The sequence below is a fragment of the Salvelinus alpinus genome, chromosome 34, assembly GCF_045679555.1.
Source record: "Salvelinus alpinus chromosome 34, SLU_Salpinus.1, whole genome shotgun sequence".
NCBI classification, from domain to species: domain Eukaryota; kingdom Metazoa; phylum Chordata; class Actinopteri; order Salmoniformes; family Salmonidae; genus Salvelinus; species Salvelinus alpinus.
In genome coordinates this window covers 15,815,343-15,885,940 of record NC_092119.1, presented here as the reverse complement: position 1 = coordinate 15,885,940, position 70,598 = coordinate 15,815,343, and the positions used below count along the sequence as shown (strand labels likewise).

Below are 70,598 nucleotides of genomic sequence, written 5' to 3'. Positions count from 1 at the left end.
ACATGTTCATATAGTACAACCCTCTACATGTTCATATAGTACAACCCTCTACATGTTCATATAGTACAACCCTCTACATGTTCATATAGTACAACCATCTACATGTTCATATAGTACAACCCTCTACATGTTCATATAGTACAACCCTCTACATGTTCATATAGTACAACCCTCTACATGTTCATACAGTACAACCCTCTACATGTTCATACAGTACAACCCTCTACATGTTCATACAGTACAACCCTCTACATGTTCATACAGTACAACCCTCTACATGTTCATACAGTACAACCCTCTACATGTTCATATAGTACAACCCTCTACATGTTCATATAGTACAACCCTCTACATGTTCATATAGTACAACCCTCTACATGTTCATATAGTACAACCCTCTACATGTTCATACAGTACAACCCTCTACATGTTCATACAGTACAACCCTCTACTTGTTCATACAGTACAACCCTCTACATGTTCATATAGTACAACCATCTACATGTTCATATAGTACAACCCTCTACATGTTCATATAGTACAACCCTCTACATGTTCATATAGTACAACCCTCTACATGTTCATATAGTACAACCCTCTACATGTTCATACAGTACAACCCTCTACATGTTCATACAGTACAACCCTCTACATGTTCATACAGTACAAACCCTCTACATGTTCATATAGTACAACCCTCTACATGTTCATATAGTACAACCCTCTACATGTTCATACAGTACAACCATCTACATGTTCATATAGTACAACCATCTACATGTTCATACAGTACAACCCTCTACATGTTCATATAGTACAACCCTCTACATGTTCATATAGTACAACCCTCTACATGTTCATACAGTACAACCCTCTACATGTTCATACAGTACAACCCTCTACATGTTCATATAGTACAACCCTCTACATGTTCATATAGTACAACCCTCTACATGTTCATACAGTACAACCCTCTACATGTTCATACAGTACAACCCTCTACTTGTTCATACAGTACAACCCTCTACATGTTCATATAGTACAACCCTCTACATGTTCATACAGTACAAACCCTCTACATGTTCATATAGTACAACCCTCTACATGTTCATATAGTACAACCCTCTACATGTTCATACAGTACAACCATCTACATGTTCATATAGTACAACCATCTACATGTTCATACAGTACAACCCTCTACATGTTCATATAGTACAACCCTCTACATGTTCATATAGTACAACCCTCTACATGTTCATAAAGTACAACCATCTACATGTTCATATAGTACAACCCTCTACATGTTCATATAGTACAACCCTCTACATGTTCATATAGTACAACCCTCTACATGTTCATATAGTACAACCCTCTACATGTTCATACAGTACAACCCTCTACATGTTCATACAGTACAACCCTCTACATGTTCATACAGTACAAACCCTCTACATGTTCATATAGTACAACCCTCTACATGTTCATATAGTACAACCCTCTACATGTTCATATAGTACAACCCTCTACATGTTCATACAGTACAACCATCTACATGTTCATATAGTACAACCATCTACATGTTCATACAGTACAACCCTCTACATGTTCATACAGTACAACCCTCTACATGTTCATATAGTACAACCCTCTACATGTTCATATAGTACAACCCTCTACATGTTCATATAGTACAACCCTCTACATGTTCATACAGTACAACCCTCTACATGTTCATACAGTACAACCCTCTACATGTTCATACAGTACAACCCTCTACATGTTCATACAGTACAACCCTCTACATGTTCATATAGTACAACCCTCTACATGTTCATATAGTACAACCCTCTACATGTTCATATAGTACAACCCTCTACATGTTCATATAGTACAACCCTCTACATGTTCATACAGTACAACCCTCTACATGTTCATACAGTACAACCCTCTACTTGTTCATACAGTACAACCCTCTACATGTTCATATAGTACAACCATCTACATGTTCATATAGTACAACCCTCTACATGTTCATATAGTACAACCCTCTACATGTTCATATAGTACAACCCTCTACATGTTCATATAGTACAACCCTCTACATGTTCATATAGTACAACCCTCTACATGTTCATATAGTACAACCCTCTACATGTTCATATAGTACAACCCTCTACATGTTCATATAGTACAACCCTCTACATGTTCATACAGTACAACCCTCTACATGTTCATACAGTACAACCCTCTACATGTTCATACAGTACAACCCTCTACATGTTCATACAGTACAACCCTCTACATGTTCATATAGTACAACCCTCTACATGTTCATATAGTACAACCCTCTACATGTTCATATAGTACAACCCTCTACATGTTCATATAGTACAACCCTCTACATGTTCATACAGTACAACCCTCTACATGTTCATACAGTACAACCCTCTACTTGTTCATACAGTACAACCCTCTACATGTTCATATAGTACAACCATCTACATGTTCATATAGTACAACCCTCTACATGTTCATATAGTACAACCCTCTACATGTTCATATAGTACAACCCTCTACATGTTCATATAGTACAACCCTCTACATGTTCATACAGTACAACCCTCTACATGTTCATACAGTACAACCCTCTACATGTTCATACAGTACAAACCCTCTACATGTTCATATAGTACAACCCTCTACATGTTCATATAGTACAACCCTCTACATGTTCATACAGTACAACCATCTACATGTTCATATAGTACAACCATCTACATGTTCATACAGTACAACCCTCTACATGTTCATATAGTACAACCCTCTACATGTTCATATAGTACAACCCTCTACATGTTCATATAGTACAACCATCTACATGTTCATATAGTACAACCCTCTACATGTTCATATAGTACAACCCTCTACATGTTCATATAGTACAACCCTCTACATGTTCATATAGTACAACCCTCTACATGTTCATACAGTACAACCCTCTACATGTTCATACAGTACAACCCTCTACATGTTCATACAGTACAAACCCTCTACATGTTCATATAGTACAACCCTCTACATGTTCATATAGTACAACCCTCTACATGTTCATATAGTACAACCCTCTACATGTTCATATAGTACAACCCTCTACATGTTCATACAGTACAACCCTCTACATGTTCATACAGTACAAACCCTCTACATGTTCATACAGTACAACCCTCTACATGTTCATACAGTACAACCCTCTACATGTTCATACAGTACAACCCTCTACATGTTCATATAGTACAACCCTCTACATGTTCATACAGTACAACCCTCTACATGTTCATATAGTACAACCCTCTACATGTTCATACAGTACAACCCTCTACATGTTCATATAGTACAACCCTCTACATGTTCATGTAGTACAACCCTCTACATGTTCATATAGTACAACCCTCTACATGTTCATACAGTACAACCCTCCACATGTTCATACAGTACAACCCTCTACTTGTTCATACAGTACAACCCTCTACATGTTCATATAGTACAACCATCTACATGTTCATATAGTACAACCCTCTACATGTTCATATAGTACAACCCTCTACATGTTCATATAGTACAACCCTCTACATGTTCATATAGTACAACCCTCTACATGTTCATATAGTACAACCATCTACATGTTCATATAGTACAACCCTCTACATGTTCATATAGTACAACCCTCTACATGTTCATATAGTACAACCCTCTACATGTTCATACAGTACAACCCTCTACATGTTCATACAGTACAACCCTCTACATGTTCATATAGTACAACCCTCTACATGTTCATACAGTACAACCCTCTACATGTTCATACAGTACAACCCTCTACATGTTCATATAGTACAACCCTCTACATGTTCATATAGTACAACCCTCTACATGTTCATATAGTACAACCCTCTACATGTTCATATAGTACAACCCTCTACATGTTCATACAGTACAACCCTCTACATGTTCATACAGTACAACCCTCTACTTGTTCATACAGTACAACCCTCTACATTTTCATATAGTACAACCATCTACATGTTCATATAGTACAACCCTCTACATGTTCATATAGTACAACCCTCTACATGTTCATATAGTACAACCCTCTACATGTTCATATAGTACAACCCTCTACATGTTCATACAGTACAACCCTCTACATGTTCATACAGTACAACCCTCTACATGTTCATACAGTACAAACCCTCTACATGTTCATATAGTACAACCCTCTACATGTTCATATAGTACAACCCTCTACATGTTCATACAGTACAACCATCTACATGTTCATATAGTACAACCATCTACATGTTCATACAGTACAACCCTCTACATGTTCATATAGTACAACCCTCTACATGTTCATATAGTACAACCCTCTACATGTTCATATAGTACAACCATCTACATGTTCATATAGTACAACCCTCTACATGTTCATATAGTACAACCCTCTACATGTTCATATAGTACAACCCTCTACATGTTCATATAGTACAACCCTCTACATGTTCATACAGTACAACCCTCTACATGTTCATCCAGTACAACCCTCTACATGTTCATACAGTACAAACCCTCTACATGTTCATATAGTACAACCCTCTACATGTTCATACAGTACAACCCTCTACATGTTCATACAGTACAACCATCTACATGTTCATATAGTACAACCATCTACATGTTCATACAGTACAACCCTCTACATGTTCATATAGTACAACCCTCTACATGTTCATATAGTACAACCCTCTACATGTTCATACAGTACAACCCTCTACATGTTCATACAGTACAAACCCTCTACATGTTCATACAGTACAACCCTCTACATGTTCATATAGTACAACCCTCTACATGTTCATACAGTACAACCCTCTACATGTTCATATAGTACAACCATCTACATGTTCATATAGTACAACCCTCTACATGTTCATACAGTACAACCCTCTACATGTTCATATAGTACAACCCTCTACATGTTCATACAGTACAACCCTCTACATGTTCATATAGTACAACCCTCTACATGTTCATATAGTACAACCCTCTACATGTTCATATAGTACAACCCTCTACATGTTCATACAGTACAACCCTCTACATGTTCATATAGTACAACCATCTACATGTTCATATAGTACAACCATCTACATGTTCATATAGTACAACCCTCTACATGTTCATACAGTACAACCCTCTACATGTTCATACAGTACAAACCCTCTACATGTTCATATAGTACAACCCTCTACATGTTCATATAGTACAACCCTCTACATGTTCATATAGTACAACCCTCTACATGTTCATATAGTACAACCCTCTACATGTTCATATAGTACAACCATCTACATGTTCATATAGTACAACCATCTACATGTTCATATAGTACAACCCTCTACATGTTCATATAGTACAACCCTCTACATGTTCATATAGTACAACCCTCTACATGTTCATATAGTACAACCCTCTACATGTTCATATAGTACAACCCTCTACATGTTCATACAGTACAACCCTCTACTTGTTCATACAGTACAACCCTCTACATGTTCATATAGTACAACCATCTACATGTTCATATAGTACAACCCTCTACATGTTCATATAGTACAACCCTCTAAATGTTCATATAGTACAACCCTCTACATGTTCATATAGTACAACCCTCTACATGTTCATATAGTACAACCATCTATATGTTCATATAGTGCAACCCTCTACATGTTCATATAGTACAACCCTCTACATGTTCATATAGTACAACCCTCTACATGTTCATACAGTACAACCCTCTACATGTTCATACAGTACAACCCTCTACATGTTCATACAGTACAACCCTCTACATGTTCATACAGTACAACCCTCTACATGTTCATACAGTACAACCCTCTACATGTTCATATAGTACAACCCTCTACATGTTCATATAGTACAACCCTCTACATGTTCATATAGTACAACCCTCTACATGTTCATACAGTACAACCCTCTACATGTTCATACAGTACAACCCTCTACTTGTTCATACAGTACAACCCTCTACATGTTCATATAGTACAACCATCTACATGTTCATATAGTACAACCCTCTACATGTTCATATAGTACAACCCTCTACATGTTCATATAGTACAACCCTCTACATGTTCATATAGTACAACCCTCTACATGTTCATACAGTACAACCCTCTACATGTTCATATAGTACAACCATCTACATGTTCATATAGTACAACCATCTACATGTTCATATAGTACAACCCTCTACATGTTCATACAGTACAACCCTCTACATGTTCATACAGTACAAACCCTCTACATGTTCATATAGTACAACCCTCTACATGTTCATATAGTACAACCCTCTACATGTTCATATAGTACAACCCTCTACATGTTCATATAGTACAACCCTCTACATGTTCATATAGTACAACCATCTACATGTTCATATAGTACAACCATCTACATGTTCATATAGTACAACCCTCTACATGTTCATATAGTACAACCCTCTACATGTTCATATAGTACAACCCTCTACATGTTCATATAGTACAACCCTCTACATGTTCATATAGTACAACCCTCTACATGTTCATACAGTACAACCCTCTACATGTTCATACAGTACAACCCTCTACTTGTTCATACAGTACAACCCTCTACATGTTCATATAGTACAACCATCTACATGTTCATATAGTACAACCCTCTACATGTTCATATAGTACAACCCTCTAAATGTTCATATAGTACAACCCTCTACATGTTAATATAGTACAACCCTCTACATGTTCATATAGTACAACCATCTACATGTTCATATAGTGCAACCCTCTACATGTTCATATAGTACAACCCTCTACATGTTCATATAGTACAACCCTCTACATGTTCATACAGTACAACCCTCTACATGTTCATACAGTACAACCCTCTACATGTTCATATAGTACAACCCTCTACATGTTCATACAGTACAACCCTCTACATGTTCATACAGTACAACCCTCTACATGTTCATATAGTACAACCCTCTACATGTTCATATAGTACAACCCTCTACATGTTCATATAGTACAACCCTCTACATGTTCATATAGTACAACCCTCTACATGTTCATACAGTACAACCCTCTACATGTTCATACAGTACAACCCTCTACTTGTTCATACAGTACAACCCTCTACATGTTCATATAGTACAACCCTCTACATGTTCATATAGTACAACCCTCTACATGTTCATATAGTACAACCCTCTACATGTTCATATAGTACAACCCTCTACATGTTCATATAGTACAACCCTCTACATGTTCATACAGTACAACCCTCTACATGTTCATACAGTACAACCCTCTACATGTTCATACAGTACAAACCCTCTACATGTTCATATAGTACAACCCTCTACATGTTCATATAGTACAACCCTCTACATGTTCATACAGTACAACCATCTACATGTTCATATAGTACAACCATCTACATGTTCATACAGTACAACCCTCTACATGTTCATATAGTACAACCCTCTACATGTTCATATAGTACAACCCTCTACATGTTCATATAGTACAACCATCTACATGTTCATATAGTACAACCCTCTACATGTTCATATAGTACAACCCTCTACATGTTCATATAGTACAACCCTCTACATGTCCATATAGTACAACCCTCTACATGTTCATACAGTACAACCCTCTACATGTTCATACAGTACAACCCTCTACATGTTCATACAGTACAAACCCTCTACATGTTCATATAGTACAACCCTCTACATGTTCATATAGTACAACCCTCTACATGTTCATACAGTACAACCATCTACATGTTCATATAGTACAACCATCTACATGTTCATACAGTACAACCCTCTACATGTTCATATAGTACAACCCTCTACATGTTCATATAGTACAACCCTCTACATGTTCATACAGTACAACCCTCTACATGTTCATACAGTACAAACCCTCTACATGTTCATACAGTACAACCCTCTACATGTTCATATAGTACAACCCTCTACATGTTCATACAGTACAACCCTCTACATGTTCATATAGTACAACCATCTACATGTTCATATAGTACAACCCTCTACATGTTCATACAGTACAACCCTCTACATGTTCATATAGTACAACCCTCTACATGTTCATACAGTACAACCCTCTACATGTTCATATAGTACAACCCTCTACATGTTCATATAGTACAACCCTCTACATGTTCATATAGTACAACCCTCTACATGTTCATACAGTACAACCCTCTACATGTTCATATAGTACAACCATCTACATGTTCATATAGTACAACCATCTACATGTTCATATAGTACAACCCTCTACATGTTCATACAGTACAACCCTCTACATGTTCATACAGTACAAACCCTCTACATGTTCATATAGTACAACCCTCTACATGTTCATATAGTACAACCCTCTACATGTTCATATAGTACAACCCTCTACATGTTCATACAGTACAACCCTCTACATGTTCATATAGTACAACCCTCTACATGTTCATATAGTACAACCATCTACATGTTCATATAGTACAACCCTCTACATGTTCATACAGTACAACCCTCTACATGTTCATATAGTACAACCATCTACATGTTCATATAGTACAACCCTCTACATGTTCATATAGTACAACCATCTACATGTTCATACAGTACAACCCTCTACATGTTCATATAGTACAACCCTCTACATGTTCATATAGTACAACCCTCTACATGTTCATACAGTACAACCCTCTACATGTTCATACAGTACAACCCTCTACATGTTCATATAGTACAACCCTCTACATGTTCATATAGTACAACCCTCTACATGTTCATACAGTACAACCCTCTACATGTTCATACAGTACAACCCTCTACTTGTTCATACAGTACAACCCTCTACATGTTCATATAGTACAACCATCTACATGTTCATATAGTACAACCCTCTACATGTTCATATAGTACAACCCTCTACATGTTCATATAGTACAACCCTCTACATGTTCATATAGTACAACCCTCTACATGTTCATACAGTACAACCCTCTACATGTTCATACAGTACAACCCTCTACATGTTCATACAGTACAAACCCTCTACATGTTCATATAGTACAACCCTCTACATGTTCATATAGTACAACCCTCTACATGTTCATACAGTACAACCATCTACATGTTCATATAGTACAACCATCTACATGTTCATACAGTACAACCCTCTACATGTTCATATAGTACAACCCTCTACATGTTCATATAGTACAACCCTCTACATGTTCATATAGTACAACCATCTACATGTTCATATAGTACAACCCTCTACATGTTCATATAGTACAACCCTCTACATGTTCATATAGTACAACCCTCTACATGTTCATATAGTACAACCCTCTACATGTTCATACAGTACAACCCTCTACATGTTCATACAGTACAACCCTCTACATGTTCATACAGTACAAACCCTCTACATGTTCATATAGTACAACCCTCTACATGTTCATACAGTACAACCCTCTACATGTTCATACAGTACAACCATCTACATGTTCATATAGTACAACCATCTACATGTTCATACAGTACAACCCTCTACATGTTCATATAGTACAACCCTCTACATGTTCATATAGTACAACCCTCTACATGTTCATACAGTACAACCCTCTACATGTTCATACAGTACAACCCTCTACATGTTCATACAGTACAACCCTCTACATGTTCATACAGTACAAACCCTCTACATGTTCATATAGTACAACCCTCTACATGTTCATATAGTACAACCCTCTACATGTTCATACAGTACAACCATCTACATGTTCATATAGTACAACCCTCTACATGTTCATATAGTACAACCCTCTACATGTTCATATAGTACAACCCTCTACATGTTCATATAGTACAACCCTCTACATGTTCATACAGTACAACCCTCTACATGTTCATACAGTACAACCCTCTACATGTTCATACAGTACAAACCCTCTACATGTTCATATAGTACAACCCTCTACATGTTCATACAGTACAACCCTCTACATGTTCATACAGTACAACCATCTACATGTTCATATAGTACAACCATCTACATGTTCATACAGTACAACCCTCTACATGTTCATATAGTACAACCCTCTACATGTTCATACAGTACAACCCTCTACATGTTCATACAGTACAACCCTCTACATGTTCATACAGTACAACCCTCTACATGTTCATACAGTACAAACCCTCTACATGTTCATATAGTACAACCCTCTACATGTTCATATAGTACAACCCTCTACATGTTCATACAGTACAACCATCTACATGTTCATATAGTACAACCATCTACATGTTCATACAGTACAACCCTCTACATGTTCATATAGTACAACCCTCTACATGTTCATATAGTACAACCCTCTACATGTTCATATAGTACAACCATCTACATGTTCATATAGTACAACCCTCTACATGTTCATATAGTACAACCCTCTACATGTTCATATAGTACAACCCTCTACATGTTCATATAGTACAACCCTCTACATGTTCATACAGTACAACCCTCTACATGTTCATACAGTACAACCCTCTACATGTTCATACAGTACAAACCCTCTACATGTTCATATAGTACAACCCTCTACATGTTCATACAGTACAACCCTCTACATGTTCATACAGTACAACCATCTACATGTTCATATAGTACAACCATCTACATGTTCATACAGTACAACCCTCTACATGTTCATATAGTACAACCCTCTACATGTTCATATAGTACAACCCTCTACATGTTCATACAGTACAACCCTCTACATGTTCATACAGTACAAACCCTCTACATGTTCATATAGTACAACCCTCTACATGTTCATATAGTACAACCCTCTACATGTTCATACAGTACAACCCTCTACATGTTCATATAGTACAACCCTCTACATGTTCATATAGTACAACCCTCTACATGTTCATACAGTACAACCCTCTACATGTTCATACAGTACAACCCTCTACTTGTTCATACAGTACAACCCTCTACATGTTCATATAGTACAACCATCTACATGTTCATATAGTACAACCCTCTACATGTTCATATAGTACAACCCTCTACATGTTCATATAGTACAACCCTCTACATGTTCATATAGTACAACCCTCTACATGTTCATACAGTACAACCCTCTACATGTTCATACAGTACAACCCTCTACATGTTCATACAGTACAAACCCTCTACATGTTCATATAGTACAACCCTCTACATGTTCATATAGTACAACCCTCTACATGTTCATACAGTACAACCATCTACATGTTCATATAGTACAACCATCTACATGTTCATACAGTACAACCCTCTACATGTTCATATAGTACAACCCTCTACATGTTCATATAGTACAACCCTCTACATGTTCATATAGTACAACCATCTACATGTTCATATAGTACAACCCTCTACATGTTCATATAGTACAACCCTCTACATGTTCATATAGTACAACCCTCTACATGTTCATATAGTACAACCCTCTACATGTTCATACAGTACAACCCTCTACATGTTCATACAGTACAACCCTCTACATGTTCATACAGTACAAACCCTCTACATGTTCATATAGTACAACCCTCTACATGTTCATATAGTACAACCCTCTACATGTTCATACAGTACAACCCTCTACATGTTCATATAGTACAACCATCTACATGTTCATACAGTACAACCCTCTACATGTTCATACAGTACAACCATCTACATGTTCATACAGTACAACCCTCTACATGTTCATATAGTACAACCCTCTACATGTTCATATAGTACAACCCTCTACATGTTCATACAGTACAACCCTCTACATGTTCATACAGTACAAACCCTCTACATGTTCATATAGTACAACCCTCTACATGTTCATATAGTACAACCCTCTACATGTTCATACAGTACAACCATCTACATGTTCATATAGTACAACCATCTACATGTTCATACAGTACAACCCTCTACATGTTCATATAGTACAACCCTCTACATGTTCATATAGTACAACCCTCTACATGTTCATACAGTACAACCCTCTACATGTTCATACAGTACAAACCCTCTACATGTTCATACAGTACAACCCTCTACATGTTCATATAGTACAACCCTCTACATGTTCATACAGTACAACCCTCTACATGTTCATATAGTACAACCATCTACATGTTCATATAGTACAACCCTCTACATGTTCATACAGTACAACCCTCTACATGTTCATATAGTACAACCCTCTACATGTTCATACAGTACAACCCTCTACATGTTCATATAGTACAACCCTCTACATGTTCATATAGTACAACCCTCTACATGTTCATATAGTACAACCCTCTACATGTTCATACAGTACAACCCTCTACATGTTCATATAGTACAACCATCTACATGTTCATATAGTACAACCATCTACATGTTCATATAGTACAACCCTCTACATGTTCATACAGTACAACCCTCTACATGTTCATACAGTACAAACCCTCTACATGTTCATATAGTACAACCCTCTACATGTTCATATAGTACAACCCTCTACATGTTCATATAGTACAACCCTCTACATGTTCATACAGTACAACCCTCTACATGTTCATATAGTACAACCCTCTACATGTTCATATAGTACAACCATTTACATGTTCATATAGTACAACCCTCTACATGTTCATACAGTACAACCCTCTACATGTTCATATAGTACAACCATCTACATGTTCATATAGTACAACCCTCTACATGTTCATATAGTACAACCATCTACATGTTCATACAGTACAACCCTCTACATGTTCATATAGTACAACCCTCTACATGTTCATATAGTACAACCCTCTACATGTTCATACAGTACAACCCTCTACATGTTCATACAGTACAACCCTCTACATGTTCATATAGTACAACCCTCTACATGTTCATATAGTACAACCCTCTACATGTTCATACAGTACAACCCTCTACATGTTCATACAGTACAACCCTCTACTTGTTCATACAGTACAACCCTCTACATGTTCATATAGTACAACCATCTACATGTTCATATAGTACAACCCTCTACATGTTCATATAGTACAACCCTCTACATGTTCATATAGTACAACCCTCTACATGTTCATATAGTACAACCCTCTACATGTTCATACAGTACAACCCTCTACATGTTCATACAGTACAACCCTCTACATGTTCATACAGTACAAACCCTCTACATGTTCATATAGTACAACCCTCTACATGTTCATATAGTACAACCCTCTACATGTTCATACAGTACAACCATCTACATGTTCATATAGTACAACCATCTACATGTTCATACAGTACAACCCTCTACATGTTCATATAGTACAACCCTCTACATGTTCATATAGTACAACCCTCTACATGTTCATATAGTACAACCATCTACATGTTCATATAGTACAACCCTCTACATGTTCATATAGTACAACCCTCTACATGTTCATATAGTACAACCCTCTACATGTTCATATAGTACAACCCTCTACATGTTCATACAGTACAACCCTCTACATGTTCATACAGTACAACCCTCTACATGTTCATACAGTACAAACCCTCTACATGTTCATATAGTACAACCCTCTACATGTTCATACAGTACAACCCTCTACATGTTCATACAGTACAACCATCTACATGTTCATATAGTACAACCATCTACATGTTCATACAGTACAACCCTCTACATGTTCATATAGTACAACCCTCTACATGTTCATATAGTACAACCCTCTACATGTTCATACAGTACAACCCTCTACATGTTCATACAGTACAAACCCTCTACATGTTCATATAGTACAACCCTCTACATGTTCATATAGTACAACCCTCTACATGTTCATACAGTACAACCCTCTACATGTTCATATAGTACAACCCTCTACATGTTCATATAGTACAACCCTCTACATGTTCATACAGTACAACCCTCTACATGTTCATACAGTACCACCCTCTACTTGTTCATACAGTACAACCCTCTACATGTTCATATAGTACAACCATCTACATGTTCATATAGTACAACCCTCTACATGTTCATATAGTACAACCCTCTACATGTTCATATAGTACAACCCTCTACATGTTCATATAGTACAACCCTCTACATGTTCATACAGTACAACCCTCTACATGTTCATACAGTACAACCCTCTACATGTTCATACAGTACAAACCCTCTACATGTTCATATAGTACAACCCTCTACATGTTCATATAGTACAACCCTCTGCATGTTCATACAGTACAACCATCTACATGTTCATATAGTACAACCATCTACATGTTCATACAGTACAACCCTCTACATTTTCATATAGTACAACCCTCTACATGTTCATATAGTACAACCCTCTACATGTTCATATAGTACAACCATCTACATGTTCATATAGTACAACCCTCTACATGTTCATACAGTACAACCCTCTACATGTTCATACAGTACAACCCTCTACATGTTCATACAGTACAAACCCTCTACATGTTCATATAGTACAACCCTCTACATGTTCATATAGTACAACCCTCTACATGTTCATACAGTACAACCCTCTACATGTTCATATAGTACAACCATCTACATGTTCATACAGTACAACCCTCTACATGTTCATACAGTACAACCATCTACATGTTCATACAGTACAACCCTCTACATGTTCATATAGTACAACCCTCTACATGTTCATATAGTACAACCCTCTACATGTTCATACAGTACAACCCTCTACATGTTCATACAGTACAAACCCTCTACATGTTCATATAGTACAACCCTCTACATGTTCATATAGTACAACCCTCTACATGTTCATACAGTACAACCCTCTACATGTTCATATAGTACAACCCTCTACATGTTCATATAGTACAACCATCTACATGTTCATATAGTACAACCATCTACATGTTCATACAGTACAACCCTCTACATGTTCATACAGTACAACCCTCTACATGTTCATATAGTACAACCCTCTACATGTTCATATAGTACAACCCTCTACATGTTCATATAGTACAACCCTCTACATGTTCATATAGTACAACCCTCTACATGTTCATACAGTACAACCCTCTACATGTTCATACAGTACAACCCTCTACATGTTCATATAGTACAACCCTCTACATGTTCATATAGTACAACCCTCTACATGTTCATACAGTACAACCCTCTACATGTTCATATAGTACAACCATCTACATGTTCATATAGTACAACCATCTACATGTTCATATAGTACAACCCTCTACATGTTCATACAGTACAACCCTCTACATGTTCATACAGTACAACCATCTACATGTTCATATAGTACACACCTCTACATGTTCATACAGTACAACCCTCTACATGGTCATATAGTACAACCCTCTACAGGTTCATATAGTACAACCCTCTACATGTTCATATAGTACAACCCTCTACATGTTCATACAGTACAACCCTCTACATGTTCATACAGTACAAACCCTCTACATGTTCATATAGTACAACCCTCTACATGTTCATATAGTACAACCCTCTACATGTTCATACAGTACAACCCTCTACATGTTCATACAGTACAAACCCTCTACATGTTCATATAGTACAACCCTCTACATGTTCATATAGTACAACCCTCTACATGTTCATATAGTACAACCCTCTACATGTTCATACAGTACAACCCTCTACATGTTCATACAGTACAACCCTCTACTTGTTCATACAGTACAACCCTCTACATGTTCATATAGTACAACCATCTACATGTTCATATAGTACAACCCTCTACATGTTCATATAGTACAACCCTCTACATGTTCATATAGTACAACCCTCTACATGTTCATATAGTACAACCCTCTACATGTTCATACAGTACAACCCTCTACATGTTCATACAGTACAACCCTCTACATGTTCATACAGTACAAACCCTCTACATGTTCATATAGTACAACCCTCTACATGTTCATATAGTACAACCCTCTACATGTTCATACAGTACAACCATCTACATGTTCATATAGTACAACCATCTACATGTTCATACAGTACAACCCTCTACATGTTCATATAGTACAACCCTCTACATGTTCATATAGTACAACCCTCTACATGTTCATATAGTACAACCATCTACATGTTCATATAGTACAACCCTCTACATGTTCATACAGTACAACCCTCTACATGTTCATACAGTACAACCCTCTACATGTTCATACAGTACAAACCCTCTACATGTTCATATAGTACAACCCTCTACATGTTCATATAGTACAACCCTCTACATGTTCATACAGTACAACCCTCTACATGTTCATATAGTACAACCCTCTACATGTTCATACAGTACAACCCTCTACATGTTCATACAGTACAACCATCTACATGTTCATACAGTACAACCCTCTACATGTTCATATAGTACAACCCTCTACATGTTCATATAGTACAACCCTCTACATGTTCATACAGTACAACCCTCTACATGTTCATACAGTACAAACCCTCTACATGTTCATATAGTACAACCCTCTACATGTTCATATAGTACAACCCTCTACATGTTCATACAGTACAACCCTCTACATGTTCATATAGTACAACCCTCTACATGTTCATATAGTACAACCATCTACATGTTCATATAGTACAACCATCTACATGTTCATACAGTACAACCCTCTACATGTTCATATAGTACAACCCTCTACATGTTCATATAGTACAACCCTCTACATGTTCATATAGTACAACCCTCTACATGTTCATATAGTACAACCCTCTACATGTTCATACAGTACAACCCTCTACATGTTCATACAGTACAACCCTCTACATGTTCATACAGTACAACCCTCTACATGTTCATATAGTACAACCCTCTACATGTTCATATAGTACAACCCTCTACATGTTCATACAGTACAACCCTCTACATGTTCATATAGTACAACCATCTACATGTTCATATAGTACAACCATCTACATGTTCATATAGTACAACCCTCTACATGTTCATACAGTACAACCCTCTACATGTTCATACAGTACAACCCTCTACATGTTCATACAGTACAACCATCTACATGTTCATATAGTACACACCTCTACATGTTCATACAGTACAACCCTCTACATGTTCATATAGTACAACCCTCTACATGTTCATATAGTACAACCCTCTACATGTTCATATAGTACAACCCTCTACATGTTCATACAGTACAACCCTCTACATGTTCATACAGTACAAACCCTCTACATGTTCATATAGTACAACCCTCTACATGTTCATATAGTACAACCCTCTACATGTTCATACAGTACAACCCTCTACATGTTCATACAGTACAAACCCTCTACATGTTCATATAGTACAACCCTCTACATGTTCATATAGTACAACCCTCTACATGTTCATATAGTACAACCCTCTACATGTTCATACAGTACAACCCTCTACATGTTCATATAGTACAACCCTCTACATGTTCATATAGTACAACCATCTACATGTTCATATAGTACAACCCTCTACATGTTCATACAGTACAACCCTCTACATGTTCATATAGTACAACCATCTACATGTTCATATAGTACAACCCTCTACATGTTCATATAGTACAACCATCTACATGTTCATACAGTACAACCCTCTACATGTTCATATAGTACAACCCTCTACATGTTCATATAGTACAACCCTCTACATGTTCATATAGTACAACCATCTACATGTTCATACAGTACAACCCTCTACATGTTCATATAGTACAACCCTCTACATGTTCATATAGTACAACCCTCTACATGTTCATACAGTACAACCCTCTACATGTTCATACAGTACAACCCTCTACATGTTCATATAGTACAACCCTCTACATGTTCATATAGTACAACCCTCTACATGTTCATACAGTACAACCCTCTACATGTTCATACAGTACAACCCTCTACTTGTTCATACAGTACAACCCTCTACATGTTCATATAGTACAACCATCTACATGTTCATATAGTACAACCCTCTACATGTTCATATAGTACAACCCTCTACATGTTCATATAGTACAACCCTCTACATGTTCATATAGTACAACCCTCTACATGTTCATACAGTACAACCCTCTACATGTTCATACAGTACAACCCTCTACATGTTCATACAGTACAAACCCTCTACATGTTCATATAGTACAACCCTCTACATGTTCATATAGTACAACCCTCTACATGTTCATACAGTACAACCATCTACATGTTCATATAGTACAACCATCTACATGTTCATACAGTACAACCCTCTACATGTTCATATAGTACAACCCTCTACATGTTCATATAGTACAACCCTCTACATGTTCATATAGTACAACCATCTACATGTTCATATAGTACAACCCTCTACATGTTCATATAGTACAACCCTCTACATGTTCATATAGTACAACCCTCTACATGTTCATATAGTACAACCCTCTACATGTTCATACAGTACAACCCTCTACATGTTCATACAGTACAACCCTCTACATGTTCATACAGTACAAACCCTCTACATGTTCATATAGTACAACCCTCTACATGTTCATACAGTACAACCCTCTACATGTTCATACAGTACAACCATCTACATGTTCATATAGTACAACCATCTACATGTTCATACAGTACAACCCTCTACATGTTCATATAGTACAACCCTCTACATGTTCATATAGTACAACCCTCTACATGTTCATACAGTACAACCCTCTACATGTTCATACAGTACAACCCTCTACATGTTCATACAGTACAAACCCTCTACATGTTCATATAGTACAACCCTCTACATGTTCATATAGTACAACCCTCTACATGTTCATACAGTACAACCATCTACATGTTCATATAGTACAACCATCTACATGTTCATACAGTACAACCCTCTACATGTTCATATAGTACAACCCTCTACATGTTCATATAGTACAACCCTCTACATGTTCATATAGTACAACCATCTACATGTTCATATAGTACAACCCTCTACATGTTCATATAGTACAACCCTCTACATGTTCATATAGTACAACCCTCTACATGTTCATATAGTACAACCCTCTACATGTTCATACAGTACAACCCTCTACATGTTCATACAGTACAACCCTCTACATGTTCATACAGTACAAACCCTCTACATGTTCATATAGTACAACCCTCTACATGTTCATACAGTACAACCCTCTACATGTTCATACAGTACAACCATCTACATGTTCATATAGTACAACCATCTACATGTTCATACAGTACAACCCTCTACATGTTCATATAGTACAACCCTCTACATGTTCATATAGTACAACCCTCTACATGTTCATACAGTACAACCCTCTACATGTTCATATAGTACAACCCTCTACATGTTCATACAGTACAACCCTCTACATGTTCATATAGTACAACCCTCTACATGTTCATATAGTACAACCCTCTACATGTTCATACAGTACAACCCTCTACATGTTCATACAGTACAACCCTCTACTTGTTCATACAGTACAACCCTCTACATGTTCATATAGTACAACCATCTACATGTTCATATAGTACAACCCTCTACATGTTCATATAGTACAACCCTCTACATGTTCATATAGTACAACCCTCTACATGTTCATATAGTACAACCCTCTACATGTTCATATAGTACAACCCTCTACATGTTCATACAGTACAACCCTCTACATGTTCATACAGTACAACCCTCTACATGTTCATACAGTACAAACCCTCTACATGTTCATATAGTACAACCCTCTACATGTTCATATAGTACAACCCTCTACATGTTCATACAGTACAACCCTCTACATGTTCATACAGTACAACCATCTACATGTTCATACAGTACAACCCTCTACATTTTCATATAGTACAACCCTCTACATGTTCATATAGTACAACCCTCTACATGTTCATATAGTACAACCATCTACATGTTCATATAGTACAACCCTCTACATGTTCATATAGTACAACCCTCTACATGTTCATATAGTACAACCCTCTACATGTTCATATAGTACAACCCTCTACATGTTCATACAGTACAACCCTCTACATGTTCATACAGTACAACCCTCTACATGTTCATACAGTACAAACCCTCTACATGTTCATATAGTACAACCCTCTACATGTTCATATAGTACAACCCTCTACATGTTCATACAGTACAACCCTCTACATGTTCATATAGTACAACCATCTACATGTTCATACAGTACAACCCTCTACATGTTCATACAGTACAACCATCTACATGTTCATACAGTACAACCCTCTACATGTTCATATAGTACAACCCTCTACATGTTCATATAGTACAACCCTCTACATGTTCATACAGTACAACCCTCTACATGTTCATACAGTACAAACCCTCTACATGTTCATATAGTACAACCCTCTACATGTTCATATAGTACAACCCTCTACATGTTCATACAGTACAACCCTCTACATGTTCATATAGTACAACCCTCTACATGTTCATATAGTACAACCATCTACATGTTCATATAGTACAACCATCTACATGTTCATACAGTACAACCCTCTACATGTTCATACAGTACAACCCTCTACATGTTCATATAGTACAACCCTCTACATGTTCATATAGTACAACCCTCTACATGTTCATATAGTACAACCCTCTACATGTTCATATAGTACAACCCTCTACATGTTCATACAGTACAACCCTCTACATGTTCATACAGTACAACCCTCTACATGTTCATATAGTACAACCCTCTACATGTTCATATAGTACAACCCTCTACATGTTCATACAGTACAACCCTCTACATGTTCATATAGTACAACCATCTACATGTTCATATAGTACAACCATCTACATGTTCATATAGTACAACCCTCTACATGTTCATACAGTACAACCCTCTACATGTTCATACAGTACAACCATCTACATGTTCATATAGTACACACCCTCTACATGTTCATACAGTACAACCCTCTACATGGTCATATAGTACAACCCTCTACATGTTCATATAGTACAACCCTCTACATGTTCATATAGTACAACCCTCTACATGTTCATACAGTACAACCCTCTACATGTTCATACAGTACAAACCCTCTACATGTTCATATAGTACAACCCTCTACATGTTCATATAGTACAACCCTCTACATGTTCATACAGTACAACCCTCTACATGTTCATACAGTACAAACCCTCTACATGTTCATATAGTACAACCCTCTACATGTTCATATAGTACAACCCTCTACATGTTCATATAGTACAACCCTCTACATGTTCATACAGTACAACCCTCTACATGTTCATATAGTACAACCCTCTACATGTTCATATAGTACAACCATCTACATGTTCATATAGTACAACCCTCTACATGTTCATACAGTACAACCCTCTACATGTTCATATAGTACAACCATCTACATGTTCATATAGTACAACCCTCTACATGTTCATACAGTACAACCATCTACATGTTCATACAGTACAACCCTCTACATGTTCATATAGTACAACCCTCTACATGTTCATATAGTACAACCCTCTACATGTTCATACAGTACAACCCTCTACATGTTCATATAGTACAACCCTCTACATGTTCATATAGTACACACCTCTACATGTTCATACAGTACAACCCTCTACATGGTCATATAGTACAACCCTCTACATGGTCATATAGTACAACCCTCTACATGTTCATATAGTACAACCCTCTACATGTTCATATAGTACAACCCTCTACATGTTCATATAGTACAACCCTCTACATGTTCATACAGTACAAACCCTCTACATGTTCATATAGTACAACCCTCTACTTGTTCATATAGTACAACCCTCTACATGTTCATACAGTACAAACCCTCTACATGTTCATATAGTACAACCCTCTACTTGTTCATATAGTACAACCCTCTACATGTTCATACAGTACAACCCTCTACATGTTCATACAGTACAACCCTCTACATGTTCATATAGTACAACCCTCTACATGTTCATACAGTACAAACCCTCTACATGTTCATATAGTACAACCCTCTACTTGTTCATATAGTACAACCCTCTACATGTTCATACAGTACAACCCTCTACATGTTCATATAGTACAACCCTCTACATGTTCATACAGTACAACCCTGTAAGGAATACCTAGGATAGGATAAAGTAATCCTCCTAACCCCCCCCTCCCCCTTAAAAGAGTTAGATGCACTATTGTAAAGTGGTTGTTCCACTGGATATCATAAGGTGAATGCACCAATTTGTAAGTCGCTCTGGATAAGAGCGTCTGCTAAATGACTTAAATGTAAATGTAAATGTAATGTTCATATAGTACAACCCTCTACATGTTCATACAGTACAACCCTCTACATGTTCATACAGTACAACCCTCTACATGTTCATACAGTACAACCCTCTACATGTTCATACAGTACAACCCTCTACATGTTCATACAGTACAACCCTCTACATGTTCATACAGTACAACCCTCTACATGTTCATACAGTACAACCCTCTACATGTTCATACAGTACAACCATCTACATGTTCATATAGTACAACCCTCTACATGTTCATACAGTACAACCCTCTACATGTTCATACAGTACAACCCTCTACATGTTCATACAGTACAACCCTCTACATGTTCATATAGTACAACCCTCTACATGTTCATATAGTACAACCCTCTACATGTTCATATAGTACAACCCTCTACATGTTCATATAGTACAACCCTCTACATGTTCATATAGTACAACCCTCTACATGTTCATACAGTACAAACCCTCTACATGTTCATATAGTACAACCCTCTACATGTTCATATAGTACAACCCTCTACATGTTCATACAGTACAAACCCTCTACATGTTCATATAGTACAACCCTCTACTTGTTCATATAGTACAACCCTCTACATGTTCATACAGTACAACCCTATACATGTTCAGACAGTACAACCCTCTACATGTTCATATAGTACAAAACTCTACATGTTCATACAGTACAAACCCTCTACATGTTCATATAGTACAACCCTCTACTTGTTCATATAGTACAACCCTCTACATGTTCATACAGTACAACCCTCTACATGTTCATATAGTACAACCCTATACATGTTCATACAGTACAACCCTGTAAGGAATACCTAGGATAGGATAAAGTAATCCTCCTAACCCCCCCCCTCCCCCTTAAAAGAGTTAGATGCACTATTGTAAAGTGGTTGTTCCACTGGATATCATAAGGTGAATGCACCAATTTGTAAGTCGCTCTGGATAAGAGCGTCTGCTAAATGACTTAAATGTAAATGTAAATGTAATGTTCATATAGTACAACCCTCTACATGTTCATACAGTACAACCCTCTACTTGTTCATACAGTACAACCCTCTACATGTTCATACAGTACAACCCTCTACTTGTTCATACAGTACAACCCTCTACATGTTCATACAGTACAACCCTCTACTTGTTCATACAGTACAACCCTCTACATGTTCATACAGTACAACCCTCTACTTGTTCATACAGTACAACCATCTACATGTTCATATAGTACAACCCTCTACATGTTCATATAGTACAACCCTCTACATGTTCATACAGTACAACCCTCTACATGTTCATACAGTACAACCCTCTACTTGTTCATACAGTACAACCCTCTACATGTTCATACAGTACAACCCTCTACATGTTCATATAGTACAACCCTCTACATGTTCATATAGTACAACCCTCTACATGTTCATATAGTACAACCCTCTACATGTTCATATAGTACAACCATCTACATGTTCATACAGTACAACCCTCTACATGTTCATACAGTACAACCCTCTACATGTTCATATAGTACAACCATCTACATGTTCATACAGTACAACCCTCTACATGTTCATACAGTACAACCCTCTACTTGTTCATACAGTACAACCCTCTACATGTTCATACAGTACAACCCTCTACTTGTTCATACAGTACAACCCTCTACATGTTCATATAGTACAACCCTCTACATGTTCATATAGTACAACCCTCTACATGTTCATACAGTACAACCCTCTACATGTTCATACAGTACAACCCTCTACTTGTTCATACAGTACAACCCTCTACATGTTCATACAGTACAACCCTCTACATGTTCATATAGTACAACCCTCTACATGTTCATATAGTACAACCCTCTACATGTTCATACAGTACAACCCTCTACATGTTCATATAGTACAACCATCTACATGTTCATACAGTACAACCCTCTACATGTTCATACAGTACAACCCTGTAAGGAATACCTAGGATAGGATAAAGTACATCCTCCTAACCCCCCCCTTCCCCTTAAAAGAGTTAGATGCACTATTGTAAAGTGGTTGTTCCACTGGATATCATAAGGTGAATGCACCAATTTGTAAGTCGCTCTGGATAAGAGCGTCTGCTAAATGACTTAAATGTAAATGTAAATGTACATGTTCATATAGTACAACCCTCTACATGTTCATACAGTACAACCCTATACTTGTTCATACAGTACAACCCTCTACATGTTCATACAGTACAACCCTCTACATGTTCATACAGTACAACCCTCTACATGTTCATACAGTACAACCCTCTACTTGTTCATACAGTACAACCCTCTACATGTTCATACAGTACAACCCTCTACTTGTTCATACAGTACAACCATCTACATGTTCATATAGTACAACCCTCTACATGTTCATATAGTACAACCCTCTACATGTTCATACAGTACAACCCTCTACATGTTCATACAGTACAACCCTCTACTTGTTCATACAGTACAACCCTCTACATGTTCATACAGTACAACCCTCTACATGTTCATATAGTACAACCCTCTACATGTTCATATAGTACAACCCTCTACATGTTCATACAGTACAACCCTCTACATGTTCATATAGTACAACCATCTACATGTTCATACAGTACAACCCTCTACATGTTCATACAGTACAACCCTCTACATGTTCATATAGTACAACCATCTACATGTTCATACAGTACAACCCTCTACATGTTCATACAGTACAACCCTCTACTTGTTCATACAGTACAACCCTCTACATGTTCATACAGTACAACCCTCTACTTGTTCATACAGTACAACCATCTACATGTTCATATAGTACAACCCTCTACATGTTCATATAGTACAACCCTCTACATGTTCATACAGTACAACCCTCTACATGTTCATACAGTACAACCCTCTACTTGTTCATACAGTACAACCCTCTACATGTTCATACAGTACAACCCTCTACATGTTCATATAGTACAACCCTCTACATGTTCATATAGTACAACCCTCTACATGTTCATACAGTACAACCCTCTACATGTTCATATAGTACAACCATCTACATGTTCATACAGTACAACCCTCTACATGTTCATACAGTACAACCCTGTAAGGAATACCTAGGATAGGATAAAGTAATCCTCCTAACCCCCCCCTTCCCCTTAAAAGAGTTAGATGCACTATTGTAAAGTGGTTGTTCCACTGGATATCATAAGGTGAATGCACCAATTTGTAAGTCGCTCTGGATAAGAGCGTCTGCTAAATGACTTAAATGTAAATGTAAATGTAATGTTCATATAGTACAACCCTCTACTTGTTCATACAGTACAACCCTCTACATGTTCATACAGTACAACCCTCTACTTGTTCATACAGTACAACCCTCTACATGTTCATACAGTACAACCCTCTACTTGTTCATACAGTACAACCATCTACATGTTCATATAGTACAACCCTCTACATGTTCATATAGTACAACCCTCTACATGTTCATACAGTACAACCCTCTACATGTTCATACAGTACAACCCTCTACTTGTTCATACAGTACAACCCTCTACATGTTCATACAGTACAACCCTCTACATGTTCATATAGTACAACCCTCTACATGTTCATATAGTACAACCCTCTACATGTTCATATAGTACAACCCTCTACATGTTCATATAGTACAACCATCTACATGTTCATACAGTACAACCCTCTACATGTTCATACAGTACAACCCTCTACATGTTCATATAGTACAACCATCTTCATGTTCATACAGTACAACCCTCTACATGTTCATACAGTACAACCCTCTACTTGTTCATACAGTACAACCCTCTACATGTTCATACAGTACAACCCTCTACTTGTTCATACAGTACAACCATCTACATGTTCATATAGTACAACCCTCTACATGTTCATATAGTACAACCCTCTACATGTTCATACAGTACAACCCTCTACATGTTCATACAGTACAACCCTCTACTTGTTCATACAGTACAACCCTCTACATGTTCATACAGTACAACCCTCTACATGTTCATATAGTACAACCATCTACATGTTTATACAGTACAACCCTCTACATGTTCATACAGTACAAACCCTCTACATGTTCATAAATTTTCTCCAGCATACTGAGTCCTACATAGCACCTCTACATACTAGCCCATTTTCTTCTATTGGTAAACATGTTCAGTTATGTTATCCCACAGAAATGTTGTCTGTGTCCCAAATGGCACCCTATTCCCTATACAGTGCACTAATTTGACTCAAAAGTAGTGCACTATGTAGGGAATAGGGTTGCCATTTGGAACACAGAGCCCATGACTGAAAACAGCTTTAGAGAATTTGGCAGATCTACTTCATGTAGAAAGCAGAAGAGGACATTCAGATTAATTGGATTACAGCAACCGGTTAGTTAGTACAATTACTTGTGGGAGTGAACCAAAGCTGGTCCGTTCGGTCCGTCCGTCCAGTAAGAGTTCATGGATGACTCAGTTATAGATGATGATGTTCTGATCATGGGTTTTTATGGATGATGTTACAAAACAAAATATTCAAGCTAAGTAAACTGTATGGCCTATAGGCTGTGCCTCCTCTATGGGAATTTCTCAAAGACATAAATATATTAAACCAATCACAAAGGCTTTTACTAGCTACCACAGTAAAGCAACGAAGCCATATCAGCATCCACTGATGTTGTGAAAGTATGCGCCACCATAACCTTATTCCAAATATCCAACGGATAGATAGACGTATTTAGGTACTATAGATGCCGGCCGATTCAATGCGGCCGGCAGGTTGTTTGAGTAATAAAACAAATTCAATCTACATTTAAAAGACTAAAAGCAAATTGAAACTGACAGGCAGCATAGAAAATTCCAAAAACAATGGAAAGAGGGTTATTGTTTTGTACATTTTGATGGTGATAAAATATAACAAATGTTCAGTATGGCCCTCGGAGTTTGACACCCTAAAGGCAAATTGGTTATAACGCTGTAGTCAGTGGGGAAAACATCAGCTGTTTTCAGTTAGCTTGGAGCTAGCTATAAGCAAATTAACTCATCCCATTAGCTTAGCATGCGGATCTACAGCACAGCAACACCAGTGTGTTTCAGGGACCTTCTATTGAATTAACGTTTAGGTTTGTCATATGTTCAGAGAAATCTCTGCGCTCCACTACTTTCCAAAGGCTTCTGTGCTGCATTATAAAAGTGTATTTGTTGCTTTTGTTAATGAAGCTTCCCATAGTTAGTCAGTGTAATAAAGCTCAAGATGACTACTGCTTTTATGCTGCCTTCAACACATGGCTATTGGTTATAACTTTGTTTTATGGTTATTACATGATTATCACTTCCTTGATTAGCAACTGTCCAAAAATGGTTTTAGGTTATTGTCCTGCTGAAAGGTGAGTTTGTCTCCCAGTGTCTGTTGGATAGCAGACTGAACCAGGTTTTCCTCTAGGATTTTGCCTGTGCTTAGCTCTATTCCATTTATTTTTATCCTAAAAAACTCCCTAATCCTTGCCGAAGACAAGCATACCCATAACATGATGCAGCCACCACCATGCTTGAAAATATGAAGAGTGGTACTCAGTGATGTGTTGTGTTGGATATGCCCCAAACATAACGGTTTGTACTCAGGACCTAAAGTTAATGTCTTTGCCACATTTTTTACAGTCTTACTTTAGTGCCTTATTGCAAACAGGATGCATGTTTTGAAATATTTTTATTTTGTAGTATGTGGTAACTACTCATACACTACTGATAACTAGTTTATTGAGAAAAAATATACTTACTATGACTGTGATACTGTATATGGTTGTCCCATCTAGCTATCTGAAGAGCGTCTGCTAAATGACTAAAATGTAATGTAAAATGTAAATGTTGTTGATCCATCCTCAGTTTTCTCCTGTCAGAGCCATTACACTCTGTAACTGTTTTAAAGTCACCATTGGCCTCATGGTGAGATCCCTGAGCGATTTCCTTCCTCTCTGGCAACTGAGTTAGGAAGGACGCCTGTATCTTTGTAGTGACTGGGTGAATTGATACACCATCCAAAGTGTAATTAATAATTTCCCCATTCTCCAAGGGATATTCAATGTCTGCTTTTTTTTAACCCATATACCAATAGGTATATTTTTTGCGAGATATTGGGAAACCTCCCTGGTCTTTGTGGTTGAATCTGTGTTTGAAATTCACTGCTCGGCAAGTTAGACTCATGAACATTGAATTATCTAAGAAGTCCTTGGAAGGCAGGCGAAATGAGAGAGCCGTTTCAAACGTGTTCTTCTGTGTGGTTGGGTTGTTTACCCTGCATACTCGTGGTGCTCCATTCACATGCCCGTTTAATCCTAAAATCTCATTATGAAGTTTGGTTCCTCCGTCTCCAGAATAACATTTGACCAGTCAGTTGATTTGGATTACGTCTTTTTTCAGAGGAGCAAAGTTCTTACTCTTTTTATGGCTGTGGCCAAATGGCACCCTTTTCCCATGTAGTGCATCCATAGGACTCTGGTCAAAAGTAGTGGCCTATAAAGTGGATAGGACCTCATTTCTTTACACATGGCCCTTTGTCGTTGAAGCTTTGTCCAAGTGCATCATCATGGCTGTGTTAGCTAATGAGCAGAGATTATTTAAATATGTTAGTTTGGGATGAAACTAAGAGGAGAGTATAATCCTAGAACTGTCAGCTTCCCTCGACATTGAAGATAAACCATCCACGGTTTTAAGAAGGCAGAAAGGACTGTCCTGGATGGGACCACAGTCTTTCTACTGAATGTGTCAACCCTTGCAATTCTTCCCATTTGGCTTTTCAACCAGACAACTCAAATAGAATTGCTCTCTTAAGTGACATGGACCAATGACATTAATATTCACAATGCCATCCTACATTTTCGTTACAAAATTACAATCATTTCACATGAAAATGTAATGGTTTGTTGTCAATTACAGTACCGGTAAATATCACACTTTCCATTTCTTAGGACAAGCTAGTTTTTCTGTTCAAGAAAAAACAACACACACAGGTTATTTTCTTCAAAACGTAAATATTTAATGGTGACTGCGGTTTCAGAAAAACAGAAGGGTTAAAAAATGTTTATTTTGTTGCCGAAACCAGAATTTGGAAAAAATGTTACCAAAACAGACAGTCCATGTTGTGTCTTCATCGTTGTGCCTGTGTAACTTTCTCAGTCATCATTATTCACGATTCATTCATGATTATCTACAATCCTGGTAGCATCACCATTAATGTAGAAGTGTTCAGCACATTATTGACCATTCATTTCCATTGGGCACAACGTCTTCTGAAACACAACCAAAACAAACTGCAAATGCATCATCCAACAAGTTTGTAGAGTCAAAAGCTTAATGTAGCCATTGCGTGCTAGTATAGGGCCAAATACGAAACGTTTGACTACTTTAATAAATATAGAAGTGAATTTGTCGAAAATACTTATGACACCTTTAAATGGGGAGTGTATATAGGCCTATGAGGTATGTGTATGAATCAGATTCAGATATTCACCTTTAAAAGGAGCTCTTGATTTAATTTATTTTAGTATTAGAGCCCATCTTTAAATGGAAGATAGCTGCGTGCAACTGGCCCTCTGCCAGTGCCTGATATGCTTGTTGCAATTGTCATCCCAGGACAGGTTCTCAGTCTGCACTCATAAGACTTGATGCAGCAAGGCAAGGCGTGCCGTATTGAGTCGTAGGCTACATGTGTTAACTGGGAGGGTGTTTTTCTAAAATAGTTTACAAGAGGGCCGGACTGCACCATTTGAAAGCCACAGCGTCAGAGCTATCATACCCAACAGCTTTTGCTGCTGTTTTCATTTCTGGCTATATTCTGTGTCATTGACGTCGGTATCGACTCACACAGGACAGGAGCGAGAGCCGCTATAGTTTTGATCATGGGGGCGACTGAATCTAGGCGGCCGGAGGATAGCAGCAAGAGCGAGGACGGGGGAACTGTGGCGAATGAGGAAAGTGCGAACGATGTCCAGGATGACGAGAGTACTGATGCGAAGGTAAAAAGAAAATATAGCAGACTGATATATTAATAACTAACCAACGGGAAACATATTTATATATCTACAGCATCATTAATTTGTAGTCTTTATATCCTTAAATAGCAACAGTGGAATTTATGGAGTATTTTAAATGAATGGACAGGGGAGTGTATAAATAATCAACACACTGTTACATTAATTTAATGATAAATGTATCTTATTATTTATTCTTATCAAATGGTCGGGCATTATTAGCCTAATCAGATAATGTATTTATGTCTCCTGGCATTTAGTGAAAGGCTTCTATCGCTAATTAAACCCACAATAATAATGAGGGGATGCTTCTCAACTGTCTGTGAAGTGTTATTCTTGTCTGGCTGCAGTGATAAGGCTTGTCATTCAGTTGATTGAAGTGAGTGAGCCCCAGTGCTAAATACTTAGTTTAACAAAAAAACACAACCACTTGCAGTTGATACAGTATTGGTTTTATCTGCTAAGTATTCCACTGCATTCCAAATTATTTGAATTAATTAAAGTACTGTATTTTGAACAGTGGAAATAGGCCATAGCCTATATAAAATGCAACGGTTTAAATGGTTCACTATTGGAAACTATCCAACTATGATGTTTCCAGGATACATATTAGCCATATCTATGACTAAAAAGAAAATACGTTTTAGAATCTGAGATTATACAATATACACTATATATACAAAAGTATGTGGACACCCCTTCAAATTAGTGGATTCTGCTATTTCAGCCACACCCGTTGCTGACAGGTGTATAAAATCGAGTGCACAGCCATGTAATCTCCATAGACAAACATTGGCAGTAGAATGGACTTCCTGAAGAGCTCAGTGACTTTCAACGTGGCACCGTCATAGGATGCCACCTTTCCAACAAGTCAGTTTGTCAAATTTCTACCCTGCTAGAGCTGCCCCGGTCAACTGTAAGTGTTGTTATTGTGAAGTGGAAACATCTAGGAGCAACAACGGCTCTGCCGTGAAGTGGTAGGCCACACAAGCACGCAGAACGGGAACGCCGAGTGCTGAAGCGCGTAACGCGTAAAAAAATGTCTGTCCTTGGTTGCAACACTCACTACTAAGTTCCAAACTGCCTCTGGAAGCAACGTTAGCACAATAACTGTTCACCGGGAGCTTCATGAAATGGGTTTCCATGGACGAGCAACCGCACACAAGCCTAAGATCACCATGCGCAATGCCAAGTGTCGGCTGGAGTGGTGTAAAGCTTGGATTCTGGAGCAGTGGAAATGTGTTCTCTGGGGTAATGAATCACGCTTCACCATCTGGCAATCCGACGGACGAATCTGGGTTTGGCGGATGCCAGGAGCAGTGGAAATGTGTTCTCTGGGGTAATGAATCACGCTTCACCATCTGGCAATCCGACGGACGAATCTGGGTTTGGCGGATGCCAGGAGAACGCTACCTGCCCCACTGCATAGTGCAAACAGTAAAGTTTGATGGAGGAGGAATAATGGTCTGGGGCTGTTTTTCATGGTTCATGCCCCTTAGTTCCAGTGAAGGGAAATCTTAATGCTACAGCATACAATTACATTCTAGACGATTCTGTGCTTCCAACGTTGTGGCAACAGTTTGGGGAAGGCCCTTTTCTGTTTCAGAATGACAATGCTCCAGTGCAAAAAAGTGAGGTCCATACAGAAATGGTTTGTCGAGATCGGTGTGGAAGAACTGTACTGGCTTGCACAGAGCCCTGACCTCAACCTCATCGAACACCTTTGGGATGAATTGGAACGCAGACTGCGAGCCAGGCCTAGTCGCCCCACCTCACTAATGCTCTTGTGGCTGATTGGAAGCAAGTTCCCGCAGCAATGTTCCAACATCTAGTGGAAAGCCTTCCCAGAAGAGTAGAGGCTGTTATAGCAGCAAGGGGGGGACCAACTCCATATTAATGCCCATGATTTTGGAATGAGATGTTCGACGAGCAGGTGTCCACATACTTTTATTCATGTAGTGTATCTCCATTGTAAAACGTGTTCTATTTTTGGTTCTAGATATGACCAGATACAGTACATGTAGGCTATTATTTTGTTTATTTCTATAGACTTTCTTAATTCGTAGGCTACCTCCAATAACATGGAGTCAATATAATGCTCACAATACATAGGCTATCATAACCATAGAGATCCTATTAAATCGTAGAGGGGTGATTTGACCCAGTGTTTGGCTGTGGATTGACTGCACTGTTTGAATGGAATGTTGCCGTATTGGCAGTTAATTTGAAACATTTATGGAATCATTCCTCTAAAGCTGTATGGCTAGCTGTTATTTTACACAATATCTTATCACTGCACTGGCAAACCATGGTTAACCAACTCCCTGACCATGGCTGATCTTTATACCCTCATAAGAAGGTTAATGTCCATTCTAATAGTCTCATTCCCAATTCTATGACCATAGCTTGCTTTTATTTATCTTATTAGGCTTCAAATTAATAGGCATGGTCAAAGACAGGGAAATACTTTACAGCTCTGTAAGGGACTGTTCATATCTAAATCAAATCAAATTGTATTAGTCACATGCGCTGAATACAACAGGTGTAGACTTTACAGTGAAATGCTTACTTACAAGCCCCTAACTAACAATGCACGTAAGAAATTTTACAAATAAGAATAAGAAATTAAAGGAACAAGTAATTCATTTCACACATTGTGTCACTGCCCTTTTTGCCACTTATCTGCAAGTTAATGTTTGGCTTTTGATTGTGTGTTGATATTATTACGTTGCCTCTTAGCCAGGTCTTCCCTGGGATAAATATGTCATCCTCAGTGGGACTAACCTGGTAAAGAGATACACCATCTTCTGTGTCATTGGAAAGTCAAGTTATTATTTGCACTATCATGAGCCAGTTTTTTAAAAACTTTCTACCATATTGTTTCAGTTGTTGGAGACCATATAATAGAATACCAGTGGGAAACGCTACTAGTGGAACGATGACCTTTCATTCTTAGATGTATCTAAGTTAAGCTTGGGTCCCTGAATGGAGAGATATAGAAGTTGACCTTCTCTGCACTCTGTGTAGAGCTACATTGATTATCTATGTACTGTAACAAGACATGATGAACTGCGCTGTGGATGTGCAGGAAGTCTGTTAGCTGTGCATTTGGGGACTCCAATTCCTAAATAAATACATTTGTTACACCTTATAACTTTCATGACTAAGCCGTTATAAATTCCTCTAAATGTGCATGTGTAAATGAGCATGCATATAAATGCTTAACAAACGTTGATAAATAAAATAATTCAATACTTTTTTTTTTTTTTTGGTATATGAACACTGATAAATAGTTAATCAATGCATATTCACGATAAGGTTATTACCAAACATTATCACTTCTACTCTCTTTTGTTCTGGTTTGATGACCAATTTCGATATTCTTTAAGGAATTAAACGTAAACAACAACAATGGCTTTGTTGCTGACAGCAGGTTTAGTCCTAAGAGCATTTTAGTGGGTTTCTCTCTCTCTCTCTCTGTGTGTGAGTGAGTATATGCTGTTTTAGAGGACCACCCCACAGCAGGGATGGATAGAATCATGAGTCAGCAGCAGCTATGATTCAGCCAACTGAGCCAAAGTTCTCTATAAATAGACAATGTATGCATCCCAAATGGCACCCTATTCCCTATTTAGTGCACTAAAGGCCCATAGGGCTCTGGTCAAAAGTAATGCACTAAATAAGGAATAGGAAGGTGCCATTTGGGGCAGAACCTAAAGAGGTACTTAGTCTGTAGAAGGCTTCACTTTGCTTTACTCAGTGAAGACTGATGGCAAAACAGGGAAAATAGCTGTGGGTTGTTCAGTCTGTCAATAAAAGTCACGAGATTATGTCACAATGTAAAAGCAATGTCATGAAATGAGGAACCAATGTGCAATGTTTATTTTGCACCTTGTCTCATGCATATTGGTCCAAAAACAGCGTAGCAAGCATCACACATTACCATATTATAGAAATAAATTAAGGAAGACGTGTACTTTACTGTGTGTTTGGCAGCATTTTTTTTCTACTGCAATGTTACATTTTCAAATTAATGTTATATGATTATAATGTTATAGGTCAGCAGGTCAACGAGGTCAAAACAATGCATGAATTGAGTGACTGGAACCACAAACAGTGATGCAACATGGCGACTGAAACATGTCATTGTTTCATTTGAGACATACTGGCACCCCCCATGCACATTTGTTTAGTTCATTGTTGTCTAGCTGTCATAGAATGGCGAGCATCATACTGTAGGTGTCTCCTCGTAATGCATTTCAACACAGCACACAAATGACTGTTAATCATCTGTGCCCGTGGTTCCCACATTTTCCAATATCACTTGTCTGAGGAGGTAAATTATCAGATTTCTAGAATGCAAAATGATCCTAACTTCATGGAGGACATCCTGGTTCCTGAGTTAAAAGCAATACCATTTTACAAGATAACATGCTGTCCCCCCTTTCTCCCAAGGGAAAATATGACTCTGAGGAAAGTGACTTCTCATACATTTAAGCTATGTTGTGTATACAGTGCATTCGGAAAGTATTTAGACCTTTTGACTTTTTCCACATTTTGTTACATTACAGCCTTATTCTAAAATTGATTAAATTGTTTTTTTCCCTCCTCATCCATCTACACACAATACTCCATAATGACAAAGCAAAAACAGAAATATCACATTTCCATAAGTATTCAGACCCTTTACAGTGATTGCAGTCTCGAGTCTTCTTGGGTATGACGCTGCAAGCTTGGCACACCTGTATTTGGGGAGTTTCTCCCATTTCTATCTGCAGATCCTCTCAAGCTCTGTCAGGTTGGATGGGGAACGTCGCTGCAAGGCTATTTTCTGGCCTCTCCAGAGATGTACGATCTGGTTCAAGTCCAGATTCTGGCTGGGCAACTCAAGGACATTCAGAGACTTGTCCCGAAGCCACTCCTGCGTTGTGTTGGCTGTGTGCTTAGGGTCATTGTCCTGTTGGAAGGTGAACCTTCACCCAGTCTGAGGTCCTGAGCGCTCTGGAGCAAGTTTTCATCAAGGATCTCTCAGTACTTTGCTCCGTTAATCTTCCGTCTGGCCAACCTACCATAAAGGCCTGATTGGTGGAGTGCTGCAGAGATGGTTGTCCTTCTGGAAGGTTTTCTCATCTCCACAGAGGAACTATGGAGCTCCGTCAGAGTGACCATCGGGTTCTTGACCAAGGCCCGTCTCCCCCGATTGCTCAGTTTAGGAAGAATCTTGGTGGTTCCAAACTTCTTCCATTTAGAATGATGGAGGCCACTGTGTTCTTGGGGACCTTCAATGCTGCAGACATGTTTTGGTACATACATTGTTTCGTACCCTTCCCCAGATCTGTGCCTCGACACAATCCTGTCTCGGAACTCTACGGACAATTCCTTTGGCCTCATGGCTTGGTATTTGCTCTGACATGCGTTGTCAACAGTGGGACCTTATACAGACAGGTGTGCCTTTCCAAATCATGTCCAATCAATTGAACTTACCACAGGTGGACTGCATCTGTTTTTCATTTTTAATACATTTGCAAAAAATTCTAAAATCCTGTTTTCACTTCTGACAATATGGAATATTGTGTGTAGATTGATTACATTTACATTTACATTTAAGTCATTTAGGAGACGCTCTTATCCAGAGCGACTTACAAATTGGGTTAAATTATTTTTTTAAATATATTTCAGAATAAGGCTTTAATGTAAAGTTCTGACGAAGGTCGTGAGACCGATACGTAAGCTTATTAAAGAGCAGTGATACTATCAAGAGCAGTGTGCGGGATTCTTATTTTTTCTCAGAATAAGGCTGTAACGTAACAAAATGTGGAAAAGGGGAAGGGGTCTGAATTAGAGGTCGACCGATTAATCGGAATGGCCGATTAATTAGGGCCGATTTCAAGGTTTCATAACAATCGGTAATCGGCATTTTTGGACACCGATCATGGCCGATTACATTGCACTTCCACGAGGAGACTGCGTGACAGTCTCAATCAATCTTAACATAATCACTAGTTAACTACACATGGTTGATGATATTACTAGTTTATCTAGCTTGTCCTGCGTTGCAAATAATCAATGCTGTGCCTGTTCATTTGTTATTGAATCACAGCCTACTTCGCCAAACGGGTGATTTAACAAGCGCATTCGTGAAAAAAGCACTGTCGTTGCACCAATGTGTACCTAACCATAAACATCAATGCCTTTCTTAAAATCAATACATAAGTATATCTTTTTAAACCTGCATATTTAGTTAACATTGCCTGCTAACATTAATTTCTTTTAACTATGGAAATTGTGTCCATTTTCTTGCGTTCTGTGCAAGCAGAGTCAGGGTATATGCAGCAGTTTGGGCCGCCTGGCTCGTTGCGAACTGTGTGAAGAACATTTCTTCCTAACAAAGACCGTAACTAATTTGCCAGAATTTTACGTAATTATGACATAACATTGAAGGTTGTGCAATGTAGCAGCAATATTTAGACTTAATATTTAGATAAAATACCTAACGGTTCCGTATTTCACTGAAAGAATAAACGTTTTGTTTTCGAAATGATAGTTTCCGGATATGACCATCCAATAGTCAATGGTATATGAAATACAAATGGTATAGCGAGAAATAGTCCTATAATAACTCAACCTCAAACTTCTTATCTGGGAATATTGAAGACTCCTGTTAAAAGGAACCACCAACTTTCATATGTTCTCATGTTCTGAGCAAGGAACTTAAACATTAGCTTTTTTACATGGCACATATTGCACTTTTACTTTCTTCTCCAACACTTTGTTTTTGCATTATCTAAACCAAATTGAACATGTTTCATTATTTATTTGAGACTAGATTGATTTTATTTATGTATTATATTAAGTTAAAATAAGTGTTCATTCAGTATTGTTGTAATTGTCATTATTACAAATATATATATATATATATAAATCGTCTGATTAATCGGTATCGGCTTTTTTTGGTCCTCCAATAATCGGTATCGGTATCGGCGTTGAAAAATCATAATCGCTCGACCTCTAGTCTGAATACTTTCCGAATGCACTGGTATATCTAAAATGTTCCCTTCTCCATTTTAGTTACTCCAAAAGAATGGACAGATCTCCGGACTGAGTGAAAAAGCAGAGGACCAGACTGAGGAGGTCAATGTCCTGTGTGAAGACGGAGTCGTTGCAGAGGGTGAGTCATCACCGTTTGGAAGAGCGTTAGTTTGTGTGTGTCTGTATGAGAAAGGATTTACTTTCGATTTCTTGATAAAGAGTTCAATTGTTTCCTCAAGTTTTTACAATGTTATGATATTGGTTAACACATCCCATTAAGCTTTATAGGGGGCTGGAAAGAGTTAAGTAGTTTATAATTATTAGTTATTCATATGAATCAGGCAATTAGCCCACAATTGAACAGTTTTGAGTAATGCATATTTGTTTCTCATTACAGTTGGTGAGACAAATTCATCTATTGTTTCTCAGAAAGAGGACATTCCGGAGATGATAGAGACTCTCACAGAGGAGGTACCGCCTCTGGAAAACGCAGACAGTGATGGGAAGGAATCACCAGATGCAGACGACGAAGCATCAACAAATGAGACTGAAACAGACGTTAAATTGAATGAAGTCAATGATAGTTTTAAAAAGTTCTTCAGTTCAATTGGTTTAAAATTCACATTGAAAAAAGACTCTGACACAATACCAGAAGTGAGCCCTAAGAAAGAAGAGGATGAAGCACGTATTCCCGAAGACAGCAAGGATGCAGAGGAGACCACTATAGATAATGCTGAGGAGAATACTGAGCAGAGCACGCCTGAGGATCTGACTGATGATACGATAAAAGAATGTGTTGGCCATACACCAGAGCTTGTAGATGATACACTAGAAGCATATATTGACGAAGCACCGACCAACGTTGTTGCTGATTCACCAGTGGAACCGGCTGATGATTCTACCTCTCATCCTACGATGATGGACCTCACATTTGAAGAGTTCCTTAATGAAACCACCAAGGAACAGACCACTGAAACAATAGAATCAAAGGAGGAAATCACACCTGAAGAAGTGGCACAGGCAGAGGGAGAGGCACCAGCCATACCCATTCCTATAGTTGAAGAAATGTCTCCATTTAAACGTTTTTTCCTGACAGGAAAAATACACAAGCAGGTCAAGCAACCCATGAAACAACCCAAGGAGGAATCTAAGGAGGTAGTCATGGAAGAAGTCAAGGAAGAACCCAAGACAGAACCCAAGGAAGAAGTCAATGAGGAACCCAAGGACGAAGTCAAGGAGGAAGTAATCCCTACTGAAGAGACAGACACACCAGCACCAACCATTCCGGATGTTGAAGAAGAAATTATATCCCCGATTAAGAAGTTTTTCACCACGGGAATCTTCGCTGGTTTAAATAAAAATAAAAAATATTTAGGAGAGGAAACGCCCAAAGATGAAACTGTTGAGAAAGAACACGAACCGCAAAGCATTGAAAAACAGGAGGATGTAAACACACCAGAGGAAGCTAGTCTTGAGCAAGAACAAACAAAAGACGAGATCAGTCCAGATGTTGAGACAATATCGGTCATTGAGGGGAAACAAAATGAGAATGAAGTTCAAGAGACAGTAACAGATTCCCTGATGGCTGAGACATCCAATGTCCCTGAACTGATGATGAGTAATGTCCCTAAAATTAGTGACAATAGAGAGGATGTCCTTGAAGAGCAGCCAGCTACTGAGGAATTACAGACAATTATCTCAAATGGAGCTGAACTTCTTAGCTTTCAAGAGGAAGCTAAAAGTCAAGGAAGTTCAGTCCAGGATATTCTTGAAGAGCAGTCTCCTTCTTTGGGATTTGTAACAGTTATAACAAATGAAGCTGAAACAAATGAAGACAAACTTCTTAGCTCTCAAGAGAAAGCTAAAAGCCAGGAAAGTCTTGAAGGACAGTTTCATTCATGGGGATTCGTCACAGTCACAGAATATGTTCCTGAAGAGGAGCCAGCTCCTAAGGTATTACTGACAGTTACCTCAAATGAAGCTGAAACAAATGAAGCTGAAACAAATGAAGCTAAACTTCTTGACTCACAAGAGAAAGCTAAAAGCCAAGGAGGTCCAGTCCAAGAAGAGCAGTCTCCTTCTTTGGGATTCCACACAGTTATCTCAAATGAAGCTGAACTTCTTAGCTCACAAGAGAAAGCTAAAAACCAAGGAAGTCCACTCAGGAAGCTCTTATATGGGGCTGGTTTGAAGAAGCTTTCTAGGAAGCGGAGAGGTAAGAAATCAGATGAGTTGACCAGGTCTGGTGAGCATGTTACTGAGGATTTACTGTCATCCACAGAGTCAGAGGAGTACCAGAGAGGAGAACATCCTGCCTCTTCAACAGAAGAATTAGCAGCAGAACAGGTAAAAATGTCTGCTCCGTTAGGGTCAAGCCACGAATCAGATAGTGATATAACCTCTGACGGTGAAAGGAAAAAGGATGGCACCTGGACTTCTTTCAAAAAGCTAATGACGCCCACAAGACGTCCCAAAAGATCTTCTGAGAGTGAGGATGAGTTAGCACTTGTAGGCTCACATGAGGAGCCAAAGCAATGTGAAGGAGAGCAGGTACTAGAACGTTTCACAGAAGAGACCAAAAAGAAAGTAGAAATATCTGTTTCTTGGGAGGCCCTCCTATGTGGATCTGCAAAGAGGAGGGGAAGAAAAACATCTGACTCAGAGGAGGAAGCACCCATGAATGAAGGTGAAACACTAAGTGAACCTGGAAACACTGCAGAGTCTCCACTGGACAGTTCTCAGGAGGAAGGTTATGAACATTTGAACTCTTCCCCTGAGCAAGCTGTAAGTCCCTTAGAGAGTGAAGGGGGGTCAACATGGAAATCCCTTAAAAAGCTGGTCACCTCAAATAGGAAGGCAAAAACCGAGGAGGCCAGCAAAGTTAGCTCACCAGAGCAGATGGCATCTGACAGCGAAATCACCAAAGAGGAGTCTTCATTTTCTCTAAAGAAACTCATCCCTGGACGCAAAAAGCGAAAGAATGGAGGAAAGCAGGAACCAATATCTTCTGACGAGGCAGATAAAGGTGTTGGATCGGATGATGAGGAGGACTCTGAAACACCAGCAGTGGTCCCCATGTCCGAGTTTGATGCAGAAGAGCTAGGAGAGAAACACAGAATATTAACTGAGGCTGTTATAGAAACTCCATTACACATTACAGAAGAAATAACCCAGCCAGATGTCTCTAGGCTGGTCACCGAATCGGCCATATCCAAAGACACCCTGCCCACTGAAGCAGAGAAGGCTCAAGCCAAAGATACTGTGGAGCAGTTGGCCCCATCAACATCCCCCACTGCTACGAAAGACTTTGAGGATCTTACGGAATTCATAAGTAAACATCAGCAACTCAGTGATATACCTGAGGAAGGCGTAATAGAGGAGACCATTGCCACACAAGTGTCCACTGCTGAAGAAGCCACTCGAGACGATACCATAGCCGAGGACCTAATCGAGTTGACATCTGAAGCAGTCACTGCCCCAGAACCTCTAGATGATGAATCAACAGAAATGGTATCAGCAGTGTCACAGCTGACAGAGGAGTCTCCCAAAACATCAGGCAACACAACACCTGTGCCTGCAGAATACGAGTTGAAAGACACAGAGGTAATTCTGCATGAGGCGGTTGAAATCATTAACAGAACCCCAACTCTCTCATCGGTAATTACAAAAGACCTGCACTTGGAAGCAGTTACCGTTTCAGTTTCTCCACAAATATTACAGACACCAAAAGAGACGGAAGCAACAGTTTTGACAGCTCATGAAAAATCAGACGCAGTTGTAATCTGCACAGGTGAAGAGTCGCAACAAATAGATGCTGTTGATGAAAGCCCAGTGACTCATGTGGTGGAGTGTCCATTAGAAGTCAGCAAGGTAGTACCCACAGAGTTGGCACCTGAGGAAACTGAAGAGTCTGGTGCTGCAGGAATCACTACAGATGAGGTACATAAAGCTGAAGATGAATCAATTCCAATCATGCATATAAAAATTGAAAAGGACCAACAAACAGAATTGGTAAACGAGTTAGAAGAGATAAGACCAGTAGCCACTGTTAATTCAGAAGAGGGTGTAGCTCAGCTTGAAGGAAAGGCCATAGCAGAAGACACTCCACAGCCTGATACAGAGCGCCTGGAAGTTTCGGTGACAAACAAACTTGTTTTCACACAGGCTCTCACGGAGGTCACTCTTAAAGAAGAAAAAGATGTTTCGGAGGATTCGGAGGATGTTTCGGAGGATTCTGTAGACATGGAGAATACACCAGTTGCAGAAACAATCACATGTGACGTTCAAGATGTCGCTACTGCAATACCTGACGTTCTGAAGTTAGAATCATCAAATGTTTTGGAATCTTTGATTGGCATAGTGGCACCTGAAGTAGAATCCCCAGAGAAAATGGATTGTGTGGGTGCTCTAAGCCCACTTGTAGACTCTTCTATGGTTCAGACACTAAAGAAAGGGGACATGGTTGTGAGGAAGAATGTGCCATCAGCACAGTTTGTTGATGGTCTTGAGATCCGAGTACAAGTGACGGATGCAGAGATAAAGTCAGCTGAAGAAACTGTTGAAACAGTGCTTGAAGTTAGCTCAACTGATGTCAATGATCACGAGACTCTTGTACAACAGGTGAACGCTGAGATTGAATCAGCTGAAGCACATGTTGAGACAACGCTTGAGTTGGGCACAACTGACGATCACGAGATCACAGTACAAGTGGCGGATGCAGAGCTAAAGTCTGCTCAAGTAATTATTGAGAATGTGCTTGAAGTTGGCTTAACTGATGTCACTGATCATGAGATCAAAGTACAAGAGATGGATGTAGAGATTGAATCAGCTGAAGCAATTGTTGATGCAGTTTTTGTGGTCTTAACTGATGTCAAGGGTCATGAGATCCAAGTGCAAGTGACGGATGCAAATGCTGAGATTGGGTCAGCTGAAGCGATTCTGGAGACAGCACTTGAGGTGGTTTCCTCAACCGATGTTAAGGAAGTCATAGACATTTGTGACAAAATGGAGGACAAAGGAGAGGGTGAGAATGCCATTGAGAAGATTGAGGAGGCCATGTTTGAAGAGGAAAGCAGTATTATAACTCAAGAAATTCTCCAACATGTACAGCAGAACTCATCAGAAGCTGACTCCAATGTTGTACCACAATCAAGTGAAAAGGCTGAAATTGAATTAACGAGTGAAGCCGAAGTTTCTAAATCACCAGAGGGTATACCAGTGGTGGCAGTTACAGATGCTCAAGGATGTACAGGTGTAGCTGCACAGGTGCAAAATAAAATTCACTTATTTGAAAACTACTTAGAACTTAATACTCAGGGAATTGTGCACAAACCTTCAGACAAAGAAACTGAGCCCTCAATTTCTCTCAAAGTTGATACAGTATGTGAGGATAGAACAACTCCCGAGACATTTGCAGAGTCTACTTTCGAGGTTGACAAAGTACCAGATGACATAGTTCCCAATACATTTGTAGAGTCCTGTTTGCAGTCAAATGTGCAAGAAGTTTATGGAACGGAGGTTGAATTTTTTATTGCGCCCGAAGTAGATTCAGAATCTACCAGTGGGCATGAGAAAGAACTGGTTGGAATGGTAGTACAATCAGCAAAGGAATCAGTTGAATCGTTTGAAAAGAGACTATCTATTGAATCCCATGTCCATATCCATCTTCACATTGAACCCAGAGACGCTGGAGTGGTGTCTGCAGGATTGGATTCACCACCACTTGCTATTTGGCCACCTCCAAGTACTACTGCAGTGAACACTGATAGCTTTCTGAAAGAATCAATAGAAAGTGCAAGTACTACTGCAAAAAGTGCTGTGAATACTGACTGTGTTCCAACAGAATCAATGGAAAGTACTCAACTTTGTGAAGTCAGTCAAATTGAGCAAACAAATGACACTGCACCTCCTGTGCCACTGCATACCCCTCCAGCGCCACTGCATACGACTCCAGCACCACTGCATATCCCTCCAGCACCACTGCATACCCGAACTGAACTAGTGGTGTGCACCCCAAACCCTGAAGCAGAACAGGTAATGATGAATGCAGAAGAGTCTATCCTACACACAGAGGACGAGAATGACCAAGAAGTGTGGCTGGATGCTGAGGAAGATTTTGGCACAGTAAAATCCCATGTCTTAGAAGTTCTGAGCAACAAAATAGGTGGAGGAGTAGAGGAGATGCTGCAGGTCAGTGAAGAGGTCTTTGATATTGCACTTGAGCCTCAAAGCTTTCAATCTATAAGTGAAAACAAATAAGACTTCAGCCATTCCAACAAACGGATGTATTATGGTAAGTCAGTCCTTTTAATTTCTCGTTATATTACTTTTGGTTTTAAGTACTTGAAGGAGTATACTGAAATAATGTCCTCCTGAATTTTTTTGTCCTTTTTCGTTCAACAAGCTAAAAGAGTGCTGGACTACCAAGGAATCCCTGAAAGAGAAGGTAGAAGTCCATACATGAATGATGACCCACCACAACGGAGGTAAAGCTGCATCCATCCTGACTTCCATTACCAAGCACACTTTTGCATCTAGAGACCTTCTTCAGCTCTTTGGATACATTCACATTAGTTGCAAGGCTATTATATCAGTATGTCTGTTAAGTACTTGTACCTCTTTGAATACAATCCTTGTTCCTGTTCATGTCATATTATCAGAAATTGGAGGTACGATAATGTATACTACATATTATCTATGTTTGAATTAAGACAATTTGTCCTTCCCTTTGCATCAGATACGTTTATTTTACACAGAGTATCTGAGTTTAATTTTCTTTACTCATAATGTAATTTGTGGATTGAACAGTAGTCTAACATTTATTTGTATCAACATATAATACACTCACATTACATTCAACACAGGACATATTTACCCACTGCTCACCAAAAGAATGCAAAGACAAACTGTGATTAGATATACAGGTATGTAGATTTTTTCAGGATCTTTCTGTGTTTTATCAGTCTTCCGTCAGACAGTAAATGTTTGCTCAAATCAGCACATACCGGTAATATAACATTTGCTCAGAGATGTGTAGTGACTAGAATTTGTATCACATTGCATTTGCACGAATGAGATCATTCGTCTAAGAATTATATAGTTGACTTACTATATGCAAAGTTTGCAAACTATGCACCGCAATGGTTAGTTGACACAGACCAAAATACTGATACAAAATGCTTATTTTATCACTAGTTGCATCTGAAAGACAAAACTATATTTGTGTATTCGTTTGTTTTGCCTGTGAACATATATGTAAAGCTATTTTGTTAAGAAGTCACACATACTGGCTTTTTTTGTCTATAACTACAAATATATTTGGTAAGTTTAATTTCAGATTTTAAAACTATTGCAGAACATAGCCTTATTGAATGCGTATGCAATGTCATGATGGCAGCTTGTTTTTACCTTTGCAATAGTTTCAGTATGTGTGTATGTGTACTGTTTTTCTTTTGACTTCTTGTAACAAATTATGTAAACCTGATAACCTTTGTAGAAATTATATATTCCTGTAAATGTAATATTAACTAATATCTAAATGCAAAACATAAGCGTTGCATGGACATTTTTATATTTCAAAGCGGTTAATGAAATAAAATGCTAATCTTTTTATTACCACAATGTTAAACATTTGCACAACTGTTTTGTCATATACAGTTAAAGTCAGAAGTTTACATACACCTTAGCCAAATACATTTAAACTCGGTTTTTCACAATTCCTGACATTTAATCCTAGTAAAAATCCCCTGTTTTAGGTCAGTTAGGATCACCACTTTATTTTAAGAATGTGAAATGTCAGAATAAAGTAGAGAGAATGATTTATTTCAGCTTTTGTTTCTTTCGTCACATTCCCAGTGGGTCAGAAGTTTACATACACTCAATTAGTATTTGGTAGCATTGCCTTTAAATTGTTTAACTTGGGTCAAACGTTTCGGCTAGCCTTCCACAAGCCTCCCACAATAAGTTGGGTGAATTTTGGCCCATTTCTCCTGATAGAGCTGGTGTAACTGAGTCAGGTTTGTAGGCCTCCTTGCTTGCACATGCTTTTTCAGTTCTGCCCACACATTTTCTATAGGATTGAGGTCAGGGCTTTGTGATGGCCACTCCAATACCTTGACTTTGTTGTCCTTAAGCCATTTTGCCACAACTTTGGAAGTATGCTTGGGGTCATTGTCCATTTGGAAGACCCATTTGCGACCAAGCTTTAACTTCCTGACTGATGTCTTGAGATGTTGCTTCAATATATCCACATAATTTTCCATCCTCATGATGCCATCTATTTTGTGAAGTGCACCAGTCCCTCCTACAGCAAAGCACCCCCACAACATGATGCTGCCACCCCCGTGCTTCGGATGGTGTTCTGCGGCTTGCAAGCCCCCCCCTTTTTCCTCCAAACATAACGATGGTCATACTGGCCAATCAGTTCTATTTTTGTTTCATCAGACCAGAGGACATTTCTCCAAAGAGTACGATCTTTGTCCCCATGTGCAGTTGCAAACCATAGTCTGGCTTTTTTATGGCGGTTTTGGAGCAGTGGCTTCTTCCTTGCTGAGCGGCCTTTCAAGTTATGTCGATATAGGACTCGTTTTACTGTGGATATAGATACTTTTGTACCCGTTTCCTCCAGCATCTTCACAAGGTCCTTTGCTGTTGTTCTGGGATTGATTTGCACTTTTCACACCAGTGTACGTTCATCTCTAGGAGACAGAACGCGTCTCCTTCCTGAGTGGTATGACGGCTGCGTGGTCCCATGGTGTTTATACTGGCGTACTATTGTTTGTACAGATGAACGTGGTACCTTCAGGCGTTTGGAAATTGCTCCCAAGGATGAACCAGACTTGTGGAGGTCAATTTATTTTGATTTTCCCATGATGTCAAGCAAAGAGGCACTGAGCTTGAAGGTAGGCCTTGAAATACATCCACAGGTACACCTACAATTGACTCAGATTATGTCAATTAGCCTATCAGAAGCTTCTAAAGCCATGACATCATTTTCTGGAATTTTCCAAGATGTTTAAAGGCGCAGTCAACTTAGTGTAAGTAAACTTCTGACCCACTGGAATTGTGATACAGTGAATTATAAGTGAAATAATCTGTAAACAATTGTTGGAAAAATTACTTGTGTCATGCACGAAGTAGATGTCCTAACCGACTTGCCGAAACTATAGTTTGTTAACATGAAATTTGTGGAGTGGTTGAAAAACGAGTTAATGACTCCAACCTAAGTGTATGTAAACTTCCAACTTCAACTGTAGATATTGGCTGGACCCCGAGCAGTCCTCCGAGCCAGATAAAGGGGTTTACATACAGCCTGAAGGACCACTCTGAGCCTCTCAGGGCCTTTCTTACATGCGAGTTATGGTTCTGTCACTGGTTCTACCTATACTAAATAAAGCAAGACACGTACAGTACTTACAATATGCAATTAAGTTTACTCCACTTTATTTTATGAATCAAAACACACAAAATTTCACACAAGAGATGACAGCTGTCACTACATTTAAGTGCTGTTGATCTTCATGCATCACATCGTGAACCTGAATAACATTTGACATGGTAAGACCATAGACAATTAGCATCTTCTGAATAACATTTGCCATGGTAAGACCATTGACAATTAGCATCTTCTTATTGACCTGAATCTCTAATAGGGCTCAGCTTCTTACAGACAAGTCACTTTGACCATGAGACATTGGATTGGTTGTTTGAATTATCATACAGTTTGCTAGAATGAAGACAAACAGAAATGTCTCCAAATAAATAAATAAAACACATACAGTTAATCAATACACATAGGCAATTTTAAGTTTAAATACAAACAAACTCAAGCATATAAAGCCACAAACACCATTTATATATTAATGAGTACATTTGGATACATATTTTGAACTGAAATTCAACAGTCACAAAGTGAGCTAGTGAGACATTTCCTCCCTCGGTTGGCTATCATTTACATTTTGTGGCACAGACACTGGTGATTTGCTTAAAATGTGAACTTCTCTTCTTCTCAGCCTCGTTCCACCAACCAAAATCCTATCTTCTACAGTGATATTTCTCAATTTGTATCAAGGCTGTCCTTCCATTGAAAATGTGTTACTTCTTGCAAAGCAACACCTCACCGCACGATTCCTTTCCCCCGTGTGACCTACTTGTGTGTATGTACTGACATGTATGTGTAACTAATAGATGCACACACACACTACATGTCTTTACATTTATGTCAATTGTAAAGTATTTGTTGTTATGTGTTGGACCCCAGTAAGACTAGCTGTCACCATTGGCGTTGGCTAATGTGGATCCTAATAAATCAAATCCCATTCCATCGCTGCTAGTCTTAACGGACAGTAAGTCTACCGTAGTTGTGAGATTTTCTTATGTTCAATAAGTTACATTCTTTGGGGTCAAAGCTTAGCCTTCTTTTCAATGTCTTGTTCATTATGATCATAATTTAATGTACTTACAAAAATAGGTATTTCTTAGTCTTTTTCTTTCCTTAAATCTGTATTTTATCGTCGCTGATGAAGCTCTTCAGAAAATCATTCTGCCAACTTCAAACAACACCTGAAGAAACCAAACCAAAAGATTAGTGATAGGATATCAAACATTTAATGATGAGGCTACAATTTGTTCTTGTATTTGTTCATTATAAATGCTAGAAACACTATAATCTTAATCATAACCATCCTCATCACCAGAACATAAACCATGTAGTTAGAGGAGGTGTGTGTGCGTTAGGTTCTGACCTCGATAGTGATGAGGATGACGATCATCCACTCCAGCCTCAAGCTGTGCTTCTCACTCAAGTGGTTCCTCATTAGGTCTGTCAGCTCCGTGCAGTGCTGCAGTTTCTCATTCACTACCTGAAAAACAATAGGACAACCGGCAACTGTAGGCCCCTCTGCTGCAAATGGATTTCAATGCAACTCTAATTTCTTGCATAATGACAAGCTTTTTTTAAGGTTTGCTGCCTATGGCTAAAGTGGATTATATCCCAGAAGAAACAACATATCTACATTTACAAGTAATGGTGCATCTGCTTCCAAATATGATCAAATCAAAATCTTATCAAATATGATCCATAAACTCATACTAACGATGAATAAGACACAGACCATATGTAAAATATATGCACCGATGACTGTAAATCGCTTTGGATAAAAGCATCTGGTAAATTACATATATTATTATATTATAGCCCCCCCTACCTTGACCCGGCGGTTAATGTTGAGGAACTGACACGTCTTGTCATAGAGCATCTCCAGGTTCTCTCTGTCCCAGTAGAAGTCTGGCGTGATCAGTAGGTCAGAGCTCAGGTTGATACAGTGTCTGGAACAACATAACAGCAGGTCAGAGCTCAGGTTGATACCGTGTAAAATGTAATACAATACAATTCAGTTCGCGCAAATGTTTTATAAAACAAGAGTAGGGCTGAACCCAAATATTCAACTGGTCGATAGGCTGTTGGTCGACCGATATTGTTTTAGTCGAGCAGTAGCAAATAAATAAATATATATATACACATATACACACACACACACACAGTACCAGTCAAAAGTTGACACCTACTCATTAAAGGGTTTTTCTTTATTTTTTTAAAACTTGATATTGTAGAATAATAGTGAAGACATCAAAACTATGAAATTACACATATGGAATCATGAAGTAACCAAAAAAAGTGTTAAACAAATAAAAATATATTTTAGATTCTTCAAAGTAGCCACCCTTTGCCTTGATAGCTTTGCACACTCTTGGCATTCTCTCAACCAGCTTCACGAGGAATGCTTTTCCACCAGTCTTGAAGGAGTTCCCACATTATGCTGAGCACTTGTTGGCTGCTTTTCCTTCACTCTGCAGTCCAACTCATCCCAAACCATCTCAATTGGGTTGAGATCGGGTGATTGTGGAGATCAGGTCATCTGATGCAGCACTCCATTACTCTCCTTCTTGGTCAAATAGCCCTTAAATCCTGGAGGTGTGTTTTGGGTCATTGTCCTGTTGAAAAACAAATTATAGTCCCAATAAGCGCAAACCAGATGGGATGGCATATTGCTGTGGTAGCCATGCTGGTTAAGTGTGCCTTGAATTCTAAGTAAAATCACTGACAGTGTCACCAGCAAAGCACCCCCACACCTCCTCCTCCATGCTTCACGGTGGGAACCACACATTCCGAGATCATCCTACTCTGCGTCTCACAAAGACACGGCGGTTGGAACCAAAAATCTCAAATTTGGAATCATCAGACCAAAAGGACAGATTTCCACCAGTCTAATGTCCATTGCTTGTGTTTCTTGGCCCAAGTAAGTCTCTTCTTATTATTGGTGTCCTTTAGTAGTGGTTTCTTTGCAGAAATTCAAACACAAAAGCCTGATTCACGCAGTCTCCTCTGAACAGTTGATGTTGAGATGTGTCTGTTACTTGAACTCTGAGAAGCATTTATTTGGGCTGCAATCTGAGGTGCAGTTAATTGCTGACTTCTGAGGCTGGTAACTCTAATGAACTTATCCTCTGCAGCAGATGTAACTCTGAGTCTTCCTTTCCTGTGGCGGTCCTCATGAGAGCCAGTTTCATCATAGCGCTTGATGGTTTATGAGACTGCACTTGAAGAAACGTTCAAAGTTCTTGAAATTTTCCGCATGGACTGACCTTCCTGTCTTAAAGTAATGGTGGACTGTCATTTCTCTTTGCTTATTTGAGCTGTTCTTGCCATAATATGGACTTGATCTTTTACGAAATTGGGCTCTTCTGTGTATCACCCCTACTTTGCCACAACACAACTGATTGGCTCAAAACGCATTAAGGCACACCTGTTGGGCTCTCTGTTTTGGCCTTTCTAGGGAGTTTTTCCTAGCCACCGTGCTTCTACACCTGCATTGCTTGCTGTTTGGGGTTTTAGGCTGGGTTTCTGTACAGCACTTTGAGATATCAGCTGATGTAAGAAGGGCTATATAAATAAATTTGATTAATTGAAATGCATTCCAGGTGACTACCTCATGATGCTGGTTGAGAGAATGCCAAGAGTGTGCAAAGCTGTCATCAAGGCAAAGGGTGGCTACTTTGACGAATCTCAAATATAAAATACATTTTGATTTGTTTAACACTTTTTTTGGTTACTACATGATTCAATGTGTCATTTCATAGTTGATGTCTTCACTATTATTCTACAATATAGAAAATAGTACAAATAAAGTAAAACCCTGGAATAAGTGGGTGTGTCCAAACTTTTGACTGGTACTTTCTATATCTTTTTTTTTAATGGCACATGAGACACCCGTCTTATTCGCAACCATTTCAATGAACTAATCCAATCCATTGCGGAGGCTGAGACTAATCCATTGCGGAGGCTGAGACTAATCCATTGCGGAGGCTGAGACTAATCCATTGCGGAGGCTGAGACTAATCCATTGCGGAGGCTGCGGGAATGGCACAGTCCAAGAAGAAGGGGAGTGTGGCTGCACAATGCACGTCTCTCTCCAGAATGCGCTCTCTCCCGCCAATTTGTGCACATTCATTGTTTCATAACTTCAATTGTGTGAATTGTTTGCATTTGATTGTTAGTGTCTATCAATTCCCCATTACATATATCACCAGTAGTACATGTACTGTTAATTCCTATAATTTCTCATCTACAATGTTTGTTTGCTTACGGTAATGTCTGTTAATACATTCAAGTTTTGGTTTATTTCATTCCATTTACAAGTTGTCAATTTAGTAATTGTCTTTTGTTTGGAGCGCTCCTGTCAATGTTGAGTAACCTGATTACGCATAGAAGTAGGCCTATAGGCTCCCTTGCCTGCTCGCAAATGTAGGCATATAAATGTGCCCATTCAGGTATCTCATGGTATTTCTGATTGGCTTAAAGCACCACCACTAATGAGCTGTGGAGCTTCTCAAAGTAATGTTTTTTTCCACCTCAAACAGCAAGCTAACAAAGTCTGTTTTTACATCCATTGAGAATGACAAGGCAATGTTGACATAATTGGCAATATAAGTTACTTTTAGGTTTGTATCATTTACATTTAGATTGGGATAGAATTTTGATCAACCACATGACAATGATGTTGAGAAACAAAGACTTATTATAAACTAAAATAAACTGTTCCATGAAAATGTGCATATCAAAACCATAACCGGCACTCAGATCTGTAGAAATGGCAAGATAAATTGGCATTCCACATGACAAAGTTTGCAGACTCCACGTGTAGCCTATTACAGACAACTTCAGGAGAGTAGTGGCAGAATCTGCAAAAGCCAGTAGGAACAGGAGGAGGATAGTCGGGACAGGTTAAGGTTTTTATCTTCTGGTCATCTTGATCTCTGGCTCCCTCTTGAGTCATTTGTGTCTTACTTTATCAAACAGTGAGCTTAAAGCATCAGACAAGCTCAATGTATACATAATTGATTTCATTAAAACACATAGGGTGTGTCTATATATGGGAAAAAAACGTTTTACAATTTTTAACAATTGATTGGAACAGACGACTTTCGGTCGACCAAGATTTGTATTATTCCAGGACAGCCCTAATTAAGATTCACAGCTTTAAATTGACTTTACCTCAGAGAAAAGAGTTCTCCGATCTTCTGCATAACCTCTGCTCTGGACAGCTTTATTTTTTTCCCAGATTTCAGCATCTGAATGGGAAGTGCATATAATCTAGTCAGTTGGAAGGAACCCCTGGCAAATTATTTTTACAGTGACAAACAATTTGTAATGATGATTTTACGTGATTCTCTATTCAAGATTTGAGATGATTGTTTCTCAAGTGTGGAGATCCAAACCGCTCACAGATTATTGTTAACCTACCTCTGGAATTGACTGAATCGACTCCACAAAGTCATCCAAAGCCACCTCCCATATGGCCAGTTTCACTGCAACAAAACCCAGACAGACGGGAGAGCAGTATACGGACTGTAAGGATAAATCACCATAGTACTGTATATACACCTGGACCGTTTAACAGTAATGCTATGTTTCACACATTAACAAAAAACAGTAACATGAAAAACGTTCCAGCTAACCTGACAAAGAAAGGGCATTTGAAAATGCAAATTTATCCAGCACGGCCTTGTCAGGATCTATTTCACTGTTCAGCAGGAAGTTACCACGTTGTAGCTTTGAGTTTCCCCTGGGTTGAACAAAAGACACTGATCACTAAAGACAACGATTTTACAACAAATTGTGCCCTATCCCAGGAGAGTAACACAATTGTTATTATCCTCCAAATGAAAACTAAATAATGATAAATGTTAAAGACATATTAAGTGATTCATTTTTCAGAAATCTACAATGACATTTTACTGTAATCCATATAACATGATTGAAACGGCAATCATTGATCTGTAACGACCAACCATAATCAGGTGACGTACTCTCCAATAGTGTAGTTGATCTCTTCATTTTCCCAGTGGACCAGAGCTACCTCGTAGGGATGAATCTCATGCCGCTCCAAGATCCTCATCACTTTCTTCATCTGAAAAACAAAGCAGTTCAATAGCATGTCATTATTGATCTGTAACTGACAATATCTGCGGCTCCCTCTACAAATCACCTGCTAACATGCTGACCACACCGCTCGGGTTGCAAAATAAATGAACACATACATGTTATTCAATCATTACACCCACACTGCTCGCGAGCGTCTGCCTAGCCAGGCGCTGAAATAGAACTTGGTTCTATTTGTGACGCTCAAAGAGCTGCAAGTCCTGCCTCTCCCATCTCCTCATTGGTTTTTAGGAGCATATACCCACATGGGTGATTGAAAGGTGAACTGAGGTCCACACTCAGTTCATCTTTGTGGTAATGCAACATAAAGTTGGTTGCCAACCGTCATATAAAGTCCAAAGAAGAAAAAGAAGCCTGAAGGAAGGAGGAGAGATGATGAGAAATTAATTCGGTTTACCGTTTTATCTGTGGCTTAATTGTCGGAGTAGAGGACCTTGTGCATTTCAGGTAAAATAACAACCCAATGTTTATATCCCTGGACAAATTAGCTAGCAACAGCAAGCTAGCTAGCTAAATTGCCATAAATGTTTAATGCTTTTTGACTTGTCCCCAAATTAATATAATTGGTTCAGAGTTTGTTTTGATATTTCAACCTGTGTGTCCTGATCGCGTCTGGTGTGGGTGAACAAAATCAACTTTTGCACATGCGGTTTGGTCAGCGTGTTAGACTACCTGGTTCAAGAGAACCACACCTTCCCTTAGTGATTTTTAAGTGAGTGTAATGGGATCTTTTTTGTTATTATCAGAACTATAATTACTATTGTGACTTCTTATGTGCAATAGGATCAGAATTCTTCTTACTGTTTTCTCTTCAACATTCCAAAAGACCACTGATCCCTCCCTAGAAGTAAAAATGGCTTAATTAATTAATATTCAAAACAATACGCTGTGTAAACAGAAAAAAAGAGGACATACCTGAAGAAGAACATTGTTGCATTATCACTGGGTTTTTGGGTATTGTCAGTGCATATTACGAGTGCATTTGAGGCATCTGAAATTAAAATATATTATAATCAAAATGTGTCTTTTGTTACATTGCACAGCCATGAAAAGAGTAAGCAATTAGCCTACAGTATCCATGAAGTAAAGTAAAAAGGTGTTGGCCTACCTCTTGGTAAATCTACTTCGTAGAAGCCGTGGGCTATGAGGTCATGGCAGAGTGTTGGCAGATGGTACTGGTCTGCTGTTGCATAGGCAATGCACTGCATTATATCCTATGGGGTTAGATAGAACATGGATGCAAACATTGTTAATGACATTTTAACCCCACATTATCAAGAATCAGAATTGGGTAATATCAGATGTTAAGATAGGGCTCAAGTCTATATGCTCTGATGTGTGTGGGTCTGTACTGTCCCTGTATGTACCTCATCCAATTTCCTCACTAGGCATCAATAAAACCTATTCCATTCATACATCCATTCAGCACACCATCCATCCATTCATTCGTTCATTTATTAAGCATCTCCCAGTCCTCTAATCTGATTGATGGACGGACGGCTTCACCTTGTCCTCCTTTGGGGTCGGCTGATTGGTTCTGGATGGTTGTTTGGTCCTGGGGCCTTTAGGAATTTTTTTCCCACTTCCAAGCACGGTCACTGGTTTCATCACTGATTTAACAGGAGCTGTTGAATAAAACCTTCTCTGTATACTGAAACTCCAGTGTCTGGTGGAGGTGGGCTGACCAGGGACAGCTGATAGTGACTTAACACAGGTGTTAAAATGTCGTGCCGCATACAAAACATCTCGCTCCCCGTCTCGTCTGACAGTCCAGCCATGCTGTTGGATGTGTGTGCTTGAGTGACACGTCCTATGATGACCAGAGTCTGTGGTGGTCCAGGGAGCTAGTAGAGTTCTAGGTGGTACATGCGGCTTGATAGGGTCTGACAGCTTGACAGAGGTGAACCTATAGGCACATGTCCTACTCCCCAAAGGCTTCTGGATCCTCAGTCGGCACAACCGTGTCCAGAACATGTTATGGATTGGACTACACAAAGGAATGCAAAGAGATGAGAAAACATAAGCATACTGTATTGACTAGCTAAATCATGGAACCAACATATCTATGAGGTTTATTCTACTCAAGAGGAACCCATTTGAATACCTTCACACAAATAAATGCATCATTGACTGTACATTACTAACGTTTTAGCTATATGCATTAAATTCTTGTATCAGGAAAATTGACCTTGGTTGAATGGAAATGCATGCAATAGCTAAGTAGCTAGCCAGATTACAATAAACGTTCCAGACATTATGGTCATTGGTTAATATAATGTAGCTGTTCCTGATGCTCACAATAAAGCACGAAGCATGTATGCCACATCAAACAGTCCATGAAGAAAAGCTCGTGCACTAGCACTTGCAAGGTAGCTAGTTAGTTTCAAATCAACGAGAGTTAAAACATTAGCTAGCTAGCTTAAAGAAAATAACTCACCAAATCAGGCTACTAAAACAAGATGTTCTAATGCTTGTCATGTTAAAATAACTACAGTATCTGCGTTGAGTCACATCTAACTCGGTGTGAAACATGTGCATTAGATGCTCATGACAGTTTGAATGCAGCCTTGTTGTGCATAAAGTTTAATTTGAACAGCTACTGCATTTCCTGGTTGCGGTGACGCAAATTTGCGTCATCCTCGACTAGAGCATTTTGAACAACAGCACCCCCTGTGGTGAAATGAGAGACAATGTTTTCTGTATCCTGGAGACTCCTGGAAACCGCACTGTATAGCAAGCACTTGGTTGAAACCATCAACTAAGAACTCCTTCCTATACAGTTGAAGTCAGAAGTTCACATACACTTAGGTTGGAGTCATTAAAACTCGTTTTTCAACCACTCCACAAATGTCTTATTAACAAACTATAGTTTTGGCAAGTCGGTTAGGACATCTACTTTGTGCATGACACAAGTCATTTTTCCAACAATTGTTTACAGACAGATTATTTCACTTATAATTCACTGTATCACAATTCCAGTGGGTCAGAAGTTTACATACACTAAGTTGCCTGTGCCTTTAAACAGCTTGGAAAATTCCCAAAATGATGTCATGATGTTTAGAAGCTTCGGATAGGCTAATTGACATCATTTGAGTCAATTGGAGGTGTACCTGTGGATGTATTTCAAGGCCTACCTTCAAACTCAGTGCCTCTTTGCTTGACATTATGGGAAAATCAAAAGAAATCAGCCAAAACATCAGAAAAAAAATGTAGACCTCCACAAGTCTGGTTCATGGTCGGGAGCAATTTCCAAATGCCTGAAGATACCGCGTTCATCTGTATCAATCAATCAATCAATCAAATGTATTTATAAAGCCCTTCTTACATCAGCTGATGTCACAAAGTGCTGTACAGAAACCCAGCCTAAAACCCCAAACAACGCAGGTGTATTTGATGAAATAGTTTTTTTCATCTCATCAATCTACTACATACAATCCAAAAACAGTTTATTATACATTTTTGCAAATTTATCACAAATTTAAAAAAGTATATACAGTACCAGTCAAAAGTTTGGACACACCTACTTATTTCAGGGTTTGTCTTTATTTGTACTATTTTCTACATTGTAGAATAATAGTGAAGACATAAACTATGAAATAACACATATGGAATCATGTAGTAACCATATATATATATATATATATTATATTTGAGATTCATCAAAATAGCCACCGTTTGCCTTGATGACAGCTTTGCACGCTCTTGGCATTCTCTCAACCAGCTTCATGAGGTAGTCACCTGGAATGCATTTCAATTAACAGGTGCCTTGTTAAAAGTTCATTTGTGGAATGTCTTTCCTTCGTAATGCATTTGAGCCAATCAGTTGTGTTGTGACAAGGTACAGTAGGGGTGGTATACAGAAGATAGCCCAATTTGGTAAAAGATCAAGTCCATATTATGGCAAGAACAGCTCAAATAAACAAAGACAAATGACAGTCCATTATTACTTTAAGACATGAAGGTCAGTCAATCCGGGAAATTTTCAAGAACTTTGAACGTTTCTTCAAGTGCAGTCTTAAAAACCATCAAGCACCATGATGAAACTGTCTCTCATGAGGACCGGCACAGGAAAGGAAGACCCAGAGTTGCCTTTGCTGCAGAGGATAAGTTCATTAGAGTTACCAGCCTCAGAAATCGGCAATTTACTGCACCTCAGATTTCAGCCCAAATAAATGCTTCTCAGAGTTCAAGTAACAGACACATCTCAACATCAACTGTTCAGAGGAGACTGCGTGAATCAGGCCTTCATGGTCAAATTTCTGCAAAGAAACCACTACTAAAGAACACCAATATTAAGAAGAGACTTACTTGGACCAAGAAACCCGAACAATGAACATTAGACCGGTAGAAATCTGTCCTTTGGTCCGATGAGTCAAATTTGTGATTTTTGGTTCCAACCGCCGTGTCTTTGTGAGACACAGAGTAGTTGAACGGACGATCCCCGCATGTGTGGTTCCCACAGCGAAGCATGGAGGAGGAGGTGTGATGGTGCTTTGCTGGTGACACAGTGATTTATTTAGAATTCAAGGCACACTTAACCAGCATGGCTACCACAGCATTCTGCAGCGATACGCCATCCCATCTGGTTTGCGCTTAGTGGGACTATCATTTATTTTTCAAACAGGACAATGACTCACAACACACCTCCAGGCTGTGTAAAGGCTATTTGACCAGGGAGAGTGATGGAGTGCTGCATCAGATGACCTGGCCTCCACAATCACCCGATCTCAACCCAATTGAGATGGCTGCTTTTCCTTCACTCCGTGGAGCACCAACAAGTGCTCAGAATGTGCTCAGCATTCCTCATGAAGCTGGTTGAGAGAATGCCAAGAGTGTGCAAAGCTGTCAACAAGGCAAAGGGTGGCTACTTTGAAGAAACTCAAATATAAAATATATTTTTATTTGTTTAACACTTTTTTGGTTACTTCATGATTCCATATATGTTATTTCATAGTTTTGACGTTGTCACGTTCCTGACCTATTTTTATGTTATTTTGATTATGTTTAGTTGGTCAGGGCGTGAGTTGGGGTGGGCATTGTATGTTGTGTGTGTTTTGGTTAGTCTATGGGTGTTGTATGTGTATGGGATAGAGTATTGTTAGGTTGTCTAGTTATGTCTATGGCTGCCTAGATTGGGTCTCAATCAGAGACAGCTGTCATTCATTTGTCTCTGATTGGGAGCCATATTTAAGGTAGCCATAGGCAGTAGGCTTTTGTGGGTAGTTGTCTTGTTTAACGTTTGTTGCTTGTCTGGGCACTTGTGTTATTTAGCTTCACGATCATTTGTTGGTTGGTTTGTTTGTTTGTAATAGTGTTTTCGTTTCATGTTCATCTTCGTTCGTTTAATTAAAAGAAGATGGCTTATTTTCCTCATGCTGCGTTTTGGTCCGTCTCTCCTCCACACGATCGTGACAGACGTCTTCACTATTATTCTACAATGTAGAAAATAGTAAAAAATAAAGAAAAACCCTTGAATGAGTAGGTGAGTCAACTTTTGACTGGTACTGCAAGTTTTAAGACCCTTTTACATAGTACGTAGTTGAAGCACCTTTGGCAGCAATTACAGCCGAGAGTCTTCTTGGGTATGACGCTACAAGCTTGGCACACCTGTATTTGGGGAGTTTCTTCCATTCTTCTCTGAAGATCCTCTCAAGCTCTGTCAGGTTGGATGGGGAGTGTCACTGCACAGTTATTTTTAGGTCTCTCCAGAGATGTTCGATCGGGTTAGAGTCCGGGCTCTGGCTGGGCCACTCAAGGACATTCAGAGACTTGTCCCAAAGCCACTCCTGCATTGTGTTGGCTGTGTGCTTAGGGTAATTGTCCCGTTGGAGGGTAAACCTTCACCCCAGTGTAAGGTGCTGAGTGCTCTGGAGCATGTTTCATCATGGATCTCTCTGTACTTTGCTCCGTTCATCTTTCCCTCAATCCTGACGAGTATCCCAGTCCCTGCCGCTGAAAAACATCCCCACAGCATGATGTTGCCACCACCATGCTTCACCGTAGGGATGGTGCCAGGTTTCCTCCAGACGTGGGACTTGGCATTCAGGGAAAAGAGTTCAATATTGGTTTCATCAGATGAGAGAATCTTGTTTCTAATGGTCAGAAAGTCCTTTAGGTGCCTATTGGCAAACTCCAAGCGCGCGGTCATGTGCCTTTTACTGAAGAGTAGCTTCCATCTGGCCTCTCTAACATACAGGCCTGATTGGTGGAGTACTGCAGAGATGGTTGTCCTTCTGGAAGGTTCTCCACAGAGGAACTCTGAAGTTCTGTCAAAGTGACCATCGGGTTCTTGGTCACCTCCCTGACCAAGGCCCTTATCGCCCGATTGCTTAGTTTGGCCAGGCCTCCAGCTCTAGGACAAGTCTTGGTGGTTAAACTTTTCCATTTAAGAATAATGGAGGCCACTGTGTTCTTGGGGACCTTCAATTCTGCAGATATTTTTTGGTACCCTTCCCCAGATCTGTGCCTCGACACAATCCTGTCTCGGAGCTCTACGGACAATTCCTTCGACCTCATGGCTTGGTTTTTACTCTGACCTGCACTCAACTGTTGGACCTTATATAGACAGGTGTGTGTGCCTTTTGAAGTCATGTCCAATCAATTGAATTTACCACAGGTGGACTCCAATCAAGTTGTAGAAACTTCTCAAGGATGATCCATGGAAACAGGATGCACCTGAGCTCAATTTCGAGTCACATAGCAAAGGGTCTGAATGCATATGTAAATAAGGTATTTCTGTTTTTTTTTATTATACATTTGCAAACATTTCTAAAAACCTGTTTTCGCTTTGTCATTGTGGGGTATTGTGTTTAGATTGTCGAGGAAAAAATGTATTTAATCAATTTTAGAATAAGGCTGTAACGTAACAAAGTGTTGAGAAAGTCAAATGGTCTGAATACTTTCCGAATGCACTGGAAAATCATTGAAATCTCCACCCATTTTCAATTTAAATCCACAAGAAAAAGGAATAGCTGATAGGCAGCGGAGAGGCCAGGTAAGTCAATGCGCATGAAAGAACAGTGAAGACATGCCGCTCAATAAGTTTCCCTATTGATCTTGTTTAGGGACAATGAAAATGATCCTACCTAGACTAGTTTACGACACCACAATCCATTTAATAATTGCATTATTGTTTTAAAGTAAGTACAATTGAGTAAACTGCAGGGAAAATGTCATCTGAATAAAGGCTCAAAAGCACTTATTTGAATGTTTAATTTGAATCCGTTGTGGGTGTACTCTAGACAGATTATAGCACAGTTGCAGGCCAGTCTGGCTGTAGTTTTGCTTCTGATACTGATGCGCTGTCTGTTGCTGATCATCATTCTCCCAAGTCGTCCTATGTAGTTTGGCCACATAGGCCTATGCTCCCAGCTGGCCCAGGTATTCAGGAAAGCTTAACACACATTCTGCCTCCTTTCCGATCAGAGTGGCCATTCCTCGACCTAGAACTTAACGCTTCAATATAGCCTAAATATTTGTCATTTACGTTTGAAAAAAATGTACCGTATAAACACAACTTGTCACAATGTTTTGATCTGATTAGGCTACGTCAAACGTCTCCTGTAGGCTACCTGCGCAAATTCATCCACTCCGCTCTAATATAATTCCAGCATCCAAACTGAGCTACGGCCATTCGATTAATGGAAAGAGACATCTATTACAAAACACCAAAAAGTTTAATGACATTCGGAGATTGTCAAACCAAGCGTTCTACACTGAGTCGAGAGGGATATATTTTCTGTTTGTCAAGATTGACATACTCTACTTGATTGTGGTGTTGAAAACGCAAACCATGATGGTAAGCGCTCGAAGTTGGTAATCGGTATGCAGTTCTGAGTTGCTTATTCGTTGTGTGCGGTGCAATGGCTCAGAAAACTGTCGGTGGAAAATTCCTTACATATATTTTATATTATTATAAATATAGCATTATTTTTTAAATAATCAGATTTCCCCTAGCTGATCATTGTCCGCACCCGGCTCTGATCGTAGTGTAATGAGACAGGCAGGGAAAGGGTACTTGTCCGTGGTGGTCGACGAACCCTCAACTTTCTTGCCCGTTAGCCCTGCGTGGCATCGACTGTGCCACAAAACCGTGCAGAAGTGGTGAAGTCAATATCCACGTTTAAAAACACAAGGTTGGTACAGTTATTGTTATTTATGGTGGTCATAATTATTTTTGCCATAACATAAGACAACATAACATAATATCCCTATGATCACAAAATACGTTTAAAATACTCTTCTTTTTTTGTGCTCAATAGGATGACACAACATAACATAACACAACATATTTAACACTTTCCCCAACATTGTGCATGCCCTGCTTAACGTGCCCCCAGGTGGAGCCTTTACCTGAGAGGACCAGGCTGAGGATGAGGGTCTCTGTGTTGGAGGAGAGAGTGAGATCCGACGAGGTAGAGAGCCAGCAGAGAGACGTGATGAGACTGGTGACAGAAGTGGAAGGGAGAGGAAGAACACTGCAGGCAGTACAGAGGCTCTGGGTCTGATCAGATTGGTATAGGCATCCATACGTGCACCATTTTAAAGGCCAGGTGCAGTCAAAAATTAGATTTTCTTGTGTTTTATATATATTTCCACAGGTTGTAATAATACTGTGAAATTGTGAAAATTATGATAATGCCCTTTTAGTGTAAGAGCTGTTTGAAAAGACCACCTGAAATTTCAGCCTGTTGGGGTGGAATGGAGTTGTGGCCTGCCTGGTGACATCACCAGGTGTTAAATTAGTTCATAGACCAATAAGAAAGAGTTCATAACCTCTCTGCCAATAACATCTAGTTTTCAGTTTTTCCCTCCCCACTCAAATCACACCCAGACAATCGAGCACACAGCCATGCAATCTCCATAGACAAACATTGGCTGTAGAATGACCTTACTGAAGAGCTCAGTGACTTTCAACATTGCACCGTCATAGGATGCCACCTTTCCAACAAGTCAGTTTGTCAAATTTCTGCCCTGCTAGTGTAACAGTACTCTTCTTGCGTTGTGTACAATCAATCCTCGACACGAACTCCAAAGTGTAGCACCAGTCATGGAGATTTATTCTGGTAGGAACAGCACAAAATTGCACGTCATGCAATGCACGGCTCACCATCCAAACTCTGCACTCACGCACGCTGGTTTGGTGCTTGTTCACTGGGGCATGTAGTTACCATAATAATACAATTACAATTTAATATCTTTAACAATGTACCTGGTAGGAAGAGCACAAAATTGCACGTCATGCAATGCACGGCTCACCATCCAAACTCTGCACTCACACACTGTACAAAATATATGAACCCCCCCACCAGACACAGTAAGTTGCTAGCTAGTACTGGCGGGAATTCTTTACAACAAAATGCACAAACAATATTCTCCAAAAAACACTGCATCTTATGTGTGATGTTCGAATAACATTTACAAACCGGTTGATATAAATTGTACATTTAAATCATCACTTGGGAGTATAAAAATCACTTTTGAGTACAGTGCTTTGCAACCAACAACTTACCGCTGGTTTGGTGCTTGTTCACTGGGACGATTCTAACTGAAACATCCTCCCTCGTAAGCAAGCTACGCAAACCAGCCAATAAGATGCCATGTTGAGTAGGTGAAGGCAAGACAAAACTAAAACTAAAGACCCATTGGCTTAACAATAAAGTGGCAAGGGGAATCACCAATATAACCCTGTTACACTCCCCCCTACTGAATTCCACTTGCAAAGAAAAATAATAAAAATACAAAACAGCACTGTGCAAACATACCAGATACAGAAACACTCAACATATGTACAGAATAATCCAGAGAAAAAAAATTGAGATATTGTTATACTACCTAATAGAGAAACTAAAAGGTAAAGCCGTGTATATCAAGGATGCAGACCCTGCTTTAAATCAGTCACTAAATATTCCAGTCATTAGACTATTCTCCTTGAGAATTAGAGTGAAAAGCGGTTGATCAATCCCCTTAGCCCTCATAGGTAAACATGCCTGTTACATGTTAAGTACACTCAGTGACTTTAAAACATCCAAGTAATAAAATAAACTACCATAAGAGAGTTGATCATATCCGTCACATTACCAGCTTGCAACCTCTAATCATGGTCACAATGATGTAAAAGCAAAACAAATAAAAGATGTCAATACCATTGACCCTCTATTCACATATTTAACCTTCAAGAGCTAACTGTCTGCTGATTCATAATCTCAATCAGTCTTGACACTGGTTTAAATAGTCTTCCTGCCCTTGACCTAATACGACCCCGACTACCTTCAACTGCATAAGGGGTAACAGTGTTGTGTACTGTTGCAACAGTGGGTCTGTCAACACAGTCCGTCTGTAACTGATCAGTTAAGGAATTGTCCGAGTTTGGTAGGTCAGTACGGATATCATAAGAAGACTGGTCAATTAGCTCACTCACTACACTGTTACGGTCTCGGTCAGATTCTTGAAGACTCTCTGATCGAGGCAGACCTTCCAGCTGCAGTATATCTTCCACAGAATCCAAAGGTGGAATATCCCGAGCATCCAAGGATCGCACATCACCCTCCAGGCTTGTGTCACCTGTTCCTTCAGAAGGCAATTCTGACACCCACACTCTTGTTCTGTACTCAGCATCATCATCCACTGCAGTGTCCATGGCAGCTGAGACCACAAGGCTGTCATTCATGCCCTCAGACTCTGTTAATCCAGACATGTCTGTTCCCTCATCAACAGCAGCATAGGGAAGAGGAAGGAAGTTGACTGGCATTATCAGGTTGCGATGTACCGTCTTCTCCCGTCCAGTGGAGCTGTTCTGAATCTTAAAAGTGTGACTGTCAGCATTCAATCCAGTGACAAGGTAGACAGTATCCTCCCAACGGTCAGCGAGCTTCCGCTTTCCCCGCTCCCCCTTGTTAGCCAGTAACACTCGATCCCCAATCTCCACTGGTGCTCCTCTGACTCTTCTGTCATAAAGGTCAGCATGCCTCTTCAACTGCTTCGCTGCAGATGCCTGTGCTGTATTCATGGCTTCTTTCAGATCTCTCCTCAAAGACTGAACAAACTGGTCATAGTCGACAACTTCTGGGTTCTCTATGACAGAGCCAAAGACTATGTCAACAGGCAGTCTTGGCGTCCTCCCAAACATTAGCAGGAAAGGGGCAAAGCCTGTGGTCTCGTGGATTGTACAATTGTACGCAAATGTGAGGGACTTCAGCGCCTGAGGCCATCTGTGCTTTGCTCTCGTTGGCAGGGCCCGGATCATGTTTCCCAACGTCCTATTCATCCTTTCGCAGGACCCGTTCCCCATCGGATGGTACGGTGTGGTGTGAGACTTCTGAACACCTGCAACACTCAACAGTTCAGCTATTAAAGCGCTCTCAAAGTTGGCTCCCTGGTCTGAGTGTATACGGCGAGGCATCCCGTAGACACAGAAATAGTTGTTCCACAACTGATGAGCTACTGACTTAGCAGACTGGTTCGGACACAAGAAGGCATGAGCCAATTTGGTAAAGTGGTCAGTAACAACGAGCACATCCAAGGACTTGTTTGAAGAATCTTCTGCAGACCAGAAGTCTATGCACACTAGTTCAAGAGGCTCAGTTGTTATTATGCTCTCAAGAGGAGCTCTTGCTTCCGGTTCAGGAGTCTTGCTCACGACGCATCTCCTGCAGCACTTCACATATGCTTTTACCTCCCTCTCCAGGCCATGCCAGAAGAACCTCTGTCTTGTCAGGTAGACTGTTCTCTGTTGGCCCTGGTGACCAGCTTCATCATGGACACCCTTCAACACCATTGCTTTCATGGAGGCTGGAACCACATACAAATACGTTTTCCTCTTTGTAACCACATTCTTTGAAACACGATACAGTACACCCATCTTCATGGTCAACTTGTCCCAACTTCTGAGAAGACACAAAACCTCAACACTCTCATGGGCACGCTCTCTCCGGGATGGTCTTCTCCCCCTCTCCACAAAGAAGATCACTCTGCTGATCACATTGTCATCACGCTGCTTACTCATCAGAAGGTTGTGTGGCAGAACATTGACATCGGTCTGCTCTGATGGCATAACAGCTTGTGGAAGCTGTGGCAACAGCAGTGCATGTGAGCCCACTTCACCCCCCCAGCACCTGTGTGAGTGAAGAACAGCTGCAACTTCATGTCTTGATAAAGCACCAGATGGGGGGTCAACAGTAGCCTGGCAGCTAATGACCACTTCGTTGGAGTCAGAGGCTTTGTCAAAGGGGTGGCTGGACCAGCGAAACACATCTTGCACTCTGTCTGTGCGCACAGCGTCGGCTTCAGCTAGTAAGGTCTCGTACGGAACCCTTGTCAGGCGATGGAGTGCACTGGGTCGTACGAAGGGCTCTCTGCTCAAAGCATCTGCAACAACATTTATTTTTCCAGGGATGTACTTGATGTCAAACTCGTACGGTGCCAGCTTGGCGACCCATCTCTGTTCACAAGCATCAAGCTTTGCTTTGGTCAGAATGTATGTCAAGGGATTATTATCCGTCCATACCGTGAAGTGCTGCCCCCGTAGCCAGTGGTGGAACTTGTCACAGATAGCCCATTTCATGGCAAAGAACTCGAGCCTGTGCGCAGGATACCTCGACTGCGCATAACTGAGGGACTTGCTCGCGAAGGCTATAGGTCTCGCTGTAGCTCCCTGTTCCTGCACCTGGGACAGCACAGCACCTAAGCCATTGCTGGACGCATCCACCGAGAGTAGAAAGGGTTTTTCGAAGTTGGGGTGGGCCAACAAAACCTGGTCCAGTAAGGCTTGCTTTAGCTGGAATAAGGCCTGTCTGCATTCTGTTGTCCAGTCGGCAGCCGTCAACTTCCTGACAGGTGAGCGTTGCTTCTTTTTCCAGCGTGGAGCCTTGTGTCCAGTAGTCAATCCAAAGAGAGGCTTTGCAATGGTCGAGCAACCTTCAATGAACTGTTGATAATACACCACCATCCCAAGGAATGACCTCAACTTCTTCTGAGATGGAATGTCAGTTCCATCTTCCATCAGATCAGCTTCTGTTACTCCTGTAATGGCCTTCACCTTCTCAGGGTCTGTAGCTACACCATCCGCACTAATGATATGCCCCAGAAACTTCACAGACCTCTGCAGAAAGTTACACTTTTTTGGCGCCAACTTCAGGTTGTGAGCCTTGAGACGCTCAAAAACCATTTCCAGGCGCTGTATAGCCAGATCTTCAGTGGGCGCATAGACCAAGACATCGTCAAGGTAACACAGCAGGCTAAGAAAGTTCTGATCCCCAAAGATGTTTAGCATCATCCTCATAAAGGTTGCAGGACTATTACATAACCCCTGTGGCATACGATTGTATTCGTACAATCCAAATGGCGACGTAAAAGCTGTGAATCTCCGGTCATCCTCATGCACTTCCACATTGTAGTAGCCAGAGGTAAGGTCCATTGTCGAGAAAAAGGCATTTCCACCTAAAGCAGCCAGTGCGTCAGCCTGGTGAGGGAGTGGGTGGGCGTCTTTGATGGTGCGAGCATTGAGCAAACGAAAATCAGTACAGAGTCTCAGGTCTCCAGACTTCTTCCATACAAGGACAAGGGGAGAGGCGAACTCACTACTAGACTTCCTTATGATTTCACGTTCTTCCATCTCATTCAATGCTTGTTTGAGCTTCTCATAATGATTTGGTGAAAGGCGTCGGTAGGGCATCCGAAAGGGTTTCTCATCACTCAGGTGAATGCGGTGAAGACATCCGGAAGCTTTTCCACAATCCAACTTGTGCCTGGAAAAAATAGACTGGTACTCAGCTATGAGTTGGATGAGTTTCTTCTTACCAGCAGGAGACGCTTGACAGGAGTTGACATCAATATCAGTCAAACCTAAGTCACGTAAGACCTCAGGATCGCTTGAACTGTCAGGTCCGTCAGTATCGTGAAGTTGGCTGGAACCGTCATCAGTCAGTGTCAAGTCATCTTGGCAGTCAGTGAGTATATCAGCCGTTCTCTGCACTTGCTGCTGCAAAGCTGCTGATGAATCATCATTCACACACGAACAGTCAAAGTCCTCTAGAGCCATGCAAGGAAAGACATCGGCTAGAGTGGCGTTTCGTCTCAAAGTCACTGTCTTCTGAGAAGGGTTTATCACTCTAACAGGGAGCCACCCATCCCCCCGCAATAGAGCTACTGTCCTCCCTACCAGTATTGACCTTGGTGTTGACCTTGAACTGCTGGGCTCAATGAGAACAGCACTGCCCGCTGATAGATTCTGAGTGTTTCGTAGTCTGCCCCAGACTAAGTGCTCCTGCATAGGCTCTAGAGTCACAGCCCCTTTTAGTCTCACAGTTCCAACTTTGTCAGGTACTTCACCGTCTCTCCATCTCTCCACATTAGCCATCATTTTGATTAGCTTGCTCTCCTCACCCCCGTCACACACAGGAGTATAAACCCTCTTCCAGAGATCTCCATCCGTCTTCAGGTGGCGAATCAAGTGCTTTAGGAGATTGCTGCCCAAGATGAGGTCATCACTCTGGCCTTCAACCACCAGTGTAGGCACGGCAACTCTACATCCGTACACCTCCATCTCCAGCTCACATACTCCCAAAGGCCGCGTCTTCAACCCACCACAACCAACCAAGACTACCTCTGTAGGACTCAATGATGGACTTTTCAACACTCCTGCACGCAACAGTTCAGGTAAGACCCTAGAGCTCAAGGTACAAGCCATGGATCCACTGTCAAGCATAGCTCTCACTTCCACTTCTCCTCCTATTAACACCTTGGCATAAAATAAATCATCATGTGCAGAAAGCCTCTGTGTGTTCTGCATTATGATACTCTTCTCAGTCTCCATTTCGTCACAAACACTTTTATATACAGACTCCAAATCAACAGCTCTCACCGATGGGGACTCTACAAAAGGCCCAACACTCTCCCCTTCTACATGCAGGCCTACTAGTTTTCCGGGAGCTGAGCAGTGGTTACTGTAGGGACTCCACCAGCTGTGCTCAGAGCTGCGGCCTTGGGGCACTGAGAGCGTGCGTGGCCAGCTACATGACAAAGAAAGCAGAGGTGATTGGCCCTGCAGTGAAAGTAAGTATCATGTCCAGCATCCCCGCACACGTTACATGGCCCATTAGACTTCACTTTGCTCCTATTCCCTTTTTGGAACCTATGGTCAGACTGTTGTGGTCTCTGCTCCAGCACACGCTCCAGCATTGCAAGGATACGTTCCATCGGCTCAGCTGAGCCCTGAATAGTCTGGGCTGGGTAAGGCAACGTATTGGGTACTTCCATGATGGGCCTCACAGCAGGCATGGTGATCGGCATGACAGCACCAACTTCCTGCTTCATTGTTGTGATGGCTGGGGTCACCTTAGATAAGTGAGAGTACCTCTGCTCCCTCCTGTATTCATCCAGCCTCTCATGAACATCTGCAGCAGTCCACTGCTGTAATGGCTTGCACTTAAAGATAAGGGACAGTTCAGCGCTAGGGCAATGTCTGATGAACATGACTGTGAGCTCACGAGATGGGTCTTCAACACTTTTTTTCTGTCTCTTTAGACAATCTTCAGCAACCTCCATAGCCCTGTTGAGTCTGAGCCAATAGTCAAATGGTAGTTCATCAGTCAGAGGTAATGTGGCATAAAAGTCAGCGAGGGGCATGCTTGAAAAAGCAGTGTCACTAAAATGTTGTTTCAGTATGTCAAAGATGGGACTCGGGCCTTTAGATAAATCAACAGAGGGATTGCTGCGTATGCCCACTTTAACAACATCACGGGCCCTTCCCATAAGCCTACCCATAACCTCAACAGCTTGGTCCATCACAGATACACCCCTCTTACGCATGTAAACCATGACCATATCCTCCCACTCATGCACTGTGCACTTTTCAGAGCCATCCCCCCGAAAGTACACCGGTTCCCTGATATCAGACTTCAATACCAGGTTCAGGCCTGACACATCCAAACCCCTAGAGCTGCATGCATTCCCCATAACATTGTCCCCAACATGTCCAACAATTGCCTTTGACTCCAAACAGGAGGCAATGTTCTCCCCAATGGAATGACCAATCTGCTGTACTATGTCTGCTATGAAATCCATGGAGACCTCCCCACTCCCTGTATTTGGCAAACCTCTTCCATACACATCCTTGGGCGTTTCCATTGGCAAACTATCACCAAAACTCCCAAAACCCTCCAGTTTAGGCATAGGTGTAGAAGCAACTGGAATTTTGCCTGAACCCCTACCAACAGATGGAGACAGATTAAATGACAGGAAACCCCTACCTCTCCCAACACCTTCCATTTTAACAATGGGAAATCAACACACTAATAAAAATGTAAATAGCAAAAAAATGCATATATATATTTCTTTCTTTAACCTCACGTCAAAATCTAACCTATATCTAGTACACTGGTAAAACTCACCCTACTTATATCAGATATACAATAGAATTGCAAATAAACAAGTAACACAAAAGTTATCGTTTATCTGTGAAGTGTCTCAGCCAGAGAAATCATCAATTCCGATAATAAAACGTTGGTGGCGCCCTCTTGTGGCGAAATGCGATATCGCACTATACTGCACCAGCAACGTCTTATCTGGTTCTTCAACGGCAACCACGGCGAAGTTCTGAGATGGAAATCCAGCGAAGGATGATCCGATCCAGAAGAACGGTCACGGCACCACTGTAACAGTACTCTTCTTGCGTTGTGTACAATCAATCCTCGACACGAACTCCAAAGTGTAGCACCAGTCATGGAGATTTATTCTGGTAGGAACAGCACAAAATTGCACGTCATGCAATGCACGGCTCACCATCCAAACTCTGCACTCACGCACGCTGGTTTGGTGCTTGTTCACTGGGGCATGTAGTTACCATAATAATACAATTACAATTTAATATCTTTAACAATGTACCTGGTAGGAAGAGCACAAAATTGCACGTCATGCAATGCACGGCTCACCATCCAAACTCTGCACTCACGCACTGTACAAAATATATGAACCCCCCCCACCAGACACAGTAAGTTGCTAGCTAGTACTGGCGGGAATTCTTTACAACAAAATGCACAACCAATATTCTCCAAAAAACACTGCATCTTATGTGTGATGTTCGAATAACATTTACAAACCGGTTGATATAAATTGTACATTTAAATCATCACTTGGGAGTATAAAAATCACTTTTGAGTACAGTGCTTTGCAACCAACAACTTACCGCTGGTTTGGTGCTTGTTCACTGGGACGATTCTAACTGAAACATCCTCCCTCGTAAGCAAGCTACGCAAACCAGCCAATAAGATGCCATGTTGAGTAGGTGAAGGCAAGACAAAACTAAAACTAAAGACCCATTGGCTTAACAATAAAGTGGCAAGGGGAATCACCAATATAACCCTGTTAC

General features: G+C 39.9%; 2 protein-coding genes across 2 annotated transcripts; one reads left to right on the top strand and one right to left on the bottom strand.

Annotated features, from left to right (window-relative positions):
* The first annotated feature begins 30,309 nt into the window (after nucleotides 1-30,309).
* LOC139563597 (A-kinase anchor protein 12-like) lies at nucleotides 30,310-45,348 on the top strand. Its single transcript, XM_071382390.1, has 4 exons — nucleotides 30,310-30,690; nucleotides 37,774-37,873; nucleotides 38,132-44,026; nucleotides 44,138-45,348. Exons 1-3 carry the CDS (start codon nucleotides 30,574-30,576, stop codon nucleotides 43,990-43,992), a joined length of 6,078 nt encoding a protein of 2,025 aa, XP_071238491.1. The 5' UTR covers nucleotides 30,310-30,573; the 3' UTR covers nucleotides 43,993-44,026; nucleotides 44,138-45,348.
* Nucleotides 45,349-47,153: 1,805 nt separating this feature from the next.
* Nucleotides 47,154-55,859, bottom strand: rmnd1 (required for meiotic nuclear division 1 homolog). Its single transcript, XM_071382440.1, has 12 exons — nucleotides 55,671-55,859; nucleotides 54,740-55,220; nucleotides 54,342-54,447; nucleotides 54,149-54,224; nucleotides 54,035-54,074; nucleotides 53,101-53,201; nucleotides 52,750-52,856; nucleotides 52,535-52,599; nucleotides 52,286-52,362; nucleotides 48,939-49,059; nucleotides 48,477-48,593; nucleotides 47,154-48,294 (listed from the first exon to the last, which is right to left on the bottom strand). Exons 1-12 carry the CDS (start codon nucleotides 55,769-55,771, stop codon nucleotides 48,262-48,264), a joined length of 1,425 nt encoding a protein of 474 aa, XP_071238541.1. The 5' UTR covers nucleotides 55,772-55,859; the 3' UTR covers nucleotides 47,154-48,261.
* Nucleotides 55,860-70,598: the final 14,739 nt, after the last annotated feature.

Coding starts and splice junctions, on each gene's coding strand:
- rmnd1 (XM_071382440.1), bottom strand. CDS start 55,771: ATGCACATGTTTCACACCGAGTTAGATGTGACTCAACGCAGATACTGT. Junction 49,060..52,285: donor GGAGAACTCTTTTCTCTGAG/GTAAAGTCAATT, acceptor ATGTTGTTCCAG/ACACTGTATCAACCTGAGCT. Junction 48,594..48,938: donor ACATTAACCGCCGGGTCAAG/GTAGGGGGGGCT, acceptor ATTGTTTTTCAG/GTAGTGAATGAGAAACTGCA.
- LOC139563597 (XM_071382390.1), top strand. CDS start 30,574: ATGGGGGCGACTGAATCTAGGCGGCCGGAGGATAGCAGCAAGAGCGAG. Junction 30,691..37,773: donor ACGAGAGTACTGATGCGAAG/GTAAAAAGAAAA, acceptor TCTCCATTTTAG/TTACTCCAAAAGAATGGACA. Junction 37,874..38,131: donor AGACGGAGTCGTTGCAGAGG/GTGAGTCATCAC, acceptor TTCTCATTACAG/TTGGTGAGACAAATTCATCT.